We start from the raw sequence: 71,139 nt of genomic DNA, 5'->3' as shown, positions 1-71,139 counted from the left end.
CGAACGTGTTAACATTGTTATCAACTACGACATGCCAGATTCTGCTGACACTTATTTACACAGGGTAGGTTGATATTATTTTCTTGGTTTGATAAGTTTATTGTCTAACTGAATTTTAGCTTTTGTATTGTCTTTTGCTTAGTATCTGTTTGTCTTTTGTTTTGGGGTATTGTGTTACATAATTATTTGCCTTCGGTTCCTTTCCATAAAAGGGAAGACTGAGAAAGGAGTTGGGTTTTTTCTTTTGGGGTTACTTGTAGCAGTGAGAAAACGAGAGGCCTGATTGAAAATATATTTTGATGATCAAAATGGATGATCATTTCTGCGGTGTGGTTCACCATTCATATAAATATAGAGTAAGATGCAAATTAATTTATCAGTTCTATTACACCTTTTGTATCTCGTATGTGAATGGCTAGCAGCTAATTTATCTTCATATGTAGTGTATCTGCTATGTTATGTGTTATATTATAATTTTTGAGTATGGAATAAGATTATTTAGATTGTGCCTGTTTCAAAGATATGTTTGGATGGTCGTAGTATCGTGACAATTAACATGACAATGAAGGGCTAACACATTCGTGATATATCTTGGATCTAACTTCTTGCTTTCACATCAAAATTCTGACAGGTTGGCAGAGCTGGTAGGTTTGGCACCAAAGGTCTTGCAATTACGTTTGTTTCATCCGCAGCAGACTCTGATGTTCTAAATGATGTACGAAATTAGTTTTCCTCGTATGTTCTCTTCTGTTTATTGCAATTCTGCGGTTGTTTTAAACTTATTGGGTATGCAAATGCAGGTTCAGGAAAGGTTTGAGGTTGATATAAAGGAGCTTCCTGAACAGATTGACACTGCCACATACAGTATGTACTATTTGCTTGATTAAAAATTTTTTCGTGTTGTTTTGCTTTAGTCAACTTTGATAGTTTATAGTGGTTCATCCTTGTTTTCTATGTGTTGATGGTTTTTGGTCTAACGGTCAGAAAATAACTGATTGGAATTATGAAACAGAAGCATCTGTATCACATTTAACTATCTTCTCTGATTGGATTTGGATCATGACCGTACAACACTTTATTTTTCAATTGAAAACAGTTATCAACTTAACCACATGGTGGTAATTGGTTGATATTCTCCTACTCTTTCCATTAAATACCCCTCAATTTCTTCCTTGTTTAGTTTACCAGTTCGAATATGTCGATTATTATTGCAAGTCAGACTATAATTCTAAATTTCTACTCGCATCTAGCCCTTTCCTGTGCTTCTTACTGGTGATTAACTGAATTGACGCGTTCCTAATGCACAATCTTCTTTGTATGCAGTGCCATCTTAATTGAAGTTTATGTCAGTACGAAGGCATATTGATGGTGGAGGCTGTTGCAAACCGTTCTGTTTTTTATCAGACTGATATTGAACAATTTGTTTTATGGTAGAAGCTCAACGCTGTTGTATTAAGTGTTTTTTGTGTTTTTTAACTGTGGGTGTCTAGAATTTTGTGGTCCGCCATGACCTGGTACCCGGCGCACTACCAGGGCTCGGCTTTGCGTTTGAAATTTTGGAATTCATTTGCAGTATTATGTAGTAATGCAGTGTGGGTTAAAACAGAAAGTATGAGACTCTAGGAGGGAGAAGAAAGATTAGTATTATTTCATGTCAGTAATTGAAATTTTACTATCAAGATTTGTACGAGGTGAATTCTGAATGCGTTTTTATTCCTCATAGTAAATCTCAGAAAACTGTTTTTGACATGGTTTATGTCGGGGAAATGATAACAGATACCTTTAGCTTTTCACACTCCTTGTACTCGTCCACTTGGATCTATGGGAAAAGATCATCTCCTAATCTATACATCTGAAGCTCAGGGATTAAATGATTTTGGGCTTCCAAAATTTTATTTTACGGCAAAAAACAAAGTAAAATCTTTTGAAAGCTATAAAAGTTTTTAGCCGTATGATCAAATTTTTGAGTTTCGAATGTTTTGATTCCTACGTTCTGGATGTATAGATTCGGACCCAAAGAAAAAAATAGAATCTTAAAGAAATGGTTAACTCATTATTAATAAGTTATGGACTCCCAAACAATATACGGTCAGAAGCTTTACTGACTTTGTGTTATATTCTTAATAGAATACCACACAAGAAATCCAACGTGACTTCATATGAATACGGAAGGAGATCCATCTTCTTTTCATGAAGCAATCGCTTCACCAGATGCATCATTCTGGAGAGAAGCAATTGAAGATGAATTAGATTCTATTACATCGAATGGGACTTGGAAGTTAGTGGATTTACCACAAGACTCTAAATCAATAGGTTGTAAATGAGTATTTAAAAGAAAATGAGAAAATTTGAAATAGATCCAATTTTATAGACCTACTTTTGAAATAGATCCAATTTTTAGTGACTTTTGACTTTTGAAATAGGTCTAATTTTTAATTACTTTGGACCTATATCAAAAGACCCCAAAGAAAATTAACTACGTATGGTTCAATAAATAGGTTTAAAGCTAGTTGGTGGCCATAGGTTTTAGACAAAAGGAATTGATTCCTTTGACACATATGCACTAGTGGCACGGATTAGTTCAATCCAATTACTAATTTCTCTTGCTTCAATTCATAATCTACTAATCCATCATGTGGTTGTGAAAACAACTTTTTTGAATGGAGATCTAGATGAAGAAATTTATATTGATCAACCGGAAGGGTATGTTAAACCAGGTCAAGAACATAAAGTTTGTAAACTTTTTAAATCTTTTTGTGGCTTAAAGCAAGCACCCAAGCAGCAATGGCATGAGAACTTTGATGGTGTAATTTTGTCGAATAGTTATCGTGTCAATAACGCGGACAAATGCATATATAATAAATTTGATACCAATGGTGGAGTCATTGCTTATACGTAGATGACAAGTTAAATTTTGGAACCAACTTAGAGTATGTAATGAAAGCCAAAAAGCTTTTATCCACTATTTTTGACATGAAAGATATGGGGGAGACATGTAATTTTGGGAATCAAAATCAAAAGAAACAATGTTTCTATAGCACTAGTACAATCTTGCTGTGTTTGAGAATATACTAAAGAAATTTAATCATTTTGATAAAAAAACTAGTTTCAACTCCATATGACTCTAGTGTTAAACTAGTAAAGAATAATGGTAGATGCATATACAATTACAATATTCAAGGATTATAGGGAGTCTTATGTATCTAATATGTATTGTACAAGGCCTGATATAGCCTTTGCCGTTGGAATGTTGAGTAGTAAGAATTGGGAAGGGATTTCTCGAGTATTTAGATACTTGAAAGGAATGACTGGTTATGGATTACATTATCATGGTTATCCTTTTGTTTTAGAAGGATATAGTGACGCTAGCTGGAACATTGATATGGAGTCCAAATCAACAAGTGGGTGGATATTTACTCTTAGTGGAGGATCAATCTCTTGAAGATTCAAGAAACAAGGATGTGTTTCACACTCGACAATGGAGTCTGAGTTGATTGCATTGGAAGCAGCTTGTAAAGAAGGTGAATGGATTAGAAAATTGGTGATGGAAAATCCCTTATGGAAGAAGCCAACTCCTTCAATTACTATCTATTGTGATAGTCAAGCAACTTCTTGCATGTGCAATGAGCAAGATGTATAATGGAAAGTCTAGACATAATGGTCTTAGACACAATTATATAAGCCAACTCCTTCGTGTTGGAGTAATAAGTTTGACATATGTTAAATTAATTGAGAATTTGACGGATCTTTTGATGAAAGGGCTCGCCAAAGACATGATTTATAAAACATAAAAAATGATGGGACTAAGGTCTATTAAATGACAATCACTTCGACATAAACCCAACCAAAGTTTTGAAATATAGGCTTTGGTTCAACGGGTAAGAAACAAATCGAAGGTGTGATTATGTAAGAATGATAGAAAATATTTGTGGTTCCAACCATAGATGTTATATTGGTTCTAGCAACATAAGGACACTTATCTGGTGGAGGTTGAGTATGTTATTGTACTCTTAATAAATCTATAGCGAATGGCGAGGATGTAAAGATAAGGACATCTAAGATAGATTTAGCTATATAAGTAAGGGAGTTTGGCCGCTTCTGAAAGAGATTAAATGACATTTCTCTAGGATTACTTATGAAAAAGGTATGCGCACGGCCATAAAGCGTGGGTTAAAGAATTTTAGAGAGATCCAGAATAAGTATGTTCAATATATCCGGCTAAATCATATAAGGTCCTTGGTTCAAAGTTGTGACTACCACAACACCTAGCTTTGATATATTTGGACTAACTAGGTGTTCAAGTCTAAGGACACCTCATAGGCTATGTACTTATTTTGAAGTATCATAGAAGACATACGTATATTTGAAATTGGGGAGTATCATAGAAGAAGTACGTATATTTGAAATTGGGGAGAATTGTTGGAAAATTTCAAATATATGAGAAACATTGTTTGGAACAGTTGTGTGTATTAATGAGGTGAAAATGTACATATCTATCACCAAATGGGTATATGGTTCTTAAAGGTTGAAATTAAATTATGAAATGATGCATCATTCTACTCATATAACTGATTGGGTATAGAATTGGAGGATTACAACTGTTGATGAAACATCATCTAGAGTTCTATAAATACAACATGAGTTCAACAATCAGTATATATCCTTTCTTATTTCTTTCTTGTCTCTAAATTTCAGATTATTTCTTATGCTGTGCAAATCTTAAAAAATAATATCAAGTGAGTTTGAAACCATAGTATCCTAGAGACAATTTGTTTTTCAACCATTTTTGAACTAAGAAAGAGCAACAACTTAGTCTTAAGAAAGCGAATTCAATTTGTGCTTTGGCTCATTTTTCTCATTTTTCTTGTTCGCTACTGTCATCATTATTTTTAGATTATTGCTAATAATAGATGCTACAAAGGCTCTTCTCGATAGAGGAAGAGAGCGATCACAAGTCACAATCACAAATCTTTTTCTGGCCAGAGCAAAGGAGGGACCAAACCTAAAGTTGAAGGTGGTCAGAAGCTAGGAGAAACATGGAGAAGAAGAGATTCGGAAGAGAATGATAGGGATTAATGCTGGGCGACCAAAGTTTTCCTCTCTAAAGACCTTTTTTTTTTCTGGAACTTTAACGAAAAACTCATTGTACTGTTCATTTTAACGAAAAATCACATTTTTACACAAAAAAGTCAATCCTGGTCTTATTCGCGTTACCCTTTATTTTGTCCTTATCGTTAAAACTCAAAGTTTTCAAGCTCTTTTCATTAATTTTTTTTTTATTTGTCAAATTGCGCGTACGACAATACTATAGGACGAAATCCATAATCTCCTTGAGCTTCTTTAACAACAGTCAATTATTGGATTATTTCTTTAATTAGCCATATATTGACGAATTATGTAAAAGTTGTCTTTTCAAAATCGAATTTATAAAACTGGTTTATGACAATATTAATTTGAGATACTGATAAGAAATGTGATCAAATTATTTGATAATTGATTGAATTTGTTTTCGGAAGTAGGTATCAGAAGCACAAATACTTTAATTTGACTTCTTTTTGCTCAACAAATTTGGTCTTCGCTGGCTGCTTAGTTTAATACATTTTCTCCGACCTTAATCCATGTAAAATTAACGAAATGAAGAAGAAAATAATACACACAAAATCAGCGAGGACTTTGGTACAACAGAAAATGTTAAGTTTGTGACCTTCGCTAGATTGCTCCGGTCACTAGTGTGGATAAGTACGTAAATGGATAGAGACAGGGAAGCAAACACAAGATGTAGGTGGTTCACCCAGATTGGCTACGTCCACAGAGTAGAGGAGTTTTCATTAATTGTGAAGGGTTTACACAAGTACATAGGTTCAAGCTCTCCTTTAGTGAGTACAAGTGAATGATTTAGTACAAATGACATTAGGAAATATTGTGAGAGAATGATCTCTATTTATAGAAGAGAGTTTCTAGTTTCATTCTGACATTGACACGTGTCGTGTTGTGATTGGCTTCTGATGTTAATACGTGTCGCGCTATGATTGGCTTCTGATGTCGACACGTGTCGCGCTGTGATTGGCCTCCTGGTTGGAGGGAAACTCTTCTGGGTCCTTGACGGTATAACGTTGACCGTGCTCAGTAGTTTCGGGATTGGTCAAGTATGGTACAAACAGTGCTCCCCTAAGTTCCCGAGTGAGGGAAGCTTCTCGGTTGGGGACTTGCAAGATCCAAGCCATTGAGTAATCACGAAACTTCTAAGTACCGAAGTGTGGTATCATTTTCACTTGCCTTATCTGTCTTATATGTAGACGTGACATTTTCTCTGGAAGTACTTTTCCTCCATCCAGGGGTGGTATCTTTAACCGATGAAGATGCACAAGGTAATGTATCAATTTCACTTGAAGCTTACTTGTAGTTTCGGACTTGGTTAAGTGCGATACAAACCCTATAGTAGGAGTCCCCCAAGTCGCCAAGTTAGGAGATTTGCCGAATGAGGTAATAGACAAGGTAAGCAATCAGACTTCCAAGCAAGCAACCTAGATCGGAGGTTCGATTTCGGCTTCCAGTTGATTGTTCTCCTTTTCCTTGTGTCGTAAATAGCACCAAGGATAAGGAGAAGCAAATGGAGAAGAGATGATATAAGATACTTTTGCTTTTGAAGAAGTAACTTTCCACAGGTTTATTCTTGAACTGGGCTGGAGGGTTTTCTGGTTTCCTCCAGAGTATAAGGCCGACTCAAGAATTTGAGGGTCAAAACAAGTCCATCAAATCTTGAGTACGTTCGACCCTAATGATATGGGATACTTTTGCTGTTGACAAAGTAGTGGATGTATCGGCACGTGTTCTGTTACGCTTGTCTCCACATGCTTCCTTGTATCCTTCTCACTTGCCCTATCTGTTCCTCAGGCAGATGTGGTATCTTCTTTGGAAGCATAAGATGTTGAAGATGAATACTTGAGAGCAATGCTAGGTAAGTAATCAGGCAAGGGGTTCCAGGCAGTCAGTTCCTGACTGGAAGCTTGATTCCAAGTGTTGACTGATTACTTTATTTCTCCTTGTCTTGCAAGTAAGAACAAGGCCAAAGGAAAAGACAGAGAAAAAGCATGATATGGGATACTCTTGCTTTTAACCCTGATGATATGAGATACTCTTGTTCTAGTGTGGCTTGTTTGTAGAGGTATTATCGGGAGGAAAAGAGGCTGAGTATTTCGAGAGACTCTGCTGAGAGTGCCCTCTCGGATGTGAAGAAAAGTTGAACATTTTTTTTTATTTGCAGGTTTGCCTGGCTGTGGAGGATGGAGGTCGACATATATAGAATTTTCCCTAACAACAAGTAGTAGTGCTATTCCTTTACCCTTCTTGGTCATAGCAATGTAGTGGGAGCTGCAAGCTTCACGTGTTTTAACTTTGTCAGAGCACTTTGAAAATGTGGTCTGTGGTATTTGGAAAGCTGATGTTGCGTGTGAAGATTGCAGACAAGCTTTATCCAAGGAAATCTGGCTCTCGAAGTTCGGAGAGCGGTGCATCTTCGGTTTTTGAACAAGCAATCCTGTCGGGGATCTGGTTCTCGAGATTCAGAGGGCGGTGCTTCTTTGATTTTTGAGCCCGTAATCCTATTGGGAGTCTGGCTCTAGAGATTCGGAGAGCGGTGCCTCTTCGATTTTTGAGAAAGCAATCCTGTTAGGAGTCTGACTTTTGAGATTCGTAGAGCAGTGTCTCTTCGATTTTTGAGAAAGTAATCATGTTGGGAGTCTGGCTATCGAGATTCGGAGAGCAGTGTCTCTTCGATTTTTGATAAAGTAATCCTATAGGGAGTCTGACTCTTGAGATTCAGAGAGCAGTGTCTCTTTGATTTTTGAGAAAGTAATCCTGTTGGGAGTCTGGCTCTCAAGATTCGGATAGCAGTGTCTCTTCGATTTTTGATAAAGTAATCATGTTGGGAGTCTGGCTCTCGAGATTCGGAGAGCTGTGCCTCTTCAATTTTTGAGCAAGCAATCTTGTTGGGAGTGTTTTCTCGAATGTGAGTAAAGGTTGGGCATTTTTGCAAGTCTACCTTGCCACAGAGCACGAAGGTTGACACACATTGGGACTTTCTAGTTATCAAGCAGTGGTGCTGTTCCTTTACCCTTGTGGGTAATAGTAGGGTAGCTGGACCTTCAAAATTTATGTGTCTAAACTTTGTAAGAGATCTTTGGCAAAGTTATCTATGGTACCTGAGGAGCTGATGTTGCATGTGAAAAGTGGTGCCTCTTCGGAATCTGAAGAGTGGTGCTTCTTCGATTTTTGAACTAACGACCCTGTTGCCCTTTCTTTTATAAGGGCACCAATTGTGTGCAAGAAGTACATTCAGAGAGTTATTACTTGTAGGAATTTTCCCCTACTTCAGAGATTTATTGCACCTCATTTCTCCTTCATCATTTCTGAGAATGTTTGGCCCATCTGACCGTCGTTTTGACTTAAACTTTGGTGAAGAGGTAGCCATGCCTTCTCAAGACAACATATGACGCCCATCATTCTTATTCCCTACTGGTCATCTTACCGTTAGGGACTCTGTGATGAAGAATGATATGACCGCTGCGGTGGTGGCCATGAACCTTCTCACTCCTAAAGATAACAAACTACTTTCCAAACGGTCTGATGAGTTAGCTGTTAAGGATTCTTTGGCTCTTAGTGTTCAGTGTGCAGGTTTGTGTCTAATATGACCCAACGCCTATTTGCTCGAACCCGCCAAGTTAAATCATTGGCGGCTGAAGTGATAAGTCTCAAACAGGAGATCAGAGGGCTCAAGCATGAGAATAAACAGTTGCACAGGCTCACACATGACTATGCTACAAACATGAAGAGGAAGCTCGACCAGCTGCATGAATCTGATGGTCAGATTTTACTTGATCATCAGAGGTTTGTGGGTTTGTTCCAAAGGCATTTATTGCCTTCGTCTTCTGGGGCTGTACTACATAATGAAACTCCAAATGATCAACCTTTGGTGCCTCCTCCTTCTAGGGTTCTGCCTAGTACTGAGGCTTCGAATAATCACCCTTTGGTGCCTCCTCTTTCTGGGGCTCTGCCGACTGCTGAGACTTCTTCTGAGCAACCTTTGTGAAGGCTCCATCTTGTTTGTTTATTTTGATTCATGTATATGTACATATTTGTAACTTATCGGAGATATCAATAAACAAGCCTTGCTTCATTTCAACGTATTGTGTTAAATGCACCAAGGCCTTCTTCACTAAATTCTTTGAATTTTTCCTTTTGTTGAAGTTTGTATGTTGAAGCTTTGTGAGTGAAGCATGTAGGTTGAGGTAGTGCTCCCTTAATTTCCCGAGTGAGGAAAACTTCTCGTTTGGAGACTTGAAAAATCCAAGTCACTGAGTGGTCGTGAGACTTCCGAGTATCAAGGTGCAGTAGCATATGGTAGGAGTCCCCCAAGTCTCCAGTCGAGGGAGTTGACGAATGAGGCACTTCCTTTCTAAGTGATAGCCCAAAACTCCTTCTTCATATATATTTGTTATGAAAGTTGTTAGGCCCAAAGAAGATGAGGCCTAGGCAATTTTTTTTTCGAAATTTTTTTTCGATTTTTTTTTTTGAATTTTCAAAATTTTGAATTTCCAAAATTTTGAATTTTCGAATTTCCGAAAAAAAAAAATATATATATATTTTAAAGCTTTGTAGGTGAAGTTTTGGTGTTGAAGTTTTGTAGGTGAAACTTTGAGGTTGAAGCTTTGTTGGGCACCATGAATTGATTTTGCTTCACACTATCTTGATCAAGATAGTGTGAAGCTTTTGTGTTGAAGCTTTGTAGGTGAAATTTTTGTGGGTGAAGCTTTTGTGGGTGAAGCTTTTGTGGGTCAAGTTTTTATAGGTGAAGCTTTTGTGGGTGAAGCTTTTGTGGGTCAAGCTTTTGTGGGTGAAGCTTTTGTAGGTGAAGCTTTTGTAGGTCAAACTTTTGTGGGTCAAGCTTTTGTGGGTGAAGCTTTTGTGTTGAAGCTTTTGTGGATGAAGCTTTTATAGGTGAAGCTTTGTAGGTGAAACTTTGGAGTTAAAGCTTTGTAGGTGAAGCTTTGAGGTTGGAGCTTTGTTGGGAACCATGAATTGATTTTGCTTCACACTATCTTGATCAAGATAGTGTGAAACTTTTGTAGGTGAAGCTTTTGTGGGTGAAGCTTTTGTGGGTCAAGCTTTGGAGTTGAAGCTTTTGTTGGGTACCATGAATTGATTTTGCTTCACACTATCTTGATCAAGATAGTGTGAAGCTTTTGAGAATTTATAGTTGTCCTCCATTGATGAAGCTTTTGTTGGTGAAGCTTTGGAGTTGAATTTTTTGTTGAATTTCCTTTTTTTTTTTTTTTTTTTTTTTGGGAAACTAGAAATTTGAAAATGTGGGAGAGACAACATATACAAATTTTGCTTCCACACTGTTGAGCAAGAGATTGTGATACAAGCCACACCTTGTAGTAGTCGAAGGTTTGGATGAACTATATAAATTGAATTTGCTTCGAAGGTTTGAGAATTGTAGTTGCCCTTCATTGATGAAGCTTTTGTTGGCACCATAAATTGGTTTTGCTTCACACTGTCTTGATCAAGAGTGTGTGAAGCTTTTGAGAATTGTGGTTTAACTCCTTTGATGAAGCTTTTGTTGGTACCATAAATTGGTTTTGCTTCACACTGTCTTGATCAAGAGTGTGTAAAGCTTTTGAGCATTGTGGTTACCCTCCATTGATGAAGCTTTTGTTGGCACCATAAATTGGTTTTGCATCACACTGTCTTGATCAAGAGTGTGTGAAGCTTTTGAGAATTGTGGTTGCCCTCCATTGATGAAGCTCTTGTTGGCACCATAAATTGGTTTTGCTTCACACTATCTTGATCAAGAGTGTGTGAAGCTTTTGAGAATTGTGGTTGCCCTTCATTGATGAAGCTCTTGTTGGCACCATAAATTGATTTTGCTTCACACTGTCTTGATCAAGAGTGTGTGAAGCTTTTGAGAATTGTGATTGCCCTCCATTGATGAAACTCTTGTTGGCACCATAAATTGAGTTTGCTTCACACTGTCTTGATCAAGAGTGTGTGAAGCTTTTGAGAATTGTGGTTACCCTCCTTTGATGAAGCTCTTGTTGGCACCATAAATTAGTTTTGCTTCACACTGTCTTGATCAAAAGTGTGTGAAGCTTTTGAGAATTATGGTTGCCCTCCTTTGATGAAGCTCTTGTTAGCCCCATAAATTGGTTTTGCTTCACACTGTCTTGATCAAGAGTGTGTGAAGCTTTTGAGAATTGTGGTTGCCCTCCATTGATGAAGCTCTTGTTGGCACCATAAATTGGTTTTGCTTCACACTATCTTGATCAAGAGTGTGTGAAGCTTTCTACGAGTTGTAGTGTTTGCATTGTTACAGAGGGGAAATGTTTGAAGCAGATGCAAGAGAGCTGAATAGCTTGATCTTCGTATGCCATGCACTGAAGTTGCTGTTGGCTTGCAATAAGACTTTGTTAGTGACTATAACTCTTGTTGGGCATAAGTGCTCCCCCTAGTTGAGTTGTCAAGCTTGAGGGTTTTTGATTATTTGTGAATGCTAGGAGTTCACATGTACAAGTTGTACCACTCGTCTTCTGATAAGTGGAATGAATGGTGAGTTGCTTTCATCACTTGGTTAGTGGTATGAAGGTGAGTTCCTTCTTCCCCTGGTTGGTGGCATGAATGGTAAGTTGCCAAATGATATTAAAGTACGGGTTGTACATTTCATCACCTGGTTGGTGGCATGAATAAGAGTACAGGTTGTACATTTCATCACCTGGTTGGTGGCATGAAGATGAGTTCCTTCTTCACCTGGTTTTTAGCATTAGTGGCAAGTTGCCAAATGATATTAGAGTACGGGTTGTACATTTCATCACCTGGTTGGTGGCATGAAGGAGAGTATGGGTTGTACATTTCATCACCTGGTTGGTGGCATGAAGATGAGTTCCTTCTTCACCTGGTTGGTGGCATGAGTGGCAAGTTGCTAAATGATATTAGAGTACGGGTTATACATTTCATCACCTGGTTGGTGGCATGAAGGAGAGTACGGGTTGTACATTTCATCACTTGGTTAGTGAGAATAAGGGTAAGGTGTCTAGGCACATTGTAGCAACTGTCAAATGACACAAAATATGCTGAACCCTTTCAAAGCACAGTTGGCTTATGTATGAATATGTTGGAATGTATGATTGAACGAATATACTGTGAAGCTGTTCATTTATTTGTATAGTCTTGTTGACATATACTTAGACTTTGTTTTATGTTGCAAGCATTCATGTTGAAGCTTTGAACCCGAGTGTTTCATTGCTAGGAATGTAAGAGGATTAGGATCAAGTTGTCCAAATCACCTCTTTATTGAATTCATGCTAAATAGTCTTCGTTACATAGGATGTCGAACGGCTGAAGCTTAACACTTGTACAATGTGAGTTTATTTGTAATAGTATTTCAAGTGATCAGCGTTCCATGGATGGCCAAGGGTCTTGCCATCAGAGCTTCTAAGCTTGTAGGAGCTAGGGCGACTGATGTCAACAACTTCAAACGGTCCATCCCAGTTTGGACTAAGTGTTCCTTCACTCGGAACTCTGTCGCAGAGTAATATTTTCTTCAATACCCAGTCCTCTACTTTGAAAGAATGAGGTTTGACCCTTGAGTCATAGTAGTTGGAGATGCGCTGCTTGTAGGCGACATTCCTCAAGTGAGCCTGGTTTCTGTGTTCCTCGACTAGATCTAAGTTGAGGGTAAGTTGTTTGTCATTTTCGCTTTGCACGTAGTTCTGGACTCGGAACGTTGCTTGTTCAAGCTCAACTGGGACAACTGCCTCTGTACCAAAGGTAAGTGAGAATGGGGTTTCTCCTGTTGATGTCCGATACGAAGTGCGGTATGACCAAAGAACTTAAGGTACAAATTTTGGCCAACAACCTTTAGCCTTGTCCAAGCTGGTTTTCAAAGTTCGCTTGATTATTTTGTTGATAGCTTCAACTTGTCCATTAGACTGGGGATGAGCTGGGGAGGCAAAACATAAGTTGATGTTGAACTTAGAGCAGAACATCCTGAACTTATTGTTATCGAACTGTCGCCCGTTGTCAGTGATTATAGCATTAGGAATGCCGAATCTGCAAAGGATGTTCTTCCATACGAAGTCTTCTATTTTTACCTCAGTAATGGTTGCCAAGGGTTCTACTTTGGCCCACTTTGTGAAGTAGTCACCTGCAACGATTGCATAGCGAACCTTGCCCTTCCCTGCAGGCATTGGGCCGATCAAATCAAGTCCTCATTGGGCGAAGGGCCAATGGCTGATCGTAGGAGTGAGTGGCTCGGGAGGGGAGTGAGGAATAGTTGCGTAGCGTTGACACTTATCACATGAGCGGGATATTCTGATGGCATCTTGGTGGAGTGTTGGCCAGTAATATCCTTGACGAAAAACATTGTGTGCTAAAGATCAAGATCCATCATGATCTCCGTAGACTCCTTCATGTATTTCTCGAATGACAGTTTCCGCCTCTGCGGGCTTAAGGCATCTTAGGTATGGTAGGTTAAAACCCCGCTTGTAGAGTTGGTCATTAATGATCAAGTAACGGGTAGCCTTGTATCAAATCTGCTTAGCTTGGACATTGTCATTTGGAAGGGTGCCATGAGCAAGGAATCTATAAATCGGGGTAATCCAACTATCTCCTTGTTGTAAGTTGCACACTTCCACATCCATGGTACTTGGTGCTGCCAACAATTCGACCTGAATTTTTCTCCCAATCTTGTCTTCCACCGCTGAGGCGAGGCGAGGTGAGCCAAAGCATCTGCATGACTGTTTGCCGCTTGAGGAATTTGGGTGATCTGGTAGTGGAAGTGCTTAAGCAACAATTGTGTTTATGCCATATATGCTGCCATGGAGCTATCTTTAGCGTCAAAGTTGTTGGTGACCTGGTTAACCACCAATTAGGAGTCACTAAAGATATCAATTCGTTTAACCCCAAGGTGTTTGGCCAAACGTAAGCCTGCTAAGAGGGCTTCATATTCGGCCTCATTGTTTGACGCCTTGAATTTGAAACGAAAAGCATACTCTATCGCCACTTTGTCAAGGGTCGTAAGGACTAGTCCTGCTCCACAACCCTGTTGGTTGGACGAGCCATCAACATATAGACTCCATGTTGGGGTTGTTGGTTCTATTTTCTAAGCTTCCGAGGGAAATGAAACCACTTCTTTAGGCATAGAAACAATGTCAACAGGATATGTGAAGTCGGCGATGAAGTCTGCCACTGCTTGGCCCTTCTCAGCTGGCTTTGGTTGGTAGGAGATGTCAAACTCACCCAATGCTATCGCCTATTTGATCATTCGTCGGGAAGTGTCAGGACGTTGGAGTATCTATCGAAGAGGATGATTGGTAAGCACGATGATGGAGTGTGCTTAGAAGTAAGGGCGAAGTTTTCGAGCAGACATGACCAATGCTAGAGCGAATTTCTCAATGTTAGAGTATCATGTCTCCGCATCTTGTAAGGCCTTGCTAGCGTAGTAGACAGGCCGTTCGACATTACCATCATTTCGAATGAGAACGAAACTTACTGCTGAAGCCGATACCAACAGATAGATAATAAGAGTGTCACCAACTTCAGGTTTGGAGAGCAAATGGGCTTTACTCATGTAGTCTTTGAGGTTATTGAATGCCTCAACACATTCATCAGTCCATGTAATGTACTTCTTACTTCCCTTAAGTGCTTTGAATAAAGGAGCACATCTGTTGGTGGCCTTAGAGATGAACCTAGTTAAGGCTGCCACCTTACCAGTAAGGCTCTGGATGTCTTTCATGTCGAGGATTGCTTTGATCTTCTCGGGATTAGCCTCAATGCCTCGTTGGCTTATCATGAAGCCCAAGAATTTGCCAGAGCCTACGCCGAAGGCACATTTGTTGGGGTTCAACCTCATTCGATACCTCTTTAGAATGGTGAAAGTTTCAAATAGGTTGGTGATGTGTTGGTCAGCATGTTTTCTCTTGACTAGCATATCATCAACGTAAACTTCCATGCTCTTCCCAATTTGTTCGGCGAACATTGAATTAACCAGTCTCTGATAAGTCGCTCCTGCATTCTTTAGGCCGAATGGCATGACTTTATAGCAATATAGTCCCTTATCAGTAATGAAGGCTATGTGTTCTTGGTCCGGAGGGTTCATGAGGATTTGGTTGTATCTTGAGTAAGCATCCATGAAGCTCAGGAGTTCACACCCTGCCGTAAAGTCTATAAGTCTGTCTATGAGAGGAAGATGAAAGATATCCTTCGGGCATCCTTTATTTAGGTCGGTGTAATCGACACACATTCTTCACAAGATCTTTTGGAGCAGGAGACTTTCCTTGGTCGGATTCTTCTTAACAAAGACAGCATTTGCTACCCACGTTGGATAATTGACTTCGCAGACGAAGCCTATGCCTTTGAGTTTTTCAACTTCTGCCTTCATTGCCTTGTACCGTTCAGCGTCATAAGATCTTCACTTCTGTCTCACTGGCCTGGTCTTGGGGTCAATACTTAAGCGATGACAGATTATATTGGGAGAGATGCCTGGCATGTCCTCGTATGACCAGGCGAAGACCTCAGTGTTCTCTTGTAAAAAGAGATCAATGCCAACCGAATGGGTGGTGACAAGGTGGTACCAATCTTCACCATGCGATCCGGATAATCTTTTGAGATAGATACATTCTCCAACTCTTCAGTGGGTTGTGCTTGCTGGGTGAAAGAGTCATCTCGAGGATCGTCAGGTTGACTGTCGCCACCGTGAAGATCCAAGTTGGCTTCGTCTGGGCTGGTCTTTATGACTTGGTCATGTATAGAAAGGGTTTCCTTGGGAACTGGCAGGTGTTGTTGCTTGACCGAAGTGTTATAACATGATCCTGCACTAAGTTGATCTCCTCTGATGTAACCATTGCCATAGGGGTTGGAAATTTTATCAACAACATATGTATGGATATCATGGCCTTGAGATCATTGATGCCTGTGTGTCCGAAGATGACATTGTATACCGTTGGGCAATCAACCACCAGGAAGTTAGTGGTAATGGTAGCTGTGTAAGGGCATGTACCAATGGTGAAAGGTAAGTGTATGCTCCCCAAAGGTTGCACGATATCACCAGAGAAGCTTATTAGAGGGGAAATCGAGCGGTCAAGCAAGTGTTCAGCTATATTAAGTGCCCTGAAAGCTTCAGCAAACATGATATTGACCGAAGCCCCCGTGTCTACTAGGATTCGTCGTACTTCAAAGTTGGTTATGTGAGCTTCCACGATCAGTGGGTCGTTGTGAGGGTAGATGATACCTCTTTCTTCCTCAGCGTAGAAACATATTGGATCCTAGTTAGGCTTTTAATACTTACCTCATTTGATGTCTTCCACGTGAAACACTTAGTGGCCGGACCTTAAAGTTCGTTCACTATTTTTCATGGCCCTGTTAGAAGATTTAGATATGGGTGTGCCACCACTTATGGAATATATCACATTTACCTAGTGTTGGTTACGGTTACCCCTTGGAGGGTGAAGGAGAAATTGATCAATTTTTCCTTCACGTGCCAAAGCTTCAATATGATCACGAAGGGTGATACACTTCTCGCCGTCATGGTCGTTATGCTCGTGGTAGCAGCAAAACGTGCCCGTATTCTTCGTGGGCTTGTAATCCGGGTGCCTCGACTTTGGCTTCAGTATCAAGTGTGCTATGCTGGGGTAAATGACCACGCATGTGGCATTCAAAGGTGTGTATGCCTCATACCTCGGGGTAGGGGTTGTCCTGACACGTGTTTGACCCACTGTGTTGACTGCCTGGGATCGGGGATTATCATGACGATACCCTTGGTTATCGCGGTAGTGTCCCTTACTTCTTTTACTAAAATGAGAATGGTGAGGATGGAAATCTTTCCTTTTGCCCTGAGATTGATATGTCTGTTGACTTGGCAAAGTATTAAGTAAGGCAGGGGGAGGCACCGCTGCCGTTTGGAAGGTCGAGGTATTCTCATTTGGTTAGATCTGGCTTCCACTCCCTACTTGCTGATAATGGGTGGTTGTGGGGGATTTCCCTTGATATGTCCTTGCCTCGGCGGAGGCATGATTGTAAGCATGTGCCATCACCTTAGAGTAAGTCTTCCAAGTGTTGGTATTGATCATGTACTTGAAGAAACAATCATGTAGGCCTGCCATGAAGGCCTTGAGGGCGGTCTTTTCATCTGCCTCAGCGCAGCGAGAATACTCATGGCTGAAACGACCAGCACACTCTCGTAGTGACTCGTCCGGCTTCTGGTGAATAGTGTACAAGTCATTTGCAGAATGCAAGCGATCAGTCTGAAAGATGTGTTGAGAGACAAACAGTTTTCTCAGTTCCTCAAATGAGTCTACTGTCTCAGGTGGAAGACGGCAATACCAGTTTAGAGCTCCGTCAGAGAGGGTGGAGGGGAAGAGAAGACATCACTCTTTGTCGGTGTGCATCCAATATGCCATGGTGGACTCAAAGAGGTTAAGGTGTTCAATTGGGTCCTCCCTTCCAGTATAGAGTTGTAAACCAAGCTTTTGTTTTGTCTTCGCTTGAAGGGGGTGTCGAGGATCCTCCTTGTGAGAGGGCCAAACCTGGGTTGGTTCCAGTCAGGTATCTCAGCCTGACGTTCGGCCTTCAACTTGTTTACTTCCTCAATGAGCTGTAGGACAAGGGGGTCTTGAGTGGAGTCATGTACCACTAGGATTTTCTTTCGAATGTCTCCATCGCCTCTTGGAAGTAGGAAAGTTTGAGCAAAGGCGTGTGATTTTTCCTTGAACTCGCCATACTGACTTCTAGGGCGAGTCTGTCGGAATACCTCAAAGTCCCATGTACCTTCATGTTCCTCTAGGATACGTCTTTCCTTCCCTAGATTGGTTGCTGGCCTAGGTCGTGGGAGGGGACCGAGTCTTTCAGAAACCCTTGGGTCATTGATCTTCGGGCATATGTATAGGGGATTCTCTCGACGTTGCTTTAGGAAGTCTCGGCAGTCACGATAAATGGCTTTCGATCCTTCCAACCCTTCTGCAAGGAGGTGTCTTCCTCCACTTCTCTTGCTTCGGGTCGAAGCAGCTGGGTTGAAAGAAGTCTTATGTTGATCAATGTTTTGATGATTAGCTCACTCCTCATCAGGGATACCCATGTCGAATGAAGGTGACCCTTCGTGTTGGGGGGCACCCAAATGATGGTTGATGTCCACAGGGGCAACAAGCTCGCGTGTTTGAGTACGCATAGTTTTGTGGAGCGTCTCAAAAAGCTTCTCATACTGCTCCTGGAGGACCTCATTCTTCATTGCTATCTTGTTGTTTTGATAGCTTCTAGCTCATCGAATTTAGCTTGAAGAGCAACCTTTTTTCCTTCCTTCTTTCGTTGCTTCACACTAGGTGCAAGAGGGGTGTCATTCTATGTGCTGTGGCTTCCTTCGCTCCCCATGTTGGAGAGGGATGCCTGGTCAAAAGAAAGTGTACAAATGGTGGATACCAGCTTAACAAAGCTGAAGAGAGTGAGAATAAGTGTCGTTCCCACAGACGGCACCAAATGTTGATGCACAAAATCAGTGAGGACTTTGGTACAACAGAAAATGTTAAGTTTGTGATCTTTGCTAGATTGCTCCAGTCACTAGTGTGGATAAGTATGTAAATGGATAGAGACAGGGAAGCAAACACAAGATGTACGTGGTTCACCCAGATTGGCTACGTCCACGGAGTAGAGGAGTTCTCATTAATTGTGAAGGGTTTACACAAGTACATAGGTTCAGGCTCTCCTTTAGTGAGTACAAGTGAATGATTTAGTACAAATGACATTAGGAAATATTGTGAGAGAATGATCTCTATTTATAGAAGAGAGTTTCTAGTTTCATTCTGACATTGACACGTGTCGTGTTGTGATTGGCTTCTGATGTTAACACGTGTCGCGCTATGATTGGCTACTGATGTCGACACGTGTTGCGCTGTGATTGGCCTCATGGTTGGAGGGAAACTCTTCTGGGTTCTTGACGGTATAACGTTGACTGGTGCTCAGTAGTTTCGGGATTGGTCAAGTATAGTACAAATATATATATATATATATATATATATATATATATATATATATATATATATATATATCTCATAGTAGTTATATATGCTTACATTGTTAGACTATGAATTTGAACCACAAAATAAGAATCGTTATAATCAATGATACAGCTCTATAGTCCCTTAACATAGGCATCTTATATCGTTATTTTTTGGCAAGAAAAGATTTCCATATATATATATATATATATATATATCACCATAATCCTATTCGCTTCTATCAGATCAGCAAGTTTATAAAATTCTGAAATATTTTTTTTCTTTCAAAAAGTTTATAAATATCAAATTTAGAATGTTAACATTAGGAGCCAACAGGGTGTGATTATATGTAACTTTACTATAGCCATTCTTGCTCTCCATTCTTTAAATTTTCTTGTTTATGTTGTGCAGGAGAGCCCTTCAGTTAGCTTTCTGCTTTTGGTTATTGCATCATCTTTTTTCGGTATTGGTTTTGGCCAAAACGGTACTTCTAATGTGCTTGATTTTGGTGCCACTGGAAATGACATAGCTGAAGATACCCGCGTAAATAATTTCTCTCTTCTTATAGAGAAATTTTTAGTTGTGATGGGAACACGGATGGTACACCACGTGTTTATATGCAAGTGGTGAAATTTTTTAATTTTTAAGTTATTAACCTTTTAACACACATAACCCACCATTTCTATAGGGACACGTGGTGTACCATTTCGTGTGACTGTCACATTGAAAAATCTCTCATTCTTATATATCTGCTTCTAAGATTATTTTTCAAGGAACCTTCAATTTCTGCTACACCAACAAAGATAAAATAATAAGAATAAAGAAAAAAAAAAGATAAACATGCTAAAATCATTTTTCAAAAATGTTCTTGGCACTTCAAATTCATTTTTCAAAAAAAATTATTTAGAACTCGAAGTTTTATCTGATCACTTTTCTTTAATTGTATGTGACCAAATAAATTAGGCTTTCTTCAATGCATGGGAAAGAACGTGTGGAACTGAGGGTGCGAAACATGTCCTGAAAATCCCATATGGGAAAACATACCAACTGAAACCTCTGAAATTTGAGGGTCCTTGCAAGGTAGACAGAGTTAAAATCCAGGTAAATATATAATATATCAGAGTCTCATTGATCACAGCCCTTCATTTAATCAGAGTTTACTTGAAGCCTTTTTCTCCATTTGATATTAATTTCGCGGGCTTTAGATTTTAGGGAATATTGAGGCACCCTCTAATCTTAGTGACTGGAATGAGTGTCAATCCGGATGCTGGCTGTGCTTCTCAAACGTGAGCAATCTGGCGGTTGTAGGAACAGGAGAGATTAATGGCCACGGTTATCTGTGGTGGAGAAATAAAGCAGCTCAAGCAATTGACAACACAAAAGTCTCCAATGTATTCTCTTTCCATTAATCTTTTTAGACTATATACTCATAAACTCAAGAAATTTCTAAATGATTTTGTGTCTCTGTGTGTGCGTTCAGGTGACTAATTACGAGGGTTGTAATGCACCTACGGTAATTAACTGTTTTTCATGATTCCTGATCACTACATTGTATATAGTAAATCAAGAAAAGAAAGTCATACTCCGAATTATGTAGTCCATTGACTGGAATCATAAAAAATTTAGCCATTTGATGCGTATTTTTTTCAAAATTGCCAGAAAAAAAAAAAAATCATTGAAACGTATTGCAACATGGCTGAAGGGACTCGTATTTTCTTATTCATGTCCACGGATGAACAATAGTAGTCAAATGGCTAAACTAACTTATCTGATAGAGTTTCGCAAAAATAAAAAATAAAACTCCGTGAAACTGCTAAATTCTGGACGGTTCCAAATCGTTTTTCATTTATTTTTTAACAAAGAAATTATATGTTGGAATGCAACAGTTTTAAAAATTAAACCAGTGTGACAAACTTCAACTATTGGCATTATTTTTTCATTTATTGAGTTACGAAATACCAGTAGTTTTGAGTATATCATTGTCGTTGCAGGCTATACACTTTGACCAGTGTGACAATCTTCAACTGGGTGGATTTGCTTCTATTGATAGCCCAAGAAACCATATCCGGATGCATAGATGTAATGATGTCTACATTTCAAACATTCATATAACTGCACCAGAAGACAGCCCCAACACTGATGGTATCGCCATCTCTTCGACAAGTCATGTGAAAGTGCTTGACTCTGATTGAAACTGGTAATTCAAATATCTCTCCTCTTCTTATTAGTTAATTACCTATCTTCTTGCTTTTGTTAACTACATTGTAAAAGATGAAGAATTGGTATAGAGGAAGAGGAAGATGATAGAGAGAAGCAAGAGAGATTCTAGAGAGAGAGAGAGTTTAGAGAGAGAAATATGATTTGTATTGATTGATTGAATGAAGGTTACACAACTGTTTTTATAAGAGAAAGCCTAACTACTCTAACCAAATACTAACCAACTTACTAAGCTAACTGTATTTCTAATTGTATTGCTAACTTGTATACTTAATACTCCCCCTCAATCTCAACTGGGGAAACCCAGTTTGAGATTGGAAGAACATTTGCAATCACTGCTATGAAACCAGAAAATAGAACACAAAGTTGAACCATTTGCAATCTTGCAATCCCATAGCAAAGTCTCAAATAACCAACATTGAAATATGGACAAATGGACGCACTGCAGAGAAACTTCAAAACAATTGGAGATAGGGTTCAAGAGTTCTGGTATTGATCATTGTGCAACTTCATTTGATGAGATGGCCAATCAGCTGAAATACAGGAGGACCACAGCCTATGTAGCAAGGGGTACAGAGTTCCAAAACACAAGATTGCAGGGAAGATGGCTCGAGGAAAGAAATTGATGTCCAATAGTCACATCATATAGAACATCCCTACTATGATTGCCTAATGAATTTTCAGGTGGTATAATATCTAGCTGTAACTCTTCTTTACCAAATCCAAGAACTGCAGCACTGTTTTCTTTTAACTGCACTGGTTTTTCATTTCTCTGCTTAGTCTTGCGTTGTCATTTCTTTTCAGCAGACACATCATCTAAATTCTCACCACGACAAGCCAAACTCACAAAGTTCTGCTCACAGATAACACTTGTCGATAAAATGCACAAATGGTACTTGCTCATATAAAAATCCAATATTCCCATCCAAAACATCCAATATTCCACTGCCTCTCACATGAGCTTCAATTAAAGAACAACCTCTTATAAAATTGTAACACACCCTCAGGCTGGTTATAACAATTTCTTGCGGGATTACCCTTCGTGGGGTTTACTGTCAACAACTTCATTTAACATTGGCTTCAGCCTTTAAAAATAGAAAAATAACAAACTATAGTGTGGCATTGGTCTTAACTATAGTACCACGGGATCGCCCTTTGTGGATTTTACTGAAAACAACTACTCTTAACAATGGCTTCGGCATTCACAATTTCAACAACAGAAAATTCACATCTATGTAGGATTACCCTTCGTGGGATTTACCTATTCACATCACGGAATTACCCTTTGTGGGATTTACCATTAACAATTTCTTCTACCCTTCGTGGGATTTACCTACTCACATCACGGAATTACCCTTTCTGGAATTTACTGTTAACAACTTCTACAAACTTCATCATATAACCTGACTTACTGTAGATTCATGCTAACAATTGAGTTGGTTAGACTCGACATTATAGACTGTAATAAAGAAAATACTGCACCATTCTTTCAATTAGCATTATAGAAACCCATAATACTCCAGTTAATGGGATGCATATGGAGGCAAAATCAGTGGACCCCTTTGCCGTTGATTGGGCAACAATATTAGCGTCAATGTCAAATGTGTCAAATGACTTGCCACTAGTTCTAGAACCTGCTAAAGTTGGTGACGAGCTGCAACAAGATGCAAAGATGACTTATCTCCCTTCTGCTTGTTGAGGTTCAGATGACCATACTCTAGACATTGTGATGAAGGAGAGTACGAGTTGCAGAAAGATCAAACCCAATAAACTTGCAGAATATCAGTGAAGCAGAGAAAGAACTGGACACCACCATACAAATTGCACAATCTAGCGATGACCAAAATTCTTGAATCCAAAAATTCCAAGTATCACAAACATTGATCTTGACATGAAGAATCTTGAAAGAAAATATCACAAACAACTGGAAGAACCCAAAAAAGATTCACAAGAAAAACAAACAAGCGGAGTGTAAATTCAATATATCACTCTTTGGCTATCGGCCTTACTAATGGACAAAATAGTGAACATTTTGTTACTGAAACATTTAATTAAACAGGTTATGTGCACTGTGGAAACCAGAAATCAAGAACCTGATAAGAACTTAAATCTTAACCCAAGAATGTTGAGAGAGAAAACCAGAAGTCTCTTATCGATCTAAGGCAGAATATGGAACCTTACAATCTTCTCGAGCAAAGGGGAATGATACGCTTCAAGCTCCAAGCTTGGTGGAAGAAAGATTGTCACAGACTTCAAACCTTTATGATCTCCCACAATTCACAAGCTTTCAAGAACCTGCAGCCTTATACGGTGCCCTACAAGCCTAAAAAGCCATCACAGCACAAGAAATGCCTGAACAACGATCAAGAACAGAGTTCAGCCCTACATCGAAAGAAACAAACCCTTTCAAGCTTAGCAATAGGATGATCCGAGACCATTCGACCATGTTCTTGGCATAAAAAACATCAAAAACCATGTTGGAATTGGAATCACAAGCCGGCGATATGATAATATCCCAACCCTGATTAACATCACTAGGATCAAGGACGGGCCCAGAACACCGTGAATTGAAATCGGTCCGTCAAGAAACAGATTCGGGTACCACACTTCTTCTCTCAGGCTTTCCTTCGAATACCTTGTGAACATGACTCAAGGTACTTACTTGCTGACTCTGTATCAGAACAACAAAATCAATCCCCAAAATCGATGAGAACTAAAGATCGGTGAAAATTAATCACGTTCAGTAGAGAAATCTCTGATCACAGTCCAGAAAAATCAACCCAGAAGTAAAACGAAGATCGCGGAAGCACCCAGAAATTTATCCAAACATCTAATGAAAATTTGGAAACAACTAAGCTAGAAACAGATGAAAAATAATGGGAAGTGGAACCACTAGAATCTATAGCGTGGGCCTAGCGACTCTGATACCATGTTAACTACATTGTAAAAGATAAAGAATTGGTACAGAGGATGAGGAAGATAATAGAGAGAAACAAGAGAGATCTAAAGAGAGAGAGTTTAGAGAGAGAAATATGATTTGTATTGATTGATTGAATGAAGGTTACACAACTATTTTTATAAGAGAAAGCTTAACTAGTCTAACCAAATACTAACCAATTTACTAAGCTAACTGTATTTCTAACTGTATTGCTAACTTGCATACTTAATAGCTTTTACTTATTTACTATCTATAGGTGATGACCAAGGTCTAAAATATCAATATTATCGGTGAAATATCGCTGATAATATTATTTTTTTAAGATGACGATATTTTCACACTTATTCATTTAATTATCGTCAATATATCGTGATAATATCGATAATATCAATAATATCGCGATATTATCGATAATATCGTCGAGGCTCCGTCGTCGCAGCCACCAAGATATGCGCCTCTCTTTGCAATCCACGCTCAGACCCATCAAAATGAGCAATCCCTTTTCTTCGGATCCCAAAACCCACTCGGGTTTGATGGATCCTCCACCTCGTACGGCCTAAACAAGGCCTCCCCTTGCCTGATGGTGCTCGCTGGGAGGTGAGAAAGGGAGGAAGAACGGTCCACATGTGGTGATGGTGCTCGCCAGAGTGTGCGCCACTGTGGTGGAGGTCACGATGGGGTATGGGTGTGGTGTGTCTGTTTTCCGAGAAGGAGACTTGCAAAGATGGGGGAGAAGAAACAAGGAAAGGAATGAGGGATAAGGTTCGAGGGATTGGGGAAGGGGGAAACACGGGGAAGTAGGGTGTGTGTGTGTTTATTTGCTCTGGGAATGAGAGTTGCAGAGAAAAGATAGGGGGAGAACCGGAGAAGAAACAAGGAGAGGAATGAGGGAGAAGGATCGAGAGATTGAGGGTCTGTGTGTGTGTGTGTGTGTGTTATCCGAGAGAAAAAAAAACTTCCAAATAATTCATATAACATTTATATATATATATATATATAATATAAATCCCCCAAACGATATATATATATATATATATATATATATATATATATATATTATATGTATAAATCTTAAACTTTTGACAACTTTTGAAAAGACAAAAAGTAGTGGTTTCATACTCAAAACTGTGTGCCACTTCCAACTCCTTTACATTCCCAGAGTATCGGATCATCACACCTTTTTTGACCCTTCGAAATTTGAAAAACCTCTATTACACCTTTTCGTTTCTTCTTTTTCCCTTAGCCATTTCAAAGCCTTTCCAGAGCCCTTTCAGAGCTTCAAACTGAATAAATGGATCTGCAGCTTGCGCCACTTCAAATTAAATATTAAATACCTTCTTTCTCTCTCATTTATTCACAAATGGCAAGCTGCAGAGGATCGTCGAGGTTTTGCTGCTACGTACGACATCGAAAGTTCCAGATTTGTTACATTTGTGTAATTATTATTTTATTGTTGGTCCACGCAGATTCTATTTGGCCTTTACACAAAGGGTTCCATATTTAAGTTAAGTTTACAAACTTATATTTATATTATTGTAATTTATACAACAACAAAAAAAATTGTGTGGACCCGTGCATGTGATCTAAGAACCAAATAATACTTGCATGTTAATTTTTTGAAGTAATTAAGTAATGTTGTATAATTATTCCCTAGGATAATTTTAATATGTTTAATGTTATTTATTATTTTATTATCAAATCTGATTATTATTCATTAATATTAGTTTTTATTATTCCATATTATTTTTATAATTACTTAAATTGTTACAATCATTTTCTTTACTTCCTATTTAATTCTTCTGTAGAATAACTTTATTATTTAGGTTCTCTTATATAACCGTCACTACTATATTTTTTGGCCAAAAAATAATTGCCTAATTTCCATGAAAAATAAATATAGGTACGTTTAAGATGTCTAGTGGAGTTACTAAACGTGATCCAGCTTAGGAACATGGAGACCCAATAGACGGAAACAAACATGGCACAATTTGCAAGTATTGTGGTCGGGTAATGAAGAGTGGCGGAGTGACACGACTTAAGTACCATCTTAGTGGATTAGATCCAGGAAATAATGTCCAACGATGCGATAATGTCCCCCCATAAGTGAAGACATTCATCACCACATTATTAAAAAATAAAAAACACCAGAAGGAAAAGAAAACACATGAAATGGAAAATATTCAAGCTGGGCTACGAGGAGAAGTCATTGGCCAAGCAGTTGATAGTGATGATGATGACGATGAGGACGAATGTGATGATGACATGGGACCTGAAGAATGACGCAATTTCAAATAAGCATTACGTGCCTCCAAACAGTCAACATGGGAAAGAAAACACCTTCATAAAATTCCTAATAAAGCACAAGGTTCCGGGACAAGTGGTGGTGCACAAATGAGACGGGGAGGAAGTGTTAGAGAATCACAACCAACACCACCAATAGCCCCAAGTTTATATAAGTCATCCAAAGCATGTCAAAAGAGTGTTTGGAGTTATTTCACTGGAGGTAATGTGAAATAGGGAATGGGGCGTCTAATTAGCAAGTTCTTTAACTTTGAAAATGTCCCTGCTGAGAAGGCATCATCACATCAATTCAAAAATATGGTATTGGGATGTCAACAGGCCGGTGTTGGAGTACAACCTCCCATTCCCTATGAGGTAAGAAACAAATATTTGGAAATGGAGTATAAAGGCATTGGCGAGTATGTTAACAAGTTGAGGTCAAAGTGGAAAACTAATGGTTGCATAATCATGTGTGACGGATGGACTGGCCCGACCAAATTGTCTATCACAAACTTCATGGTATACTCCAAGGGAAAGACAATTTTTTTTAAGTCCGTTGATGCTTCATACTATATAAAAAACTACAAGTATATTTACAAATTATTGAGGGATGTAATCATGGAGGTGGGAAAGCATAATGTTGTCCAAGTCATGACTGACAACGGTTCTGCATTTGTCAAAGCTGGAAAAAAGTTAATGAAGCATCATAATGTGTTTTGGACATCATGTGCAGCACATTGTATTGATCTCATGTTTGAGGAAATGGGGAAGAGAGAGAATATTACTAATGTCATATGTTGATGCACAAAACCGAAGGGGTATTGGGACAACGTAAATCCGACCGTGAATCTGTAAGAAAGTAAATAACACAAGATGTATCATGGTTCACCCTAATATTTGGGCTACATCCACACTGATATTGTATTTCTCTGACTGTATGTATGGATTACAAGGGTGAGGGGGAGTCCCCCAGAGAAAGACAGAGTTTGAAAGGGCTCTTTGTTTATGAGCATGAAAGCTTGAGAGAGATGAGCTTTGTGAGGGTGAAGAGGCTTGAGGTTTGTGATGGTGAGGAGGCCCTTTTATAGAATAAGGGCTCCTCCCCTTTTTAAATATTACGAGGTCTAAATACAGAGGCCCTAAGTATGGTACAAACAGTAGTCCTCCAAGTCATCAGTCAAGAGAGTATTTTGGCTGGAGACTTGAAATTCAGTCCATGTGTGGGCCGAAGTAACTAGATGTTGTCTTGAACTGATGCTCGATATGAGGCGGTGCTCAATCTGAAGTGATGCTCAACTAGAAGTAGTACATGTTGCGAGGCTGCTCTGCTTGTGGCTTATGTTGCTTTGGTTGGCTTAGTTTGTGGCGTTGAAGGTGAGGGAGTCCCTTTTATAGAATAAGGGCTCGCTCCTCAATACATAAGTGATGGGCTAAGAGTGATGCTCGCGGCAAGGCGGTTGCTCAGCTGATGCTCTCTAATAAAGGTGAGGGAGTCCCTTTTATAAAATAAGGGCTCGCTCCTCAGTACATGAATAATGGATGCTCTCTAATGAAAGTAAGGGAGACCCTTTTATAGAATAAGGGCTCGCTCCTCAATACAAAAATAATGGGCTAAGTCCCCCAAGTATTTTTCATGAGGCCCAATATATGGTACATAGTGTAGTCCCCCAAGTCTTCGATCAATAGAGTCTGTTGGCTGGAGACTTCAAATTGAATCCATGTATGGGCTGAAGTGACGGTTGTTCGGAGGTGGTAGTTGTATACCCTGCACTGAAGCTTTGTAGGTGAAGCTTTGCAAGTGAAGCTTTTGAAGCTAGAGCTTTGTAAATGAAGCTTTTAAAGCTGGAGCTTTTGTAAATGAAGTTTTTGAAGCTAGAGCTCTGTAAATGAAGTTTTTGAAGCTAGATTGACATGAGTGATGCTCATGAATGTTTATGTTGATTGACATGGTGATGCAAATGGATGTTGACGATGCTCATGAATGTTAACATGAGTGATGCTCATGAATGTTGACATGAATGATGGTCATGAATGTTTATGTATGATTGACATGAGTGATGCTCATGAAATGTTTATGTATGATTGACATGAGTGATGCTCATGTATAATTTTGGAGTACTGGACGTACTTTTGATCACCTGGTTGGTGATAATAGCGGCAGACTACCGAATAATTTTGGATTACTGGGCATACTTTTGATCACATGGTTGGTGGTAATAGCGGTAGGCTGCAGAATAATTTTTGTAGTACTGGGCGTACTTTTGATCATCTGGTTGGTGATAATAGAGGGCCTGCCTCTTTTGGGCATATGGGCCTTCGCCTTCCACATAACATTCTAGCCCATAATTTTGGGCTTTTTTTTTTTTTTACTATTACCCTCTGATGGGATTTATACAGATGTCTCTGAAAAATAAGAAAAATAAATTACATCATTAAAAAATAAAGCCGACCTTCTGCTCAATGGGTCACGCCTATAATTCCCTCTTCTGCATGTCATCCTCACCACAATTATGTCTTTTTCTTTTTCTATTCTTTTCCTCTTCCTTTTTCTTTTTCTTTAACATCATGGTGTCGTCTGTGAAGAATGGGAACATGCATGATGAAAGTTGGTATGCATCTTCTGCGCTGTCATCGTGCTAAGTTGATTCCCTTAATCAACTTGGAGCTTGGGCTGTTGTGCATTAGTGGGTAGCCATGCTTTCTGCTTTTTCTCTTCTTTTTTTCTACTTTCATATAAAGCATCTCCTTTCTTTGGATGATCGAACTCCGACACAGGCATCAGAATCAACTGCAACTTCACTCTTCCACCATGCTTATTCTGGTATTCCATTAATTTCTTGGCATGATCCCTTTCTTCCTCAATCGATTCCTTGAAAAACCCCTTACGCGCTACATTTTCCCTGTCGAAATAGGCGAACATGGCATGGTAAATGTACGAGACATTGTACTTCACATTGATATGCTCGTTAATGGTGGCCTTGCTTTCATCAATGAACTTCTGGAGGGCGAGAGAGACTTGTGGGAGAGTAGGGACGAGGTCAAGCTCCTTGTTCACCTCCTCAAACGGCTCAAAAACCACACCGGTAAGTGGCTGATTATTTGCGTTCTTCGAAGCACAGACGGCGACCCCACTTTCATTTCTCACCGCAGAGAACCAAAGAATCGAGGACATAGATGTGGAGGAGGTCAGAGGCGAGAATGAGTACGAAACTGACGGCGACGATGACAGCAGAGCAGAGGAAAACAGAAGACCAAAACTGTCCCCGCGAGCGAGCGAGGGAGAGGAGGTCGAAGAAGTGTTAAGAAGTCTTCACCGCAAGTCTCTGAACCTGAATTTCATGGTGGGGTTTCCCCACCACAACTTCCTTGGCATGCTCCAAAGTCCCTGTCACTGCCTTCATCATCGACCCGAGCACACCAGGCTTCTCCTCGCACTCCGCAAACTCTGTTAGCCTTCCTAGATTATCAGTCACATAAGTAGTCTCCACCCTGACCGTCTCTTCCTTAACAACACCTCTGTTCACGTCAGTCGGTTCACGGGCAGCTGTCTCCTCTTCCATTTGCTTGGATGACGCCATTGAAAACCCACAAAATGCACTTCAAAATTAGACAAGATATTTTTTTTTTAAATAAACACTTGGAATGGTTTTTGATCTTGGACTAGGTGTAGCCCATGATTGCGTAGTCAGCTGCATTGGGGAAATGGGCATGGAAGATCGAAGAAGATGCTGGTTTTTGAGGTGCAGAGAGAGAGAGGGGAGAGAGAGAGTTTGTGGTGTTTTGTTTGAAGAGGTGAAAGAGATCAGAAGCAAAAGAGAGGCAGAGAGAGCTTTGGTTATCTTTTGAGTTTTGCAGGTTTTGCAGATTCACGGTGGAGGTGAAAAAATGAAAGAAAACCAACATAGTTTTTTGTGTCAATTCCCACAAACAGTGCCAAATGTTGATGCACAAAACCGGAGGGAACTTGGGACAACGTAAATCCGACCGTGAATTTGTAAGAAAGTAAATAACACAAGATGTATCGTGGTTCACCCCAATGTTTGGGCTACGTCCACACTGATATTGTATTTTTCTGACTGTATGTATGGATTACAAGGGTGAGGGGGAGCCCCCTAGAGAAAGAGAGAGTTTGATAGGGCTTTCTATTTGTGAGCATGAGAGCTTGAGAGAGATGAGCTTTGTGAGGGTGAGAGGGCTTGAGGTTTATGAGGGTGAGGAGGCCTGAGGTTTGTGAGGATGAGGATACCTTTTATAGAATAAGGGCTTCTCCCTTTTTTACATAATTGCCCCTCCATTTATAACATAATTACATTTGAGTCCCCCGAGTATTTATACGAGGTCTAAATACGGAAGCCCTAAGTATGGTACAAACATCGTAAAAAGAGCTAAAACGATCACAAATTATATTTACAATCACGGTTGGTTGTTGGCAAAGATGCGTGGATTTTGCAAAGGAGAAATTATTCGTCCAGCTACCACTCGATTCTCCACCAACTATATTGCATTAGACAGCCTACTTAAGAAGAAAGCAGGGTTGAAGCAACTATTCACTAAAGTATGTATGGATGTTTCCTCTCAAGTGTAAATCTGATGTTTTTACTACTTTTATTCAATTTCAAGCTATTGTTGAGAACCCCTCTGGAAATAAAATTGGTACTTTGAGAAAGGGTGAATTTCTTTCTTCTGTATTCAAGAATCATCTTGTTAACCATGGCATTTAGCAACATCTTGGCTGCCCCTACACACCATAACAAAATAGTTGTGTGGAATGCAAGTGCAGACACATTGTCAAGACAACAAGAACTCTTCTGGTTATTTCCAAAGTTCACTACATATTATGGGTGAAGACCTTTCTCATTGTTATGTATCTGATCAATCGATTGCCACCTCCATCAAAACCATCTCCATGGGAACAATTCTTCAAGAAAATGCTAGATTATCGTCAACTCATGGTGTTTGGATGTTCATGCTACCCTTGGCTCAAACCTTACACTCTCCATGGGAACAATTCTTCAAGAAAATGCTAGATTATCGTCAACTCATGGTGTTTGGATGTTCATGCTACCCTTGGCTCAAACCTTACACAAATTCAAAGTTGGTAGCTAAGAGCAAGCTCTGTGTCTTCATTGGCTATAACTTGCCTCACAAATGCTATAGATGTTTAGACCCTGATAGACACATATTTAATACAATTGTTACCCTATTATTTATATTTGTTAGTGTCTCATTAAGACTATTGTGAGTAAATTACTTTAGTTTTTGTAATTTATAAGGATTAGGATGCTTATTGTTAAAAGTAAAATTTAACATGGTCTCAGCACATTCGTTACGTTTTAGTCATGCTATTAACATTGGGTTCATTTATTTAATTATTTGTTATTTTATTATTAGGTTGAAGGCAATTGGGTTTTGGGAAATCTTATTTATTTGGAGTTGACTTACAAAGGAGGCTTCTCAACTTTACACACAAGGAATTACTATTGCCAATAGAATTCCAATCGATGGCTCTAAGGATTGGCAATCGACAAGTCAGGAGAAAATATTTGTGAGATCAAGGAATAAAATCCTCAATTTTATTAGAAGAAGGGGGTCCTACGAATTGGAAATGAGCAGTACATAAAGATAAGAAGCAAAGGCTTGGGGGGGGGGGGGGGGTATCTCCGACTTCTTCTTCTAGCATGAAACAAAGAAAGCAGCGACAGAGCGGCAACAATTTGGTTCTTTTTCTCTAGTTTTATTTTATGCAAAATGTTCTTCTTAGAATTACTATGAATTCTTTGTTCATGGGGCTAAGAGGAAGCCCTATTTATGATTACTCTAGTTATTTGATTGTTCAATTTGTGAATTTCAGATTGATGATTAGTTTTCATTCACTAGAGGAATTGTAATTTTAATAGTTGGTTCTTTGTGCTTGACCATAGCCTAGGATTTTGATATTGAAATTATTTGCATATGAATTTATTTCTGACCATTAATTGGATTCTATCGATGCTTTGTGAATGAGAATCATGAACTTATATTTTGATTCGACCGTAGACGAATATAGGTTTGTGTGGCTTCCTAGAAAACTAACTATTTGTTTGACGTGACCAAGTTGATAAGTGGTTAATTTGTTTCTCACTACGCTTAATTGGATTTGTACATGTTTGTGTATACCAGACCATCGATATAAAGACTATAGGAATAGTTGAGTTCAAGCTTGATCACAGTAAAATTAACATCTCTTTGAGAAATTATTGGCATGTGTACCTGACCACAGACATATGTATGGAAGTTGTTTTCATTAATTTGATAATTCAGGGGTTGACAATTGGATACTAGGGTATGACAATTAGTGGTGGAATCAAAGCCTTAGTGTTTTCTTACTTTTGTTCTCAATCATATTTATGTTTAATCATTGTTAATTTTAATTATTCTTCAATACAAACCCAATCTTTATTACAATTTGTTAAGTAATAGTTACAGGATTAAATTGTTAAATCAACTCTGGTGGATTCGATCTCGTATTTACATATTTGTACTACAACTAATTTGTGCACTTGCAAGTAAATTTGGGTTGGATTAATCTATTTATTAGGTTAGTTTAAATTCACATCAAGTTTTTGGCGCCATTGCTGCTGAGGATTGCTTTTTCTAATTTAAACTTTAATTGTTGCTTATCATAGTTAGTTTAGAATTGTATTTGTTAGTGATTTTTCTTTTCTCCTTTCTTCTGTGTGTTCTTCTTTCTTAAGTTTTGTTTGTTTTTTTTTTTTGGGGGTACTGCTCAGTTTTGCTTTATTATGGTAGATGCAAGGACGTCAATCACTCAATCTAGCACTTAGTCCTATTGATCACGAACTTGAGAAGACTTTGCGAAACCAGCAGCAGAAACATTTATCTCAAGGAGAGGTGCTCGAAACTCCACCAACTTCAGAAAAAGAATCGGAGATGGCCGAGCAAGATCGAGAAATTGTGCTGGTTAGAAGGCCGATGAGGGATTCTTTTAACCCTCAGGATTTGGATCAGCCCTCGCGCATTGCATTCCAACCTAATATTGACGGAACTTGTATGTTATCTCCTCAACTGCTTACTATGCTTCCTCACTTCAATGGAGAATCTCTAAAAGAAGATCCTTATGCACACATTCAAGAGTTCTTCGACATATGCAAAACGCAACACATTAGGGGACTTAGTGCGAATGAGATTAAATTGCTTTTATTCCCCTTTTCTTTAAAAAGAGATGTCAAAGTGGTTGCGTTCATTACCTGCCAATTCCATCATTGCTTGGGGACAATTGGCTAAAAAGTTCATAAAGAAATTTTTCCTTGCACACAAGAAAAAACAATTGAAAAGAAAGATTCAATCCTTCATTCAAAGAGATGGCGACTCATTCCATGAGGTGTGGGATCACTTTAATAAATTGCTTGTCAATTGTCCTAATCATAATCTGCTCGAAGATGAACAGGTATAAGCATTTTATGAGGGATTAAATGATTTGAATACAGCCATTGTGGATTCCGCTTGCAAAGGTATGTTAATGAAGATGAGTCATGAGGAAGCAATTGAAATGTACGAGGAACTTGTAGAGAATTCGCAGCAATTTAATACAAGGGGACGCTAGGCTAAAAGAAGTGCATATGCAATAAGTGGTAACAATGGTCTGCAAGTGGAGATGCCTTCCATGAACAAGAATATCGAAGCACTAATCAAGACCTTATCGCCTCAGAGTTCTCAACAAGCTCTCAAGTCTAATGTACGTGCAATCTATTCAGAAAATGATCATGCGACTAATATTTGTCCGATAACTTCTTTTTCAGATAAAGAGCAAGTCAATTTTGTTGGACAAGAAGGGTATTCTTCGAAGCACAATCCGTACTCAAATATATATAATCCGGGATGGCGGGATCACCCTAATTTCAATTATGCAAATCAGCGGAATGTATTGAATCCTTCACAAGGGAACACACAACTTCAAGGGACTGCTCCAGGATTCTCCAAACTTAAGAAGTCGTCTTTGGAGGATAGCATAACTGCTCTTGCACAAAGTCAGCTTGCATTTCAACAAAGTACCCAAGTTTTCCAGCAACAAACACAAGCTGCTATTCAGACTACTCAAGCTTCACTTCAGAAATTGGAAATTCAAATGGGGCAGCTTGCTAGTACGGTAAATGAAAGAGAGAAAGGCAAATTTCCAAGTCAACCCATAGCTAATCCGAAAGGTGTATATGAGATCAGCTCTAGTTCGAATCATCACCCATCACATGAGAAAGTCAAGTCCATCACCACACTTAAGAGTGGCACACAAATGGATAATAAAGTTCAAATGGCAAAGGAGGATCGAGAGACCAACGTGGAAAAGAATGAAGCGGTGGATGTAAAGGGTAAAAATGCTCAAGTAAATAGCCCAAGGTCCCTTAATTCATCAAAGTTTGATCCTTTTTCAGCTTATAAGGACAAGCCTCCTTTTCCTCAAGCTTTGATCAGGCCAAAGAAAGATCATCATTATTGTTCAAAAAGGTCCATATCAATATTCCACTACTTGAGGCTATCAAGCAAATCCCTTCCTATGCCAAATTTCTCAAGGGTCTTTGTTCACATAAGTGCAAGTTGAATGGTGAAGAAAAGGTTTTTCTTACCAAGAAGTTGAGTGATATCTATCTATGGAAAAATCCATCGAAGCTCCAGGACCCTGGAATTCCTACACTATCTTGTGTCATTGGGAGTCATAAATTCGAAGAAGCATTGGTTGATCATGGAGCAAGCGTGAATTTAACGCCATATTCAGTTTATGTGGAATTGGGTCTCGGGGAACTGAAACGAAGCCCAATTACATTGGAATTTGTTGATGGATCTGTGAAGAAGTCATGTGGTGTTATTGAAGATGTGTTAATGCAGATTGACAAATTTTATTATCCGATGGACTTTATTGTTCTTGATACAGGGCCTGTGCATTATTTATCTACTAAAATTCCGATTATTCTTGGACGTCCCCTTCTAGCTACTGCAAAGGCTAATATTCAATGTGACACTGGAGTTTTAACTTTGTGTTTTGGGGATATGAAGGCTCAATTTGACTTGTATCCTACTCTGGCCTTTAATCTGGTGTTGATCATGTTGAAAGTATTCGTCTTGCAGTTCGTGCGTACAAGAACGACTAGCACAAAGCAGTGTCTGGTTGAAGATAGTAAACTTAGCGCTAATGGGAGACAACCCAATTTCTTTTCCTTAGTTCTCTTTCTTTAAGTTTTATTATTTTATTTTAGTTTTTATTAGATTGGTTCTCTGCTACTGTTTGCTCCCTGTAGTTAGTTATGTTTTTGCAGATTTTGGTTGATATTATACTCTGATCGTGGAGTTCATGTAATGTGTCTGGTGGTCTCAAGATACGACAAAGAGCTACATTTACAAACAGGGCAGTTCCCGGACTTCTTTTTCTTTTCTTTTCTTTGTTTTATCTATTCCATATTTCTTTGTGTCCCAATTACATTGCATTTCTTTACTTTGAACATTGAGGACAATGTTCGATTCAAGTTTGAGGGTACGGTATTTTAATTTGGTCTTTTAAAAGTTGAAAAGCATGAGCTGCAAGTGGTGACATTCAAAAAAATAAAAAAAATAAAAATAAAAAAAGGGAATCAATGAAGAAGATGTCTTGTACATGCATAAATGTAATGAAAGCAGCTCGAATTTGTTGGTGATGTCAAATGCTTATTTTCATATGAATATGGGGTATAAGGGAACAACATGTGCTGCTGTCTTTGCTCTAGTGATTTACAGAATTTGTATTGTGCATGAAAGAATATTTTATACAAAAGAAGGAAAAGTAGACTGAAGATGCTAGATGCAAGGCTTGTTGATGCTATTTTTGAAAGTGATTCATGTTTTGTGCTTATGGTAATTAGAAACATTCTAGCATTTCTCATAATTTTTGCATTCCAATCCTTTCATTTGTTTAGCCATTTACCTTAAGCTCATGTTACAACCCTTAATAAAGACCTACTTGATCCAAGGAGAGTAATTTTTTTCTTTATGGAGATTAGATCAATCTGCAAGCTTATGGTAGAGCATTGATGTAATGATCTTTTGAGTGTATACACGTAACCTTAAACACTTTGAGTGAATTGAGCATATATCTTGTGAGTTTAGGGTTGAAGTTGGGTTAAGCATGTTGAGTTTACTTGCATTTGTGTTGTATCAACTTTTGGCTATTTGTTCACTCAAGCATGTTATGTTTTAAGAATATGTTATTTTATGAGTAAGGTTTGAGCACTATATGTTGTTACACTCTATTATTCTTGATATGCATGTGTGTAGATTCCCTGAGTTGTTTGGAAAGATTAGTTTTTAGTTGTGTCTTTTTTTTTTGCTCGAGGACTAGTAAAAGATAAGGTTGGGGGTATTTGATAGACACGTATTTATTACAATTGTTACCCTATTATTTATATTTGTTAGTGTCTCATTTAGACTATTGTGAGTAAATTACTTTAGTTTTGTAATTTATAAGGATTATGATGCTTATTGTTAAAAGTGGAATATAACACGGTCTCAACACATTCGTTACGTTTTAGTCATGCTATTAACATTGGCTTCATTTATTTAATTACTTGTTATTTTATTATTAGGTTGAAGGCTATTGGGTTTTGGGAAATCTTATTTATTTGGAGTTGACTTACAAAGGAGGCTTTTCAACTTTACACACAAGGAATTACTATTGCCAATAGAATTCCAATCAGTGGCTCCAATGATTGGCAACCGACAAGTCAGGAGAAAATATTTGTGAGATCAAGGAATAAAATCCTCAATTTTATTAGAAGAAAGGGGTCCTACGAATTGGAAAGGAGCAGTATATAAAGATAGGAAGCAAAGTCTTGGGGGGGGGGGGATCTCCGACTTCTTCTTCTGGCGTGAAACAAAGGGAGCAGTGGCAGAGCGGCAACGATTTGGTTCTTTTTCTCTAGTTTTATTTTATGCAAAATTTCCTTCGTAGAATTACTATGAATTCTTTGTTCATGGGGTCTAAACTCTTAGCTAAGGCTACGAGGAAGCCCTAATTCTGATTACTCTAGTTATTTGATTGTTTAATTTGTGAATTTCAGATTGATGATTAGTTTTCATTCACTAAAGGAATTGTAATTTTAATATTTGGTTCTTTGTGCTTTAACCATAGCCTAGGATTTTGATATTGAAATTATTTGCATATGAATTTATTTATGACCATGAATTGGATTCTATCGATGCTTTGTGAATGCGAATCATGAACTTATATTTTGACCCGACCGTTGACAAATATTGGTTTGTGTGGCTTCCAAGAAAATTAGCTATTTGCTATTTGTTTGACGTGACCAAGTTGATAAGTGGTTAATTTGTTTCTCACTACACTTAATTGGATTTTTACATGTTTGTGTATACCGGACCATGGATATAAAGATTATAGAAATAGTTGAGTTTAAGCATGACCACTATAAAATTCACATCTCTTTGGGAAATTATTGACATGTGTACCTGACCACGGACATATGTATGGAAGTTGTTTTCATTAATTTGATAATTCATGAGTTGACAACTGGATACTAGGGTATGACAATTAGTGGTGGAATCAAAGCCTTAGTGTTTTCTTACATTTGTTCTCAATCATATTTTTCTTTAATCATTGTTAATTTTAATTATTCTTCGATACAAACCCAATCTTTATTTCAATTTGTTAAGTAATAGTTATAGGATTAAATTGTTAAATCAACTCCGGTGGATTCGATCTCGTATTTACATATTTCTACTACAACTGATTCGTGCACTTGCGAGTAAATTTGGGTTGAATTAATCTATTTATTAGGTTAGTTTAAATTCACATGAGACCCTCTCACTAATAGGGTTTATGTCTCCAGGCATGTGTATTTCGAGGAGATACATTTCCTTATCATTCCATACCTTCTGTTAAACCCCACACTTATCACTCTCAGAAAATACTTTATCTACCTTTTATCTCACTTTTCCCAACCTTTATCCTCCTGCACATTCAATAATCTCATTACCCTATCACCTAACCCCACTACTTCTATCTCCCAACAACCTACTTCTCCACATCAACACCCAGAACCATAATCATCTCCATTACTTGCATATCCACATGTCTTTTCCATACCATGTCCACCATTACAACATGTCCCTTTTACTCACCCTATGTGCAAACCAGGTCCAAATCAGAAATTTACAAACCTAAGGCATACACTCCTATCAAACACCCACTCCCCCTAATTTGAATCTTGAATTTGTTCCATCTACCAATCCACAAGCCTCTAAATATCCTCATTGGAGTGCAGCAATGCAAGATGAATTTAATTCCTTGCAAAACACAGGTAACATGCAATTGGTTCCTAGACATCCTACACAAAATCTTGTTGGATGTAAGAGGGTTTTTTGTATCAAAAGGAAACCAGATGCCTCTGTGGAACGATATAATGCCAAACTGGTGGCCAAAGGGTATAATCAACATGAATGCATTGACTACAGTGGTACCTTTTGTTTTGTGGCCAAACCAGTTACCATTAGGATTCTTCTTACTTTGGTAGTTCATTCAAATTGGTTCTTACATCAACTCGACGTAAGCAATGCTTTCTTACATGGTTTTCTGAAAGAAAATGTCTTCATTTCTCAGCCTTCTGGATTCATTGATCAGGAGCATCCCTTTCATGTTTGTCCCTTGAAAATGTCCCTTTATGGGTTAAAACAAGCTCCACGGGCTTGGTTTGAAAAGCTTCAATCAGCTCTCATTCACATGGGTTTTAAAGCTTCTCAATCAGATTACAATCTATTTGTTATTCATCAACCAACTTTGGTTTTGGTACTTGTCTATGTCGATGACATAATAGTCACTGACCCTTCTTCTACAGCTTGTAAATTCGTGATATTCAGTTGAGTGCTCAATTCCCAGTTATGGACCTAGGTGATCTCCACTATTTCCTTGGACTAGAAGTAAAGCGATCCTCTTTAAGCATCTTTATTCATCAATCTATGTATGTCCTAGATTTGCTTAAAAGATAAAAAAATGGATGAAGCAAAGCCTTGTGTTACTCCCCTAGGTTCTGCAAAACTTAATCATTCTGGTCCACCTCTTTAAGATCCTGCAGAATATAGGTCCATTGTTGGGGTTTTACAATACCTAACTTGGACTCGACCAGACCTCTCTTATGTCGTTAATCTAGTGTGCATGTTTATGCACTGTCCTAGAGAACAACATCTTCAAGCAGTCAAACGAATTCTCATATACTTGAAAGGTTCTTTTGGTTATGGTTTGTGGTTTCCCAAAACTTCATCTTCTCTGCCCATCAAAGCCTTTTCTAACGTTGATTAGGCCGGCTGCTCTTAGGATAGAAGGTCTACTAAAGGTGTTTGTATTTTTCTGGGTCCTGCAATTATAAGATGGAGCGCCAAGAAGAAACATATTGTTGCTCGTTCATCGATAGAAGCATACTATAGGTCTTTAGCCCACATTACTGCTAAAATCACTTGGATCTGCACTCTCTTCAATGATATTGGTTTCAAATTACCAATTTTGCCTCAGATTTAGTGTGATAACATTTCAGCCATTGCTTTGGCTTCAAATCCTGTCTTCCATGCAAGAACTAAACATGTTGAGATTGACTATCACTACATCCGCGATCTAGTCCTTGCTAAATTACTCACGGTTCAATTTGTATGTAGTCAAGATCAACTAGCAGATATCCACACCAAATCTCTCCTAGGACAAAGATTTCTTCAACTTCGGTCCAAGTTGTCTCTTCAACCTTCTCCATTCAGCTAGTTAGGGAGTGTGAAGAGAATACTAGAGTAACCAACAATGTAAATAACTCACAAGAGTTAAAAGTTAGTTAGGGAAGTTTTAGTTATTGTGATAAAGGTTTTTACCTTTTTCCTTTGTAAGTTTCCTCTTCCTTAGCATGTATATACAGTTTTAACTTATCTTTTAGATTAATGAGAAAGATTCATTTTCCTCAATACTCTTAATTGGATTTCGATTAGGTTTTCTGTTGCATTTCTTCAGTTTTTTTATTGTGTTTTTAATTCAAACTTGTCTTGGAACATTGGTTTGGTTACAGATGTGTGGCATATGAATTGTGGTGCCAAATTCACAATGAGACATATGATAGCGTGGATTTGAACCCCGTCAGTAGTTAATCTAACATATAATCTAACAAAATCTATTGTTTGACAAAAAGAAAAGTTTCACAATGAGATAAGCATGGGAATTGCAGGGCGATGGGAATTCAGGCAATGGAGTATACTATGGCAAGGAAAGCTTTTTTGAATAGAGAAACATTTGAATTGATGGGGAGAGTGGCAGTCGAAATAAAAACATTTGGTTGCAATAAGTGAATTAAAAATGATAAAAAAAATTAATTTGCGTTCAATTATTTTAGGCCGGTACCAGACCAAACACTTTACTATTCGTATCTTGCTTAGTATTCTTGTCCTACTTAACCAAGCCAAGTCAGTCCAATCCAAATTGTCTGGTGCAACAAACGCACTCATATGAACTTGAAAATAACCCTTTATAGTAAATTACTTGTCATTATTTATTATAGTAAATTAGATTGCCAACCTTACCTTAGATAAGATTTTTTTAGTAAATCTGAATTTTAGATTGATTTTAGATGTACCTACAATTTGTACCTAAATAATCAAACTAGAATAGTGATTAAAATCTAAAGAGAGTTGTTAAACCCACCCTATTGTCCTATTTTTTTACTCATCTTTTAATAAAATATTGCCTCGCAAGCAGACGCAGATCAATCAACTCTCATCTCGAACTTAAGAAGAATCGGAGATCCTTGTGTGTTGTCTTTGAATGAGATATGCGCCTTCTCCACCCTATAGTTTTTGGCAACCAATGATTTGAATTTTTTTCTCTTTCTAGCTTTTTAAAGATATAGGTTGAATATTTTGGGGACTTTCTGTTCTTAAAGAAGCTGCTGTTTGCATTTGAAACTGAGTGAGAAGAAATTGATCAATGTGTGCGGGGGAATGTTAGAATTCTTTTGTCCCATATCGGCCATAAGGCTTGAGAACAAGCCATTTATATAGAATTACCTCACTCTAATTAATACCGAGGCCTTTTGTATTAAAACCCCACACCTGACGAATTGAGTAGGTGGCCAAGTGGGGACAGTATCGGTGTTGTTGAAATGGGCCCATGGCCCGTCTACCTGAAATTTAAGTTGGTATCAGAGCCAGGGGACGGGTCCGTACATCCACGTGAACGGGTGGGTCTCCTTTGGCCCCGCGTAAATGGGTGAGCCCCGACTTGGCTCCATGTAGGCTAAGAGATGCCACGTGCATTGGTCCAACGCGAACGGGTAAGCCCCGGCTTTGCTCCACGTGGTTGCCAATGTGTGGAATTCCACGTGTGACCCATAAAATGGGGTCTCACGTGCGGGGGAGTGTTAGAATTCCTTTTTCCCACATTGGCCATAAGGCTTGAGAACAAGCCATTTATATAGAATTACCCCACTCTAACTAACACCTAGGCCTTTTGTATTAAAACCCCACACCTGACAGATTGAGCAGATGGCCAAGTGGGGATAGTATCGGTGTTGTTGGAATGGGCCCATGGCCTGTCTACCTGAAATTTAAGATGTTAGAATTCCTCTATCCCACATCGGCCAGAAGGCTTGAGAACAAGCCATTTATATAGAATTACCACACTTTAACTAATATCAAGGCCTTTTGTATTAAAACCTCACACCTGACTGATTGAGCAAGTGGCCAAGTGGGGACAATATAGGTGTTGTTGGAGTGGGCCCATGACCCGTCTACCTGAAATTTAAGATGGTATCAGAGCCAGGGGACGGGTCCGTACATCCACGTGAACGGGTAGGCCCCTTTCGGCCCCGCGCAAATGGGTGAGCCCCGACTTGGCTCCACGTAGGCTAAGAAATGCCACGTGCATTGGCCCAACACGAACGGGTGAGCCCCGACTTGGCTCCACATGGTTGCCAATGTGTGGAACTCCACATGTGACCCATAAAATGGGGTCTCACGTGCGGGGGAGTGTTAGAATTCCTCTGTCCCACATCGGCTAGAAGGCTTGAGAACAAGCCATTTATATAGAATTACCACACTCTAACTAATACCGAGACCTTTTGTATTAAAACCCCACACCTGATGGATTAAGCAGGTGGCCAAGTAGGGACAATATCGGTGTTGTTGGAGTGGGCCCATGACCCGTCTACTTGAAATTTAAGAGAAACCACTTCTGGATTATCCAGAACAAAAACTTTAATGAATCAAGGACAATACTGAGGTTTGATTGAAGCTTTGGCTATGGTCGTGCTCCTCCTTCGCAAGGTAGAGAGAGGTGAAGAAAAAAGAAAATAAAAGAAAAGAAAAAGTAAAAAGGCATGGTTAACTAACAGCCGCAATATCTCATTGAAAGAGAGAACCAACAGTTGGGCATGTGTTCCTCATTTTTTATTCTTTTGCTTAAAGTGATAGAGATTACATAGTAAGGCTAGGATATTGCCACTTGTATGACGATTAGAAAGTTAGTCGAGCTGTTAGTCTGTTAAGGAGGTTGAGGTGTGTATGGCTCAACATATAAATATTGAGAGATGTATTTGCTTAACTGCTAAGAAAACATAATATATATAAAGTTTTTCCTTCTTTTATTTCTCTTTACAAATCTCTCGACTTCCCTCTTTCTCTCACTACATTTCTTTAGGTTAACATAAAGGGCTATATATTAGAGGTTATTTTAGGAATAATAATGGGTAGGAAATAATATTTTAACTTTTTTTCACTTTTTATGGTGGGTGAGATTGAGGAGGGAGGGAGGAGGAGGGGTATTTTTTTTTTTTTGGAGGGGGGGGGGGATGGAGGAAGAGGAAGGGGATGGGAATAGGACAATGAGGTGGGTCTAGTAACACTCAATTGAAATTCAATACAACACTTGGTTTTAATGTAATACAATTTTATCCAGTGATGAAAATCTAAATACCCCAATTTTTAGGAAGATTATCTTGAAATAGAGTTGCAAACTATTAGTTTGAACGTGAATCACTCACTATTCTACAGCATCTTTGTCTCCATTTAAACTTCGTTAGTCAATTTAACATTTTTAGTGGGTCAATGTAACTAGTTCTTGAACAAAGCCGCAAGTTTAAATTTAAGATTTTTTTTCATAAAAAATATGAAAAACAACTTATCTCTTACATGAATCTGTGTACATTTTTGTCATTTTATACGTCCAACAACAGTAACGCTTCTCACTTGGCATGTCATCTCTCCAAAGGTGATTTAAATACATTAATCACACCGGATATGGATGTCGTGAACGAAATCCAATCAAAGTGATAGGAGTTGTTGTGAGTTTAAAGAACGGATGCCACAAAAAACATCATATATGGGAGGTTATATAAACTTCTGCACTCGAAAAACAATTGTCATGCATCTACATGTGCTTGCATAATCCCAATCGAAAATTTTGAAATTAGGAAATATCTTAGTGTGCTTCGTGGTGTTACAAAACTTACCTAACGTGACTATCAACTTTAAACATATGACATCTTTTAATTAAATTATTTGGTGTATGTAAGTGTCACGTGAATGAGGCATTGTCACGTGACATGAAGGACCCTAACACTTTTTTCTCCTATATAATATAGCTTTGTACCAGTTATTTACCACACAACTTTCTTAGTTCTTCTCTTAGATACATACCACCTCACAGTCAAAATGTCCTCCTCCGTTGTAATTAGCCAAGAGGCGCTCCACATTATCAACACCACCAATCGAGAAATTTTTTCTCGTTTGGTACTCGTTCTCCGTCGTGACTTAGCAGAATCCTTGATGATTATGGCGATGTGGCTCTTTCTCCAGGAGAAGGGCTACAACAAATTCGTGTACAAGATGGTGAGGCTTTCAAACGCTGTACTCAATGGTTTAGCTAATGAAGCTGTCCAATGCTTGAAGTGCTTAGAGTCTACCAATTGCCCTAGAACCATTTCAAGAACTGCACCCAATTGTGGTAGCCTGCTCCTCACTAAAAGGCTCCTGGGGAAGGAAATTTCACTCCAAATCGTCAGCATAAACCGATACACATTAATCAGTGGGGTAAAAAATTTCGTTACCAATGTCTGTGCTAGAATTTTTACTGACATTTTGCAGCGGATTTTGTTTCCGCGCTCCTACGTACATTTTAGTCCGGAGGATACTTTTGTAATCCCATTATTTCCTAACCGGCTGTTTGGTAGCGTGAAAATAGTTAACCCCAACAGCTCCATCAACCACGGTGTTCCTACCGGAGGGATATGGGGTTGGAGCCCTTTCCTTGAACTGTCAGTGGATGATAGGACTATGTTCCTAACATTTTCGAGAGGCTTCCCTGTGTCACAGGATGAGGTCAAGGAGTTATTCATGGAACTTTTGGGATCTGAAACCTGTGTGGAACGTGTGCAAATGGCAAATGTTCCTCCTAATAAACAACCTTTGTATGCTAAACTGGTGTTGAGTACCGTCGTTTATGTTGATCGTGTTCTGAGAGGGACTCGAGTTTCGAAGTTCAGGATCAACAGAAAACACATTTGGGCGAGGAAGTATGAACGAAGGGAGTAGAGGTGATCACCCCAAAGGACACAGCGCCACAGTTTCTGATGTTTAAGTTTACTGGTTTTTCTTGCATCTTTTTGCCATGAGAGCTGTGACATTGTACTTAAGTCATATAAGGATGAAAATAAAATGCTTCGTTTATGGATTAAGTTTTTCAGATTTAGTCTATGCAATTCCTGATTTTACTTCCCCATGTTCTACCATATTCTGAATTGTAGTATATTTTGAACCCTCACAAACATCTAATTAACTTGTATGCTAATGATGTCAAGAAAGAAGAAAACAAAAAATTACAAACCAAAGACTTAAACTTCTAACTTTAATGTTCATAGTCTCTTATTTGTTAGTGTGACATTTTTTTTTTATTTGCTTAATTATGGATTAGAATTGACACTTAGTACTACGGTCGAGTAGTATTCTTCTTCACTTGTAAGTGAGAGGCCTTAGGTTCGATTCTCGCCAAATGCAATTTGAACCATATTATTGCTAGCCCTTTATAAGGCTAAACCCACCCCCTCCCCTTAATTAGCGTAGATAATATCGTTTGTTTAAAAAAAAATTATGGATTAGAATTAATATCATTCATTGGAATGCTAGAATTTACTTTCTCTATATATATATATATATTTTTTTTCTATATAACGTAATGCTAGCGAAGACATACGATATTAGGAATTTCTCATTTAATAGTGTGCATTTTAGCGCTCAAATTTCTATATGACACAGCGTACAAAAACAACGCATAAAAAATAAAATGGCATATTTCCCTTTCTCGAATAGCAACTATATCTAACGATAATCATTAATACGTATGAAAAACCTTTGACGGACAGTTATACTGCGTTATCATACTATAGAAGTGTGATATGATTAATGGTTCAAAGAAATATTATCTTTTGAAACCGAACAACAAATAAGCTTTTGGGCTTCAATCTACAGGATATATCAAATTCCTTCTATCTATCAATTCACAAGCAAAATTTTAACATCATTATTTGAATGCCCTTCTTTTGAGCAGTTAAACAAACTATGTGATATAGTAATACCACTTAAAGTACTCTTCATCTATGTGTTAATTTTAATCACTTTTTTCTCCCTCTCCCCCGTGGCCCCGGCATCTCTCGCAACATTGCAAGAACATACAAAGTCATGGTCGTATGTATATACCAAGTGTGATGAATTATATGTGCTAAGTTGGATCATCTTTTTTCACACATTTTTGCATGTTAACTAAGTATTTTAACAGTCGTGATTATCATGTTTCAGCTTTTTTGCATGTAAACCAGGTGGGCACAGTACGACCACCATCAGAGAACCAAAAGGAAAAAAGAAAACAAAAATGCTATATTCTTAGTATAATCATTTTATTATTTTTTTAATAGAGATGAAAATCATATGTTTTAGTGGTTCCCAACTTTTATTAAAAAATAATACAAATAAATAATAAATGTTGTAATACTCAAGAAAGTAAAATGAAAGATAGAATAAGACCTTTTTATTCTTTGGCTTGTTTTGTATTACCAGCGGGGTCTTACCGCTTACCGCTTTTCTTTGGTGATAAAGTTTTTGGAGCTACTTTTGAACAAATTTCTGTCTTTTTCTGCTAGTTAGAAAGACAAAAATTTGTTCATTAGTCAAAAATTTACTTTTCAAAAGTTTGTTCATTGGTCAAAATTTTACTTAATGTAACAGTTAAATCTTGTTGTATTGGCAATTAGAGGTGACAAATTAATCTATTGAGTTGTTAATAGACATCTATTAAGAACTATTTGGTTTGATTTCATCTTACATTAGAGGTGACAAATTAATATATTGAGTTGTTAATAGACATCTATTAAGAACTATTTGGTTTGATTTCATCTTACACCTTCGTCACTATTATCAACTTAACTCTCTATTATGATGATGTTAAGTTAAACGGGTTTTAACAAATACCTATTAACTCAATGTATTAATTTGTCTCCTCTATGTGCACCCACCAAAACCATATACAAAGAGGATTTGAAAGATGGAACTATTAGCAACCTTCTCGTTTTAATTTACAACTCATTATCCTTGTTTTGTAATATTAAATGATAATTCAAACTGTTAATTTTTTTAGACACTTTTTAACGATTATCTTTACAAAAACACTACCTAGATTCAAAATCATTTAGTCATTTAATTGTTATCCAATAAATATATGAATGATGTTTTTGACTTAACATCGAAATTTTGAAAATGTTAATCAAAGAGTTCAACTAAATATTTTTGTTTTAGTTAATTTTTGAATAATTGATTTTTAAATAATGAGTTAGCAATTAGATAATTATGAAATGAAGCGACATTTTAAAATGAACATAAAAGTTGAGAGGTAAAACAAGAAGGTCGGAATAATAAAAAGGCTAGTAACATCCTTTTAACATAAAAAATATATATATAAATTGAGTTGAAAAAACGGAAGAGCATCCTCTTCCAATTCTCTTTGTGAGGATCTTAGGGATCCTAGGATCCTCACATCCTATCCGTTCATCTTACATCGTGCAATCAGTTTTCATTAGGTACTATTTGTGTTAATTTTAAATAAAAAAAATTCAAAATAATTTATGATTGCCCGATGTACGATGAGTGGATAGAATGTAAGGGATCCTCACAAAGAGGATCCGGATGGAATCCAAATCATGAAAAAAACCATGTACAAATAGAATTTAGTAAACCATATACAAACAATGGAATATTTTAATATTACCCAAAACTCCATTCAAAGTTTCCCTATCACAAAACTAGAAAGAAAACATTAACTAAAAACAACATAAAATTCAGTAGCAGTATATGACTCCAAAATAAAATAGCAATTAACTTTATTTTCCTATATAATTATGCACATATGATACGAGTATCCACACAATTTTAAGTCAAAGCCTCTATGGCTCCCTCCAATTTACAGTTCATGTTTTTTCTTCTCTTCTTCTCTACCTTTCTCATCAGCAGCCAAGCCTCTGTGCACTCCATGAACGATCAAACACGTACCACTTTCTCGTTCTCCACCTTCACTCCTCAAAGCTGTAGCAATGGTGACCTATTATGCATGGGCTCAGTGACAGCAAGTAATGGGTATTTGAGCCTCACACCAGAGCCACAACCCACAACAAGACAATTTAAGTAGTTCATCATCTTCTTCTTCACCATTGTATAAGGTTAGAAGTATGCATGGTTTCGGTTCGATTCGGTTTGGTTTTTTGCCAAAACCGGAAACTGAACCAAAATTACTGTTCGGTTCGGTTTTCTATCGATTTGTGTTTAGTTCGGTTTGTATGCGGTTCGGTTTTTCTCGGTACTGTTTTTGCTCGATTCAGTTTTTTTTTTCCAGTAGCAACAAAAAAAAAAATCTAAGAAAACAACTTACAGCCATTTTGTAATACAACTTCCAGAGGAGTATAAATAAAATGAAAATCCCATTTCAACATAATCGATAAAATAAGCATTCCAAATTTCTACTCGAAGATGAGTTCGTTTGATCCTGAGGGTTATTTGATTTTGATGACATTGAGCTTGAACTTGAGCTTGAGGACCTTGAGACCTTTGACTTCATCTAATTCACACAAAATAATAAGAGGATAGTAGTTAGTACTACAAACTTGTACAAAAGTAAATTGGTGCAGATTCAGTTACTGGTGCAGATTCGGTTATTGGTATAAAATTTATATAAAAATGCCACAAGAATAAGACAGAACAAACCTACGAGGTGTATATCGTGATAAACCAAATGAAATCAAACATATATCAAATAATATGTAAAATCCACTTAACACTAAAACCCCTGCACAAAATCTGACTCGAAGAAATGACAACACCCTGGTTTAACATATCTACCAGACAGACAACTCATATAATACCTCACCATTTGCTTTGCAGTTTGTAGTTAACCCCATGCTAATCGAACTTTCCATAACTAGAATACTTCACCAGTTCTTATATTAAAGTAACTTTAACATCAAATCAAAATCAACATGTATAACCAACAAGGAAAGAACATAAAAGAAAATCCTTTGTCGAAGGTCAAACCCAAAATTGGGTAGGCACAACTAGCACAGTTCAATGCCCTCATCTGTTCATACCTCTCTACATTTCATATCGCTGTGATTACTTCACATTAAATACCCTCAAACAAACCGTCATTCATTTTATATCTTAATTCTCTCTTGGAAGATCAAATATGCTAAAAATAAGATAAAATTGTCTTCCATTTTCTCAAAAATAGTTGAAAGACGCATTATTACTATTATTTCTTTAACAATTAAGCAAGATAAGCTTGTTAATTTTGTTGTTGGTGGGTAATATTGTGGTCGAATGAATATGTTTTTACTATAATTATGGTTCTGCATATTGGTCCACCTAATTGCATAATAAAAGACCAGTTACAGATTCCCATAGGATTCCAAAATACATAGTGTAAACTGTAAACCTCTCCCGTGAGTATAAATTTCAATGAATGATTTGGATGAACTTAAAACAAGAGTGCAGAGCAGGAAATCAGATAATAGTAACCACCAATAGTTTTATTGTGTATATATACATCTAAAATTCAAAGCAATACCCACAAACAGGTTCTCAAAATCCCAGAAAACCATCAAAGTCTTCAATCAAGACAAAGAATAATCGATCAAATATTACAATTTCTAAAACATGGGTATTCTCCAATTCTACATGCATTAATCTAAATTACAAGAAATGAGAGTGTGAGACTAACCGTTTTCTGTTGAGACTCAAAATGGCAAGAAGAAGTTGACGGCGAAATGGTAGACTCACGGCGAGGTGTGAGAGATTGAGAGTGAGAACTGAGAAGGGTCGCACCGTCAAGGGTCACGCCGTCACGGGTCGTCACTGGGAATGAGAGGCAGAGAGTTTGAGTCTTTGAATAAGTGATTGAAGACAGAAAGATAGGAGGATCAGGGATTGAAGATCGAGAGAGAGAGGAGGAGGGTCAGGGGGCTGCGCGAAGTCGAACTAAGAAAATGGGAAAGAGGAATCAGGAATACGCAGGGTTACACAATAAACGACGACATTCTCGGATAGGATTATTAATTAATAAAATAATTACACGGTTCGGTTTGGTTTTTGAACCCCAGAAACCGAAATCAAACCAACCAGATTTGGTTCGTTTTTTTTTTTTTGGTTCGATTTCTTCGGCCTCGGTTTGGTTTTCGGTCTAGTTTTTTTTCGGTTTTCTGTTTTTCCAACCCACCCCTAATTGGAAGGGTTTTGTATTGCCTCCCGATGCTCGCATGGCCGGTGTTTATCTCCACCACCTTCATTGTTAGGATTTCTACCTTTCCAAATACAACTGGAGCTGGAGACGGAATGGCTTTTATTTTTGCACAAAACACTAGTCCTTCTCCTCCTGATAGCTATGGCTCATTGCTTGGACTCCTTGATAGATCAACTCAAGGTTAGTTAATATTTCCTGTTAAAGTTCTATTTCTTGATTGGCAAGGCACACATAATTTCTTTTTAAACTAATGCTAGAATGACCACATTTATTAGTTACATTAGTTTGTCAATTGTTAATGAAACTCATTGCAAGTCACATAATGTGGCTTACTACTAAACATTTCATGATTGATTTTCTTCTTTTGTCTTATCGGAAGGTTTCGAACCTAAACTTATCATATTCATGTCCATCACTCTACCCACCATCATACCACTACTAACCACATTTAACGTTTCATAATATATTGCTAGAATTGCTGAATTTGGCAACTTTGGTATATTAATTTTTCAAATTTATTTGATGTTGTCTAAAAATTAGGTGGGGTGGTTAAACAAATGGCAATTGAGCTATAGATACTTTCATGAACAATGAGTTTGATGATCCAGATGGGAATCACAAAGTGATTGACACAACAAGCATAACGAACCCAGTTGTGGCAAAGAGTCTCAACACCTCAGGAATTCATCCCAAGAGTGGAAGAGACATCAGATTCACAATTGCCTATGATGGTTGGAGTCAGATCCTCCAAATTTCTGCTGGGTACACTGATAACCCAGCAGCACTGATAAGCATCCTCAACCAGTCAATTGACATGTCTAAAATTGTCCCAAGCTCACAATTTATGTTGGCTTCACCGCCTCCACTAGGGCCCTCCCAGAGACCCATCAAGTCCTTGATTGGGTTTTCACATCAGTTGAATTGCCAGGAATACCCTTAGGGCCTGCTGAGAAAGGTCATCACAAAAATATAAAGAACATATGAGCCGTTAATCTTCCTATTTTCTTGGGTGTAGCAATTTTGATAGCCTGCACTTACCCCTTGATTTCGAAAGTTGTAAAGAGAAATCATAGGGATGGAGAGGATATAGAAAGCCAGTCAAGAACAACTGCAAATGCTCCGGAAATGTTCACTTACAAACATATTTTAGTTGCCACTCAGAACTTCAGTAATGAAAATCTGCTGGGTGCAAGTGCATTTGGAGTTGTTTACAAAGGCATCCTCTCATCACATCCTCATAAAATTGTTGCTGTCAAGAAGATTTCAGCAGCCTCCAAAAAAGGTTTGTTCTATTTGCATTGTTTTATAATTCACAAAAAGTTACACCAATATGGTACACAAATATAACCAATGTAACACTTTTTTGTTTGGGTACTGCAATTATTTTCCTAATAATTTCTTTCGATTTCTGTTTACTGAGACAATTTTTTTTGTCAAAAATCCACAACAGGTGAAAGGGAGCACTTAGCAGAAATATGTACCATTGGGTGCCTAAGGCACAAGAACATAGTGCAACTACAAGGTTGGTGTCACGAATACGGCCATCATTTTCTGGTCTACGAATACATGCCTAATAGAAGCCTTGGTCAATACATTGGAAAACCATACCTTGATTGGAGAACAAGGTACAAGATCTTAACAGGATTGGCATCAGCATTACTCTAAGAGTGTGACAACCCTGTGGTGCACAGAGACATTAAACCAAATAATGTGATGTTGGACTCCGGTTACAATGCTCATCTAGGCGATTTCAGGCTAGCTAGACTAATGCACCAAGACTCATCAATTACAATCCATTTGGCAGGAACTCCCACGTACATTGCCCCGGAAGACTAGGGTTTTCTGCAAAAGCTACTCCAAAGTCAGATGTATGCAGCTTTGGAATGGTGGTACTAGAAGTAGTATGTGGGAGAAGATCAAAAGGGTTCATGGACGATTACAGTATAGTAGAACACGTTTGGAATTCGTATTCGAAAAATGCGTTGCTTGATTGTGTGGACCAAACGTTGGACAGAAAATTTGAGGAGGAACAAGTGAAGAGGACATTGATTGCAGGGCTTGCATGCTTGCACACATATTCTATGCTGAGACCAAAGATGAGGAAGGTGGCGCAAATTCTTATGAATCCTAATGGGAAGCTATTCAAATTGCAGGATACGAGGCCAGGGCCGAGGGCGAGTGCGGTTTACTTATCAGTATCTTCTTCTGCTCCAACAACTGAATTTGGCTCTAGAAATACCTCATACACTGCCTCATAAGATTGAAGTCCAATTTTTCAATTTGATTAGGTTTTTTAAGCTATACTTTTTTGGTATATTTCGTCAATACTTTGGTGATGTATTCACGACAGAGTGATGTAAATGTGTATTAAAAAAAAAAAATACCATATATGTTTCATCTTGATTGACATTTTAGAGCTAAAGAGAAGTCTTATTTCATGAAAAAAATAATTCCGCTGCCGGGAGTCAAACCCGCCTTTTAATCAAGGGTAAATCTCCAAAATGGTCCCTGAGATTTGCATAACTCATCATTTTGGTCCCTGAGATTCCAAATTGATAAAAGTGGCCCCTGAGATTGTCCATCATCCATCATTTTGGTCATTCCGTTAAGTGTCCAGGAGCTCTTGGCAGGAAGTTTGGGCAATTTTCAAAGCTTCATAACTCAATCGTTTCGTAACCAAATTCGACTTATAATATATCAAAATGAAGATAGGAAATGGTAGAATAAGATTATACCTATTTCAAATCCCAATGGTTGCCAGCAATGGCCGGAAAATAGCCTCAAATTTGACTGGTTCGAGTGAAAACTTGAAAACTCACCGGAAACTGGGTAAACTTTAAACGTTCATAACTTCTTCAATACTCAACGAAATCAAGTGATTCAAAAATGAAAATCATACTTCTTGATGAGATGAAAATAATGATACCTTTTTTGACGGCTAATTCGCGGCTTTTTGGCCGGAAAATGGCTCGAAAGTGACTAACTCGAGACCAAGACAGCTACTTTCGAGCCATTTTCTGATCAAACCACAGAGATTTAGCCATCATAAAATATGCCATTCTCTTTTTTTAGTTGAGAAGTATGATTTTTGTTTTTGAATCACTTGATTTCGTTGAGTATTGAAGAAGTTATGAACGTTTAAAGTTTACCCAATTTCCGGCGAGTTTTCAAGTTTTCGGACCAGTCAACTTTGAGGCTATTTTCCGGCAATCTCTGGCAACCATTGGGCTTCAAAATAGATATAATCTTATTCTACACTTTCCTATCTTCATTTTGATATATTATGGGTCGAATTTGGTTCAGAAACGATTGAGTTATGAAACTTTGAAATTGCCCAAACTTCCAGCCAAGAGCTCCACTTAACAGAGTTTTTAACGGAATGACCAAAATGATGGATGGTGGACAATCTCAGAGACCACTTTTATCGATTTAGACTCTCAGAGACCAAAGTGATGAGTTAGGCAAATCTTAAGGACCATTTTGGCGATTTACCCTTTAATCAAATAATCCAGTTTTATTTTTCTACAACGGATTCTTGCTGGCTTTGAACAGTTAATTTGTTTATAAATTTTGAGTTCGGGCCTGTGTAATGGTGTGAGGAACTATAAACAAACAATTGAAGATAATAGAACAACAATTTGCTATAGAAAATTAAAATTGGAAAATCTGTCTAATACGGGTTCGACTCTGGCAATAGAAAATTATTTTTCATTCATTTCTTTTCTTTATGAGGAAAAAAAAACTATTTTGCTTACATGATAATATAAATTTAATAATTGAAGATAATAGAACAACAATCCGCTGTAGCAAATTTAAATCGGAATTTGTCTAATCCGGGTTCGACTCCCGGCAGCGGAAATTTTTTTGGAATTTGTCTAAACAACATCCGGTTTGTACTCCTAGCTAGATTCAACATTTTCTTACACGACACGAAAATAATGGGTTTCAGGTCAACACGATAATTAATCGGGTCATTATCAGGTGACCCGTTAATGGGTTCTTAATGGGTATACACACGGGTAACGCGTTAAAAAAAATATATTGTAATTTTAAAGTTTAATTACTAAAAAAATTATTATAAAATACAATAGCCATATTGTATATATTGGTATATTCTATATTAAATATATTTTGTATTATTATTCTATATAAGTTAAAAAAAATTAAGTTTTATTCATTTATTTATTTTTATTATGAGAGTTTCTTATTATCATTAATAGGATAAATTTTTCTTAACATGTTGTTGTCCAAAATTAAAATCAACTAGTATAGTATTAGTATAGGCAATAAGACATCCCTACAAGTATGAAAAATGTGAAAGAATATATAAACACTCGTGATTCATCATTCCTCCACGAGTAAACAATGGTTACACTTACATTATCGTTTAGATTTTTAAAACCCTCTAAACCATCATGAATAGTGTTTTTTATTTGAGTGTAAAAGTAATAAAATTAATAAATTATTGTAGAAGTGTAAGAATTGTAATATATATATATATATATATATATATATATATATATATATATATATATATACAATCACTCGTATTGAAAAGCTTTACAACTTTCGTGAATGGGTCAATTTCGAAATCTGACACTATAATTCATGAATCTTAAATTTGTGTATAATCGTCAATTGTTGTTTAGGCTTTATTCTTTATATTGAATTTCATTTTTAAAATTTTCTTTTTTGAAAACATGATCTTCTAGGGGATGTAGGAAGATAAACGGTTCGGATCTTTAATATCATGTCCCGATATTTACGGTTAATTGAAATATGAGTCGATCTTATATAGTTTGTAGAGATTTTATAAACACCAAGCAATATTTTCACTAACGGTAAAACTCTGAACATAATATCAACGATCCGAACTGTTCATCTTCCTATATCCTCTAATACATCATGTTTTCAAAAAACAAAATCTGAAAAAACAAAATTTGGTGAGAAAAATGAAGTATAAATGTAAACAATAATCGACTGTTAAATTTTGATCTATGATATATATGATTATAGTGGCACATTTCAAAGTTAAGCCATTCATGAAAGTTGTAAAGTTTGTCATTATGAGCATTTATATATTTTTTTCTATATTTTTCACACTTCTACATTAATTAAAAAACTATTAAATACTTTACTTAAACAATAGTCATAGGATAAATGAGAAGAGAGTGTTAATGTAGAAAGCCTCACTGAAAATATCATAAATATAACTCTTGAAGACAATATATCAAGCCAAAGTTCCAATACCGTTTCCCATGGTGATTGATGAAAATTGAAGAATTTGATTGTAAGAAAATGTGCAAGGTTCCAAACCTTGAAACATAACTCCCTTAATTTTGCAAATCTTTTGAACGTTTGATATTTTGTAATGTTCTAATTTTTTTTTTTTATGCTCTTATTTTGGGTATGTAAATATATAATATTTGAAAGACAAATGCGTTTTTATGTTTTGAATGTGATAATATGGTATGTATATACTTATTTAGTATCATGTTTTTCATTTTATTATTTATTGGTTTAAAATATATTTTCCTTAACATGTAACAGGTCGGGTCATATTACCTATTAATATTATTAGGTCGATTTTAGGTCGGGTCATTTTATCCGTTTATTTTAACTGTTATTACACGACATGACCCGTTAAAATATTGGGTATGACATGAAAACGACACAAACATGGAAAACACGACACGAATATCATGTCTACTCCTGGCTGGCAGTGGAACATTCCTTTTCCTTTTTGTTGGGGGAATCTATGGAACCCAATTCAACACATGCGAAGTTGAGATAAAAATAAATAAATAAATAAACAAAATAAACAAATGAGATAATGCGTTTGCCGGGAGTCGAACCCGGGTCTATTGCTTGGAAGGCAATTATCCTAACCGTTGGACTACAAACGCTTGGTGTTAAATAGTATTCATAGTTTTATTTAACGATAAAATAAAGCCAGATTAACTAGGGGTGCATCTCCTAAAGATAAAGAGTGGTGCTATCCACACACCTTTTTTGATCTTCTACACACTCTTCTTAATTGACCGTCTATCATATCGAATAATGAAGAAGATTAAAAAACAAAAATTAATGTAGATGTGTGGGATGTAAAAATAAGTGTGTAGATAGCATCACTCAAGATAAACTGCCAAGTGGAAAATACGTATATTGCACTATGGCTTACAACAGTAATATAACATATTTACTTGCCCATAATGGGTATGAGAAGACTATTTTATCATAATGGCTTATTAGTTGAAATGTTCATTGAAACTAACATTTAGTCTAAGTTTACCATCTGAAATTGACATTTAGTCTCAGTTTACTTACATTTTGTCTCACTTTACCCCTTGAAACTGACATTTTAACTCTTTTGATCTCACTTCACCCAATTCTGCCAAAGAAATATTAAATTAAAAGGTTTGGACATTTCACTTTTTAAAAATAAATTATTCAATCAATAGAAAAAAATTAATGCAGCATAATCATTATATCAACCAAAATAAAGGTTACAATTTTGTTCCTAGGGTCGCTTCATTTGCCAAACATCCATGTACTGGCTCAATGGAAATTTTGCACTTGAAAAATACTCATCATAAAGAAAACATGATCAACCTATTCACAAATATATTTCTAATCAAAGTTGGCCTAATCACAAGTTTCACCATAAAAAATTGATCTTAGAACAATTGCATCATATATAATCTAAACTACATATTAATAAAATATTGTTTGTCAACCAAAAACTAATAAAATTACTACTATACCCTTTAATACAAAATTGAAAGAAGATAATAGAATAGAAAACAATGTGGGCATTAAAGTAATTTTGTACAACTAAGTTTTTACTTTTTAAAAAAAAAAATTCACAACTATGTCACTTTATCAATACCCTCGCAACTCTCTCTCTCTCTTTATCAATACCCTCCCAACTCACTCACAACCATGTCACTTTATCAATACCCTCCCAACTCTCTCTCTCTCTCTCTCTCTCTCTCTCTCTCTCTGCCAACCCCTATTTTTTTTTTATGCTTACCAACCTATTAAAAACAAATAACTCCTCTCATAAAAAAATTAAAAAACAAATATTTAAAAATAGAAAAAATATCTTTGTCAACACTAAGAGTAGGTGACCTTTGCTAGTAATAAATAAAAAAACCATTAAGCTACTATGTCCAAAATACTTCTAATGCAAACCCAAAAACCTAAACAAAAAAGTTATCTAAGGCAAATGTGCACATTTTTTAACCAAAGGCTTCACATTCCTTAGTCACTTACTCTAATTGGCAATAAATAATTAGAATTTCGACTTTAACTTACATTTTTTAAGAGGTGTGTAAAAATGAAGTGTCCAAAATGCACTTCAATTTTAACGTTTCTTTAACGAAACAATGGGTGAAGTGAGACCAAAAGAATGAAAAATGTCAGTTACAAGGCAAATTGAGACAAAACCAGTTTTAAGGGATAAATTAAGACTAAATGAAAATTCAGGGGCATGTCAAATATGCCAAATAAGATTAAAAGACATTCGTGTTCTTGACACACCCTGACCGAAGTCAAGGCATGTTGACCGTCACCCGAAGGTGATGTAACCAAAACTATAAGTGATGAAATAATGTGAATAATTTAAAACCGAAACTAGAACTTATTTAACTAATAAAGTGAGTGCGCAGTAGTGGGTAGAACTCATAGAATACAAATATTTAGAGCATAGGTAACAAAAGTGTGCAATCAGAACTAATTATAGTGCTTAATACACAACCAAGAAAGGCTCCCTACATTTATTTAGATATGTCAGAACCCGCCAGAGTTTTCTTGTATGCCACACAGAATTCGGTTGTCTAAGACCTGGAGGGGCGAAAAAATAGAAGGGTGAGTGGGCACAAAAACAAAGGTTTATAAAACACATTTATTTTCCGAACATACTAACCCCTCATTGTAAATCGTGTATAGTTTCCAGAAAATCATACTACGTATAAGTATGAAAACAACTGTAAATAACAATGATGCCAGACATATGTCAAACTACAATATCTCAACAATAGCATAATGAAAATAGGTTGCTCATCAATCTACGGTAGCACACGAGTTCATGCAGATAGTTTCTGACATGAACAAGACTGCGGTGTAATGTATAAGTACACTCTAGTGCTACAATCAAATGAAGAATAGTGATAATCGCAGTCATCTATGAGTCAGAGTTATCTAATGCAACTTGTATGACATGACTGGCACCTACTTGGATCCAAGGGGAGCGTGCAGTGCAGAGGTGAACATACACGTGAAAGACTAGCCCTGGCCCTGAGCAAGCACTAATACCGGGGTGTAGCAATGATGAGCAGACTACATGCATAAATATAAACATGCCATAACCATTCAATAATTCTAGTCAACATAATAAACGTACATGTGCATCCCATAGGATTATTTTGGCATTTCATAGCAATATAACATTTCTTATAACATATTTAATCAAGGCATAATAGGCATAATATCAATCTAAAAACCATAGTGGCATGATATGCATAAATCAATTCAAAAGCATTTGTTGAAACTATAAGGTATATATATATATACGAAAATAAAATGTCCACTCACTGGTACATGGTTGGATCGTAGCCACCTAGCCTCACTTGACCTCGTACGTCCTCGGGATAATTTTCACCTATATGTGAAATAACTAAACTAATAAATTAAATAGGACTTATTCAAAAAGGCTAGGTAAATCTCCCATACTTTGCTCAAATGGAAGGTTTGAATAAACGAAAATGATCTACACAAAGTCATGGACGCGCCCTTATGCACCGCCTAGCCCACGACCACACGTGCGCCCACGCGCAAGCCCATGCACCTGACAGTGACTGACGGACGTTAGGAATATTTCGTCAGAATTGACGGAATATTCCGTTAAATAGTAACGAAGTTACCTAACGCTGTTAGAATATTCCGTCAACTTTGCCGGAATATTCTTCGTCTTCTCCAATGAGCTTCTGCCGGTCACCGCCGTCTGGTTTCGTCGAAAATTGCAAATTTTTGCCAGAAACTGGGAAAATTTTCAAAGCTTCATATCTTCTTTATTTCTCAACCATTTTTTATGCACTTTATATGAAAATGAAGCTTGTGAAGAGTAGAACAAGATTGTACCTTTCAAAAGTCTAAAAATGGACAGGAAATGGCTTGAAAAAGCCTCAAAAGGTTTGGCCTAAACTTCAACTCCTCGAACTCGCTTGTTTTGATGTCAACTCGACTCCAAACTTAGTCCAGGGACCCTAGGGAGTTGTGTAGAAGCTTCCATACATCCTAAAACCTTGTAACTCGGCCTAAAACTCATTGGAGGAAAACTCACTGAGTCGAAGCTTCCGTGATGGCGAGTCAAAACTCAATCATTTCACCATCGGCTGGGTTCACGGGTTCGAGAGGAGTACAATGGTGGTGTTTGTGAGCTCGATCTAAGAGATTTGGTGATTGTTTAAGGGAGTTGCAGAGAGAAAAGAGGTTACAGGGTGAGAGAGAGAAGAGAGAAAAAGAATGAGTGTGTTCTGATTGGCGGAGAGGTGAGAGGAGTGAGTTCTCTGATTGGTGAAGGAATTGTGGAGAGATGTTGATTGGTGAACAGCAAAATGAGGGAAAAAGATTGGTTGTGAAGTTTTAGGGCACACGGGACAGTTTTTAAAAGAAGAAAATGATAAGGTTTTCAGATTTTGGTACAATAAGTCGTACACAAAAATCCGTCTCCTTATCAAAAACAATGTTTCCAACACTGATAAATTAGCACACATGTGTGCACAATTCTACCTGCTGTTAACGTATTTTGACTGAGCGCAACTTTTTCGTTATAGCTCCGATTCAGGTCTAACTCGCACTCATGCGTTCGTAACAACGGGTACTATTTAATTATGCTACTAGGAAAAATAAAATAAACACTGAATACTACATCCACGTCACATTGCCAACCAGGAAAAAAATGTCAATTTACACACTCGGCGAGAAATTACATAGAAAATTAGGGACGGGTCGTCACAGTTCTCCAATTGAGATGCCATATATGACATGGCAACTAAGCCATTTGACTTATTGCTTTCTAGCTGTCTTTTTTGACAATGAACAAACGAATCAAATATTTTTATTTAATTTTTTATTGTATGAGTCTCATTGACAACCAATATAATAAAAACTAAAATTATTTTTAATACTTTTTTAATAGTTAATGTAATTATGTGGTCCAACATAATAATAAAATAAATATTTGACACATCCATTAAAAATGAAGAAGACTTAACATTTGTATTCAATTAATCACATCAGCCATCAACCAAAATTTTAACATATTATATTTGATATCTCCTTTAGAGATGCTCTCAAATGATCAAAAAGTAAATCGTGATTGCCAATCGGATCTGACCCTCTATTAGACCCATGATATCACACTTATATGATTTTATAGACCCACCATTTTTTTAGATTAGTTCTTTTAATGCTTAAATGTTGTAAAATCAGTATAACAATTAAAAGCTTGTTTGGATGTGCTTTTAAAATGACTGAAAGCGTTTTTAGTGATTTTTTTTTTTTTGGAATCAATCCTTAGTAAAAATGCAAGTAAATTCTGGAAAAACACTTTAAGTGCTTTTGGAACCAAAAAACATTTTCTCTAAAAGCACTTTCAGTCATTTTAAAAGCACATCTAAATGAGCCCTAATTTTCCTAAACCCACCTTAATCAGTAATCAAGTACTCTCAAAACCAAGAATGAGATGAACTAAGAGGATTGTAGTTAACACATGCATTTTGTTGGGGTCAGAAGCATGCATTGCCCCCTACCTCCACTCGTGTTGAGAAGTAAACATGTTATAATTCTAGACACATGTAACTGAGAAATTGGAATCCTCCCACATTACATGGAATTTATATGAAAAACAATCAGTAAATTTCTATAATTTGGTTTGTGTTTTGAAGTGCCTGGTTTATCCAAATGGACCCTCCTCATAGGTTTCTTTTCAAAAAAGCTACCAAATCTAAGGTAAAAAATAAACACTCAGTACATGGAAAATGATTGTGGTGACAAAACAAAAGCCACAAAACTAAAATATACCATTCAAACACAACTTTACAGGGTTAATTGGTCAAAGACAGAAATAAATGGTTTTTGTTCTTCTGCACATATCGTTTATTTTTGTTTCTTTATTTTTGTAAAATTTATTCAATTTACATAAAAAATAAATAACACTTAGATATATACTACAAATTACTACCAGCGCATTGCTGTGGAATTAGAAATTGTATGAAAGATTATATTCGAAATATATAAAAAGATTGTATCATAAAAAATTGTTTCAATATAGGTACAATGAATTGAAAGTTTTAACAATCGTACCCAATGTAATGAGAAAGCTCACCACATTGTTGAATAATATTATCAAATTCTGGAATAACACTGCTTTTATGTTTGTTCCCTGCCACCATGGCAGTTCCTGCTAGAATAACAACAAATTCACAAAACATACAAAAAGTTACTGTTATTCTGATATATACAGAACTCAGACCCGAAAATACTAAAAACACAACCCCTAAAATTTATACTGAGTTAAATGTAAAACAAAATATAAGTTTCTTCTTTACCAAACCAGGGAGTAGAAACATAAGACGCATATAAATTCCAACCCAGTGACTGTATACGCCTTGATTGTTGAATGAAAACTACGAGACGTTTGTAAAATGCTTGTCACTGCTTCTTTCATGAGCTCTTCCTGATCTTCAACTTTGAGTTGTAGTAGATTAGTTTGCATATGGATTTTCCTTTGTAAACTACATTTCAGAACAAAAAATGAAGCACATTTATTAAAAAAAAAGGAATGCAGTGTTAGAAACATGGGTAATTAAACAATCAAAATAGTAACCTCATAATTCATATGATCTGGCATAAACTAATTAAAATGATTTGCTTATTTTGGTAAAGGATTAATGGATGGATAAGACACTTTACACAACTATAAGTTTTATAGAAAAGCTTTTCAAGAGCTTAGTTGGAGGAGACAATATATGAAATACATCACTCAAAAGAAAAAGATTACTGAAAGTTACAATGCTTAATTCTATATATTAAATATTATAATGCAATGTGAAAAAGCTCACCACATTGTTGCATGATATTATCAAATTCAGCAGATCCACTGATCTTATACCTAATTTGATGATTTAGAACATCACAACAATAATTTAAAGAGTAAAATATTACAAAGACTAAAACATTACTTACAAAAAGCGATTCGGAACGTCGACCACTTGTGCGGGCAGTAAAGGGAGGGCTCAATGAGATAATCACAAATTTTCCACACTGCAAATGAATAAATTAAAAACAAAACTGCTTAGGAAATCATTTTTAACAAGTTAACAAAGAAAGAGAAGCTACTACCTTTCTTGGGTGTCATAGTTGGAAACTTTTTTTTCTTTCCATAATTACGGCTTTAGAATAATGTGAAGCTGGAATAAGCAAAAATTGACAACGATGAGACATTCATGGTTCTTACCTAAATATGAGCTTACCTACAACAAATTTAGTTTGTATAGCCTCAAATGACCATCACGAAGTTAGTCAATTAATCAATAAAACAAAAATATTTTATATTGTACTTTATTTCCAACGTATCTCCTGCATATGTAGACACTGTATACTTTGATTGTGTAAGAATAGTTTTATGCTATACAAGCAATAGGCTTTTACCTAGTGAACAAAAGGTTCTTTCTAATTATTGAACAAAATTTAGACATATAACGTTCAAATACCTACAATTGAAGAAAATGCAGTGTTAGAAACTGGAATTCGTCGATTAAAAATCCATATAAGATTTCTTGTAAAGTAACCAAACTAATTTAAGCAAATTTATCTTTTTAAATAAATCATAAGAAAAGGAAATGCAAGCAAATAATATGAACAACAATCAACGTAATAACATTAACTAATATAAGATATTTCAACTATTTGTTTGAGAAAACCCAAAGGAAGCATTTGAAATTGCTCATCTTAATGACAAAACCAAATTATACACCTACATGCAAGATTGGAAGGTACAAAGAAAACATTCAAAATCATAAAATAAAATAAAGTAAATTTAAGCAGAATACCCATTTGCAAATGCTAAATCAGTAATAGGCTTCAGATTACAAAAGATGTATTCCAATACCGACCCAAATAATCTACAACACAACATATAAGGCATATTCATCACAACCACATACAAATGTAAATTTGTTGGGAAAAAAATATCATCACCGCATTCTTATAGAAAAAAATTTATTTAAATACTGATTTTGTGGAAACCAGGAGCTAAATGCTTAACTCAGAAAATAAAAATCTCAAACTTTTGCAATTAGATAAATCTAGTAACAATCTACTATTAAAATGGTTTACAATATAGAGTCTTTTGTGATTTTACTGTTTGTATGACACGAACATACCCCCAACAAAAATTACAACTCAACAAATCACTTACCTTAGCCCCAACAAAAAAATCGCAAAGAACAAACATGCATCATGATGTAGCCAAAGCAAAATTATATATATATATATATGTGTGTGTGTGTGTGTGTGTGTGTAAATCAATAGTTCGTCAAATAGAATAGAGGATGTATTTAAGGTTGGAAGAAAGCAGGCTTAACATGCATCAACATGTAGCAAAAACAAAAACAAAAATACTAGAAATATTGACCCTTCAATGATATTGCAATGAATACGGCAAGGCAGGAGGATTCATCCCAGAAAACAGGGGCCGCTCTCTCCTAAAACCAAAACCGTCAATCAATTCCCAAAATGAACTCCAACTGGCAAAACACCCGCCCCAAATAGACCTGAGATCTAAGAATATTCAAGAAGTTCTTATAAATAACTATAACTTTACCTGTCAGCATTGATCAGTCAGCCAAAGACAAAATTTTCAAGCCTAGGCCAAAGGTTTCTGCAAAAACAAAGAATGTGTTATCTCGCTAAATAATATAATGTCGAGATGTTTCAAGTAAAATGAAATACTAATGAAATGAACTAACCTGTAAGTTTCTATTGCGGACAACCCTAAGTAAAGTGAATGCATGTTCTTCGCTCCTAAGAGAAAAAGTTGGGTCACATGTTTTAAGGAAAAAAACACACAAAATTAGTAAACTATTGAATAAATTTCAAATCTTCGTTAAATGAAACACAGAAGAGTTGAATTAAATTCCAAATAACTCCCAAAACAATTATATGGCATAGATGAACTTAAATAAAATTAGTAAAAGTGGAGAAAGGAAACCAACTCCATCCACACAATTACCAGAGAGAACTGCCCAATCGTTGTTTTTAAATCTGAAAGATAAAATATGTACTAATCTTAGAACCAAGTTGTCTTATACATTGAAAAATGGAAAGAAATAAAAAGTGGCGATTTTAAATATAGTAGCTTTCATCACCATGAACTTGAAGCATTTAAAAAACAAAACACAACTTGGTAAAAGATCAAAACTCGAAAGATTACAGGATATAGTAAATGAATATAAAAATTACCTATGAGCTCCTTCAGTTGAATAACCAAGCAACCTCAATAAATTCTTATGGCGAACATGGCCATTCACTTCCACTTCGACCTTAAACTCCTTCCCCATTCTTAATACACTAAGCTCGAGCACAATTTTTAATGGCTGAGTTAGGTTCCTTAGCTTCAATACCACTGCATAATTAAACATCGAAATATGGTGAAAGCCATGTCTACATTTTCCTCAAATCACCATTCATACATTCACATGGTGTTGAAAGAAAAAACCTTGAAAATAAAGCACTACATATACACAAAATATGTTCAGTAATAAAAGCAGTAAGAAACTAATGTAATTTTCAGCTTCTAACTCATTCATTTGATCAACATATTGATGAAACTAATGTATTTTTAGTTTCTAACTCATTCATTGGATTGTAATTCATCAGATTGTAATTCATGTGGTCACTTGTCGTATTGCTATGTAATTTCGTCAATATGATCCGAATCAGAAAAGATAGAACACAAAAATAATTAGGATAAACAGAAAAATGATTAGGATAAACAGAAAAAATGATTAGGATATATAAATAGACGAAGGACTACCATAGCAAAACCAATTAGTTGGTGAAAGGTGACTAAGGAATTAGGACACAAAAAGCCTAATAAAAAATACTCATAAGAGAAAACCGAAGGAAAATTAGGGAAAATTGATTGCTATAAACAATTAAAATTGAGAAGAAAATAGTAATACCACAAATGGTAAAATCCAGAAAAGACTTACCTTTACTTCGTGGCGAAACAAAAACCCTAAACTTTCATATCTTGAAACTTCCTTGTCTCTCAACTGTGGACTGGAAGTCCGGAAGCATACCAAATCATACACCAACATTCAAATCCGAACACACAAACAAAAACCCCAAATTTATTTATTTATCTTTTACAGCTAACGAATTTGCGAACAGAACACGGCCAACAAAATCATACACCCACACTCAGAAATGAAACACACACACAAAAAAAAAAAACTTGTTCAAGGAAAGATTCAATACGAAAAACAAAAATTATATACCTTGATCACAAAGGGCGTGCAAGCTTGCATACAAAAACCCCCAAAATTCGAAGACCAATGTTTCCTGCAAGCAAAAATCAAACTAGATCAGATAGCCACATGCAAACCACCATAAAAAATTAATCGAGTAGACTGAAAAGGCTAGAAAGCTTACCAGAAAACGTTAGGTTATGTGGGTAAAAAACGGATTCCAATGGAATCCAAAAAGGGCACAAATAAATTCGTAGAATTGAGAAAATTTACCAAACAGAAGTTGGGAACGGAGGCCAGAAATATGCAAAGGCTGGACAAGGAAAAAAGGGAGTGTGAGATAGAAAAAGATGCAGCTTGCAAAATAAGAATCGCGAGAGACAAGAGAGATGGAAATCAGAAAAACAAAAAGCAAAGAAGTTGAACAGGAATCCCAGCGATGGTCGACCCGGCGGAGACGATGGGCAAAATCGCCATTTTTCTGTGCAAAAGTGGGAAAATAACACTAAGAAGATCATTTTGGGGGGCATTTTCGCCACTCCACTGTCCGTGAACAGTTTGAGTTTTGGTATAGGAATTATATATATATAAATAGGGAGACCACAAAATATTGTAGGGGGAGAGAGAGGCTTCATTTGTCTATGGAGGGGGAGGAGGAGGACCTTTCAAAGGCTTTCATGGTTTGGGGCATTTGGGTCGTCTACATTACTGTACAAAGGTAGGTAGCTTAACACAATCTGGTCAACATAGCCAACTTTTTTGGAACAGGGTGCTATTTGGATTCTCTTTGTGAGAATCCTAAGGGTTTATCGTATTTATTCATTAGTCATCATACGGTCAGAAATCATTTTGAATTTTTTATATAAAATTGAACACAAACAGTACTTAATAAAGTTAACTGCATAATGTAATGAAAGACTGAGAGGAGTTGATCCCTAGTATCCTCACAAAGAAAATCTAAAGAGGATATTCATCCAACTTTTTTGTTTTTGGTCAGACATACATAACTTCTATTGTTCTACACTTAAAAAAAAAAAAAACTTTACAGTAATAAAGTATTACTTGTTGAGTTACATTTTTCACCAAATAATAATAAAAGTGATAATTATTGTGAATGAATTGCAATTATACAAATATATCTATTATTGTGTAGAATTTTGTTGTACGATCGACCTTAATTAGAATAATTATCATTGTAAACAAAGAATATTTTATTTTCTTAAATTCAATTTTATTTATTCGAACTATATTCTAATATAATTTAATTACAACAATAAAGATCGGCTCCGGGGAGCCGAGAATGAGGCAACTGCCGTAACAAACTCAGTCTCACAGTTTGAGAGATCTGCAAGACCTGCAGAACAAAACAAGTGAAGGGAGTCCAACAACAAGAGTCAATAATTCATAAACTGAATGACAATAATTATAGAATAAAGTAAGAAAAAATGTGACATAAAAATAAGGGTCGGTTTGGACCAAGTCCCTAAGAAAAACGTATTTTAACTGTCAGTGATTTTATAATGTTAATGGTAACGTATTTTCTAGGGTATTATGTTTTGCATGTGTTTGTGTGTTTGATTTTGGAAAAAGGTATTAATATTTGGTATATAGGTATAATGTACATTACTTTGTAGTTAATGAAGTTACTTTATTTTCCAATTAATAGGCTATGGTCAATGTCTCGTGCATCTGTTTATGGATCAAAACTTAATAAATTTAGTGATGGTCCATTGAAATTTGACTTGTGTAAAAAGTTTCTTTTTTATATATACTTTTTTTTTAACAAACGATATTCTTTACGTTAAAAGAATGGAGGAGTAAGCTAACTTTGGCAGAATTGAATCTAAAACCTCTCACTTATAAGTGAAGATAAATATCATCATATTGTAGTACTAAGTGGCTTATATATACATTTTTGTATGGCAAATTACTTCTAAGTTCTAAATTGAGGGTTGACAGTGTTTACTTTTGCATCTAAGGTTTAGTATTTACATTTGTTCTAAGGGTAATGTTAGGGAGACTAAATTTTATAAACTAAATGACATTCAAGTTTACGATTGGATTATTACTGAAGTGTTGATTAATATGCTTATTTTTAATTGGTGACACATCATTTAGTTTACAAATTTAATCTACCTAACATTACTCTAAATTAATGTATTTTAATATGTTTAAGAGTCAACTCAAGTAACATTACGGAGTGGTAGATCATAGGTTTAATCTTTTAAGTGCATGTTTACTTACCATGAGAAAGAATGAGATACCCAGTAGATGAATTTATGGCCTGTTTACGTAACCATAATCAATATAGGGATGAAAACGCAGAAGACAAACAGGGTTAAACTGTACGTAAATTTGATAAGAGTTGCAGATGAAGAGAAATGGAGATGCACTAAAGAGAAAGTGAGATAACCCTAGGGTTATGATGGGTTAATAGGAAGGGCAATTTTGAAAATTTAAGAATAAATAAGGGCATAATTGGGAGAGAAAGTCAATTCCAATTATCCCAGCAATCCGGAATCCAAGTACCATCAAACTATAGGGAGTCCAGTTCCTCAAATTTCCAAAATTTACGTAAGTCAACCGAATTTTTGATTTCCCAATATTTGATAAACACCGGACTATCCCATAATCAAAATTCAATTCCGCTTTTCTATTCCAATTACCCTTACGTAACGTGTAGGGGTGGAAAAAATACCGAATATTCCAAACCGAACCGAAAATACCAAAAATTTCAGTACCCAATACCGAACCAATCTCGAAATTTCGGTACGGGAATCAGTCTCACATTTTCATTCATTCGGTAATCCCGAACAGAACCGAAATAAAAATATATATATTATTTAATTTTAAATATATATTTGGAATTGTAATAGATGTCGGATTTGGTTGAGATTTAATCTCAACCATTGAATACAAATCAAACCCTTAAAACTTAATCACTTTCTTTCTCCGTCTCTTGACTCGACCTCACCTCACCACCCTCGCCGATTTCTCTCTCCGTCTTCGAATCTGGCCATACACACATCACACAAGTGACTCACCTCTCTCTTGACTGACCTATCACCTCTCTGATCTCTCTCTCTCTCGACTTCTCATCCCTCACTATGGAGAAGTCTTCCTTCATGACACAGAGGCAGAGCCACGGCCACCAATGCCGCTCACCTCTCTGATCTCTTTCTCTCTCTCTCTCTCTCTCGACTTCTTCATCCATGGTGTACCGATTCTCCCCCAAATCAGGTAAATTTTGGAATTAATTTAGGGTTCGAATTCTAGATTAGGGTTTGTGAAATTTAGCACTTGGAAGATACTGATATGGAGGTTGATGATTTATGGTTTATACAGTTAGCCTTTACCAAGCAGAGTAAAGAAAGAGATCGTTGAAACTTGAACCTGAGGTTAATGATCCGGTATGTCAAAAATCATCTCTCAAACTCAACTTTTTTTTGGGTCCATTATTTGATTTAGCCTCTTGTTTGGTTACGGGAAATTAAGATTTGATGTTAATGCTGAGTATATATCCGGATGTGGATGAGGATATTTTAGATTGTGTATATGATATTTATTCGATAATTACATCGAAAAATAAAGAAGAATTCTTGTATTTTTGTTGCTGATGTGGTTGAATTAGCATTGAAAAGAATTGTGCTTGGGTGAATTGCAGCCCTAGATTTTGTTATTTTGTGTAATAGTTGTGCTGAGTTTGTGTTGCCGAGTTCTGTTTTGAGGGTCATGAAGTAGAAGATATGTAATGGGGGTTGAGCAGTCTAGTGTAGTCCAGTTGATGTTGCATTATGCTTAAACAATGATGTACATGGCTCCGATGTTTTGATTCTTGGAAGTTGAAACTTTTGCTGAAACTTCTGATGTTTTATGGTATCTTTATTGAAAATTTTAGTGCTAGCAGGTAATTGAAAACCTGTATACGTTATATGTTTGAGAATATATTCTTGTAAAGATTTTTTTCTCTCTCTTCCTTCTTGTTTACATAATCGCATTTGAAATTCTCCAGCTTCTGAGTCTTCATTGTTTATTATGTGGGTAGAGCAATTCATTTGTTTCGGTGAATTTTATAGTGTTGAGTTACACAGTGACTAGGTTGGATAAGTTATCCTTTATTTGTTGCATACAAAGAGAATTGAAATTATTGGCTTGATCATGGTTGCGCCAAGATAGTCTATAATACCACTAAATTTAAAGGAATTCGAGTTTGATGTTGCTTTGGGTTGATGTCTTTTTTATTAAAAACTAGAAAGGCATATGTTACCTGACAAAAGTGAGGTCACCATCTGTTACCTCATTCTTTGAATGCAAGCAAAGCTTGTTGAAGAAGAATCTCTTTTGCGTTGCTCTGAGAAGGTTTAGGGAGTTGCAATAGATTTTGAATGTCCTTTTCTTCCTTGATCTGTTCTAACTATGCGTATTTGAAAGTTTGTTGTAATATGATTTGATTTGAGAATATATATTATTTGATTTGAGAATTCTCCTTAATTGTTACCTTAGTACTCTATCCAAATAGATATGATTTGAGAATTCTCTTTAATTGTTTCCTCTTAAGAAATGCCATTTAGCATGCATAGATTTAAAATTTAATGTTGTACGTACCTTGCACATATTGAATATGTTATTGCATTTGAATTGGATATGTGATGTATTGTATTGGAATCTGGATATATGCTAAATTGTGGTTGTGATATATTAATGTGCATTGTTATTATATTTGTTAGGATGGATGGGACTAGTAGCCAATCTAGTACATCTATGGTCTCGGTATTAGGAAAACGAAAACAAAACCAACCTAGTGGTACCTTCAACTAGGCACTCCCTCACCTCAAGATTATTTGCATGATGATTATTATGAAGATTGTTGGGATAATGATCCGGATGTGGAGGATCCATCAAAAGAGAGCGACGGCACAATAATTTAAGATAGCCAATGAAGTGGATATGTACTTCAATGATCTACATCAAAGCATAACATATGAGGATTTCAATCTTTTGGATTGGTGGAAAGGAAATAGTGGTACATATGTAACTCTTAGTAAAGTTGCTTAGGATGTATTGGCCCTTCCTAGTAGCATCGTTACTAGTGAGAATGCCTTTAGTCTTAGTGGGAGAGTTGTTGATCATTTTAGAGTTTCCTCAACACCTAAAACGGTTGAGGCTTTAGTGTGTACAAATGATTGGCTTAGAGGAAATGAAGTTTGTTTCTACAAAGAGCCTACACTCGACGAATTCAATTTCTACAAAGAACTTGAACGCTTAGAAAAAAAGTAAGTAAATAATTTAATTTCCTCT

The 71,139-nt window shown here is 36.8% G+C and overlaps 6 protein-coding genes, 1 non-coding gene and 1 pseudogene across 37 annotated transcripts in view; 5 read left to right on the top strand and 3 right to left on the bottom strand.

Moving 5' to 3' along the window:
* The window catches only part of LOC103441510 (DEAD-box ATP-dependent RNA helicase 15-like), a 5,256-nt gene extending 3,509 nt beyond the window's left edge, over window positions 1-1,747 (top strand). For all 4 annotated transcript variants that reach the window (XM_070826950.1, XM_029107098.2, XM_070826951.1 and 1 more), the window contains exons 9-12: window positions 1-64; window positions 632-715; window positions 801-864; window positions 1,324-1,747. The exon at window positions 1-64 is cut by the window's left edge and continues 81 nt beyond it. In XM_070826950.1, coding sequence (XP_070683051.1) covers window positions 1-64; window positions 632-715; window positions 801-864; window positions 1,324-1,334 — 223 coding nt within the window. In that variant the 3' untranslated portion in view covers window positions 1,335-1,747. The remainder of the gene's footprint in view (window positions 65-631; window positions 716-800; window positions 865-1,323) is intronic.
* Window positions 1,748-19,353: 17,606 nt separating this feature from the next.
* LOC139198047 (probable polygalacturonase At3g15720) lies at window positions 19,354-21,232 on the top strand. Its single transcript, XM_070826295.1, has 6 exons — window positions 19,354-19,377; window positions 19,452-19,640; window positions 20,004-20,141; window positions 20,246-20,431; window positions 20,521-20,553; window positions 21,032-21,232. The coding sequence occupies exons 1-6, from the start codon at window positions 19,354-19,356 to the stop codon at window positions 21,230-21,232; spliced, it is 771 nt and encodes a 256-aa protein (XP_070682396.1).
* Window positions 21,233-29,125: 7,893 nt separating this feature from the next.
* On the bottom strand, window positions 29,126-30,053 carry LOC103423384 (ferritin-3, chloroplastic pseudogene; annotated as a pseudogene).
* A 4,076-nt stretch (window positions 30,054-34,129) lies between these two features.
* LOC103450124 (uncharacterized) lies at window positions 34,130-35,804 on the top strand. The gene is made up of 3 exons (XM_070826294.1): window positions 34,130-34,852; window positions 34,942-35,577; window positions 35,781-35,804. Exons 1-3 carry the CDS (start codon window positions 34,130-34,132, stop codon window positions 35,802-35,804), a joined length of 1,383 nt encoding a protein of 460 aa, XP_070682395.1.
* Window positions 35,805-44,184: 8,380 nt separating this feature from the next.
* On the top strand, window positions 44,185-45,063 carry LOC103450123 (uncharacterized). Its single transcript, XM_008389440.3, has one exon. The coding sequence runs from the start codon at window positions 44,185-44,187 to the stop codon at window positions 45,061-45,063; it is 879 nt and encodes a 292-aa protein (XP_008387662.3).
* Window positions 45,064-50,397: 5,334 nt separating this feature from the next.
* LOC114826278 (probable L-type lectin-domain containing receptor kinase S.7) lies at window positions 50,398-52,563 on the top strand. Its single transcript, XM_070826293.1, has 5 exons — window positions 50,398-50,485; window positions 50,914-51,036; window positions 51,321-51,587; window positions 51,756-51,930; window positions 52,110-52,563. Exons 1-5 carry the CDS (start codon window positions 50,398-50,400, stop codon window positions 52,561-52,563), a joined length of 1,107 nt encoding a protein of 368 aa, XP_070682394.1.
* A 3,576-nt stretch (window positions 52,564-56,139) lies between these two features.
* TRNAG-UCC (transfer RNA glycine (anticodon UCC)) lies at window positions 56,140-56,211 on the bottom strand. The gene has a single exon. It is a non-coding gene; the product is annotated as a tRNA-Gly (tRNA).
* Window positions 56,212-61,650: 5,439 nt separating this feature from the next.
* LOC103450114 (probable receptor-like protein kinase At2g42960) lies at window positions 61,651-66,484 on the bottom strand. Of its 28 annotated transcripts, none has more exons than XM_070826930.1 (12): window positions 66,026-66,484; window positions 65,872-65,935; window positions 65,584-65,653; window positions 64,832-64,994; window positions 64,602-64,633; window positions 64,339-64,420; window positions 64,194-64,250; window positions 64,005-64,074; window positions 63,020-63,081; window positions 62,711-62,778; window positions 62,555-62,632; window positions 61,651-62,103 (listed from the first exon to the last, which is right to left on the bottom strand). In XM_070826930.1, exons 4-7 carry the CDS (start codon window positions 64,927-64,929, stop codon window positions 64,211-64,213), a joined length of 252 nt encoding a protein of 83 aa, XP_070683031.1. In that variant the 5' UTR covers window positions 64,930-64,994; window positions 65,584-65,653; window positions 65,872-65,935; window positions 66,026-66,484; the 3' UTR covers window positions 61,651-62,103; window positions 62,555-62,632; window positions 62,711-62,778; window positions 63,020-63,081; window positions 64,005-64,074; window positions 64,194-64,210. The 28 variants fall into 28 exon arrangements, with proteins under 28 accessions (XP_070683031.1, XP_070683036.1, XP_070683032.1 ...); XM_070826935.1 differs by lacking the exon at window positions 64,005-64,074 and having other exon boundaries at window positions 61,651-61,769; window positions 61,918-62,103; XM_070826931.1 differs by lacking the exon at window positions 63,020-63,081.
* Window positions 66,485-71,139: the final 4,655 nt, after the last annotated feature.

This window comes from Malus domestica, chromosome 08 (genome assembly GCF_042453785.1).
Source record: "Malus domestica chromosome 08, GDT2T_hap1".
In the NCBI taxonomy this organism is placed as follows: domain Eukaryota; kingdom Viridiplantae; phylum Streptophyta; class Magnoliopsida; order Rosales; family Rosaceae; genus Malus; species Malus domestica.
This window is presented reverse-complemented; position numbering and strand designations above follow the sequence as displayed.

Bases quoted from the DNA above. Each gene is read 5' to 3' on its own strand.
- LOC114826278 (XM_070826293.1), top strand. From the start codon at position 50,398: ATGGCTTTTATTTTTGCACAAAACACTAGTCCTTCTCCTCCTGATAGC. The intron at 51,588-51,755 runs GTTTGTTCTATT...AATCCACAACAG, and splicing joins TTCAGCAGCCTCCAAAAAAG to GTGAAAGGGAGCACTTAGCA. The intron at 51,931-52,109 runs GTACAAGATCTT...TCCATTTGGCAG, and splicing joins TACCTTGATTGGAGAACAAG to GAACTCCCACGTACATTGCC.
- LOC103450123 (XM_008389440.3), top strand. From the start codon at position 44,185: ATGTCCTCCTCCGTTGTAATTAGCCAAGAGGCGCTCCACATTATCAAC.
- LOC103450124 (XM_070826294.1), top strand. From the start codon at position 34,130: ATGCCTTCCATGAACAAGAATATCGAAGCACTAATCAAGACCTTATCG. The intron at 34,853-34,941 runs GTAAATAGCCCA...AGCTTTGATCAG, and splicing joins TAAAGGGTAAAAATGCTCAA to GCCAAAGAAAGATCATCATT. The intron at 35,578-35,780 runs GTATTCGTCTTG...ATGTTTTTGCAG, and splicing joins TGGTGTTGATCATGTTGAAA to ATTTTGGTTGATATTATACT.
- LOC139198047 (XM_070826295.1), top strand. From the start codon at position 19,354: ATGTTAACATTAGGAGCCAACAGG. The intron at 20,142-20,245 runs GTAAATATATAA...CGCGGGCTTTAG, and splicing joins TAGACAGAGTTAAAATCCAG to ATTTTAGGGAATATTGAGGC. The intron at 20,554-21,031 runs GTAATTAACTGT...TTGTCGTTGCAG, and splicing joins AGGGTTGTAATGCACCTACG to GCTATACACTTTGACCAGTG.
- LOC103450114 (XM_070826922.1), bottom strand. From the start codon at position 64,929: ATGGGGAAGGAGTTTAAGGTCGAAGTGGAAGTGAATGGCCATGTTCGC. The intron at 64,634-64,831 runs GTAATTTTTATA...TTTATCTTTCAG, and splicing joins TCAACTGAAGGAGCTCATAG to ATTTAAAAACAACGATTGGG. The intron at 64,421-64,601 runs GTAATTGTGTGG...TTTTTTCCTTAA, and splicing joins CGATTGGGCAGTTCTCTCTG to AACATGTGACCCAACTTTTT.